This window comes from Lathyrus oleraceus, chromosome 5 (assembly GCF_024323335.1).
Source record: "Lathyrus oleraceus cultivar Zhongwan6 chromosome 5, CAAS_Psat_ZW6_1.0, whole genome shotgun sequence".
In the NCBI taxonomy this organism is placed as follows: domain Eukaryota; kingdom Viridiplantae; phylum Streptophyta; class Magnoliopsida; order Fabales; family Fabaceae; genus Lathyrus; species Lathyrus oleraceus.
In genome coordinates this window covers 107,850,434-107,922,522 of record NC_066583.1, presented here as the reverse complement: position 1 = coordinate 107,922,522, position 72,089 = coordinate 107,850,434, and positions in this window count along the sequence as shown.

Sequence of the window (72,089 nt, the reverse complement as noted above, 5' to 3'; positions counted from 1 at the left end):
CGTATTCTGATAACAGCATCTGCCATCTTGCAATCTTACCAGTGAGTGCAGGCTTCTCAAAAATGTACTTGATTGGATCCATTTTGGATATCAACCAAGTGGTGTGACTTAACATATACTGCCTCAATCTCTTAGCAGCCCAAGCCAATGCACAACATGTCTTCTCGAGTAAGGAGTATCGTGATTCACAGTCAGTAAATTTCTTGCTTAAGTAGTAAATGGCATGCTCTTTCTTTCCAGTTTCGTCTTGTTGACCCAGAATACAGCCCATAGAATTCTCAAGCACTGTCAAATACATAACCAACGGTCTTCCAGCAACAGGTGGTAACAAGATAGGAGGCTCCATGAGGTACTCTTTGATACTGTCAAATGCTTTCTGACAATCCTCTGTCCAAACACAATTCTGACTCATTCTCAGCAATTTGAAGATAGGTTCACAAGTGGCAGTCATGTGAGAAATAAACCGGGATATGTAATTCAATCGTCCTAGAAAACCTCTCACTTGCCTTTCTGTTTTTGGTGCGGGCATCTCTTGGATAGATTTTACTTTATCTGGATCAACTTCAATGCCTTTTTGGCTGACAATGAAGCCCAAGAGTTTACCTGACCTGACGCCAAATGTGCATTTGTTCGGATTGAGGCGAAGACGGAACTTCCTCAATCGTTGAAACAGCTTCAATAGATCTACTAAGTGACCTTCTTCTGAACGAGACTTCGCGATCATGTCATCCACATAAACCTCAATCTCTTTGTGCATCATGTCGTGAAAGAGCGTTGTCATGGCTCGCTGGTAAGTAGCACCTGCGTTCTTCAACCCAAACGGCATCACTTGATAACAGAATGTTCCCCATGGTGTTATGAATGTAGTTTTTTCCATGTCTTCGGGAGCCATTTTGATCTGGTTATACCCGGAGAATCCGTCCATGAAGGAGAATATGTCAAACTTTGCTGTATTGTCTACCAACATGTCAATGTGAGGCAGGGGGAAATCATCCTTTGGGCTTGCTCTATTTAAGTCACGATAGTCGACACACATTCGTACCTTCCCGTCCTTCTTAGGAACTGGCACAATATTTGCTATCCACTCTGGATACACTGAAGTGGCAAGAAAACCAGCATCTATTTGCTTCAGAACTTCTTCTTTAATTTTGACGGCCATATCTGGATGTGTTCTTCTTAATTTCTGTTTGACCGGTGGACATTCTGGCTTCAAAGGTAGCTTGTGCTCTACGATGTCAGTGTCGAGACCAGGCATATCTTGATAAGACCAAGCAAACATATCTACATACTCTTTCAACAGGCTGATCAATTGCTCCTTGACCTGTGGGGATAACAATGCTCCAATTTTTGACTTCTTTCACATTTTCTTCCGAACCCAAGTTGACTGTTTCCAAAGGCTCCTTGTATGACTGAATAGTGTCTTCTTCATTTTCAAGCTGGTGGGCGACCTCTTCTGGAATCTCATCCCACTCTTCCTCTTCAGCTTCGAATACAGAATGTTCAAAGTTGGGAGAGGGCATGATGTCATTGTGTTCAACGGGTTTAAGTAACCTGTACAAACAATTGTTTTTAGAGGACTGACCATGACATGCAAAAATGTGTTCTTTTTAAGGTTTTTTTTGTGTTACCATTTTCCGAAAAAGCTGAAAAGATAAAAGGACACAAGTGTATAGGAACACAAAAGATCTTTTTCATGGATAGTACGTTTTTGACAAAAGTGCCCATTTTACAAAATTAATGCTTCGCGCTTTGGGCTAAAGCAGAAGATTTTTGAAAACTGAAAAGCTTAATTACTTTGATATGTGGAGACAATGTTGGATGTCAACTGCGGTCCAGTTCTTCATAACTACTCCAGTTGCCATTCTGTCTTTCCCTCGAAGAGCTTTTATCTCTTTTTGTAATTCCGCAAACTGATCCTGGAATTCATCCATTCTATCATTGAGACCAGGATCCTCACTTGGGGTAGGGCCGTGATAGACAAGTTCTCCTAGGTGAGGAGTATAGTGAACAACGGGAGGCACATTAGTGAAGACAGGAGCATTTGGTGGAACGAACTCTTGTTGATATCTATCTTGATTAAGATCCCTGGGTATTTCCCAAGGACGGGATGCTGTGATGGTAACAGAAGTGACTGGGACAGCGTTGATTTCTGAAGCGATGACTGTAGTGACGGGTGCTGCTGTTGTCTGATTCTGAATTTGAGGTTGATTCTGTGCCGAAGTCTGTCCTGAATTATGAACTTGAGCCCTAGCCTGGGCTTCCTCTGCTTGTAGACAGGCGGTTAACATTTGGTTGCGCATCTCTGCTGCCTGTGCTTGCGCCTGGATCTGTGCATCTTGTGCTTCGGCAACCTGAGCTTGTGCTGTTCGAAGTTGAGCAGCTTGGGCTGCTTGGTTTGCTATCAATGTCTCGACCATAGCAGAAAGGCGGTCAACCTGAGCTTTCAATTCTCGGTTCTCGTTATCTGTTATCTCCATTATTCTTTTGTAGTTGTCTCTTGTGTTGTAATTATGCGTCAGCTTGAAATGGATCTTGGCGGCGGGAAGCAACTGTTAGAAGACTGGACCAAGACAGACAACCCGTATGCACGTGATGCATGGATATGCAAAATGAATGATTTTCCAAGGAACTCTAAGTGAAGGAAAAGATATAACTGCAAACATTTTTGATAACAAAACAAAGTTATCAACCCAAAATACAACCAAGAAAACCATTTAAGGACATGTGTCATCAGGACGAGCATAAACAAGTAGGAGTTGTCCTTCAAGTCTCTCAATTCTTTCTTCATAGGCCTTCTGCATAAAAGCTTTCTCCTTCACCAAACTGTCTACAAGACCTTTCCATGCACCTGAGGACTATGGAATCTGGGAGTAATCTGTTGTGCCTGAGGAAAATAAATCCTCTTACACCCTTGGACGTTTACCTGCACGATCTTCTCCACTCTGCTCCTTTAATTGTCTCTGAAGTTCTTCATTTTCCATTTCGAGCACCTGGGCCTTATCCTTCCAAGCGTCTCTCTCTTTCTTGACCCTCTCCAAGGTGGCTTGGAGTTCTTCTTTGTCATCTAGCGGAAGGTAGGGGGTCTTCAACGGAGCGGGTTTGATAGGATCATGATGTGGGTATGGCATTTTCAACTGTATAGCTCGGGCTCTGATCCACTGGAGGTACGACTCATAGGAGGTACAATATTTCTTACCCAATTCAAGTCTCCCTTTGCGACAAACACGATGCCAAGCTCTTACTACTCTCTCTTTCATGGTAGGGTCCTCCTCGTTATCCCTCAAGAAAATACCTTCTAAAAGAATGTTAGGAGGCTTGTCCTTCATAGGGTAACCGAGTTGTCTCCTAGCAAGTACTGGATTATAAGAAATGATTCCCTTTGTGCCCATGAGGGGCACATTGGGGAACTCCCCGCAACTATCAATGATCTTCACATCGTCTAAAACTCTACTATACCATGCAATATCTGACTGGGTAAGAGACATAATCCTTTGTGACCACTGAAGTCCTGACTTGCGATCCCAAAAAGTAGCTGACTTAGGAAGATGAGAGACAAACCATTTGTAGAGTAACGGTATACAGCAGACTATGGTTCCTCCTCCTTTCAAAGTACGGTAATGGATGGAATGATAGGTGTCTCCGAGCAAAGTTGGAACAGGATTACCACTTAGGAAGATGCGTATAGCATATGAATCCACAAAACCTTCAATATTAGGAAATAGTAACAAACTGTAGATCAACAAGGCGAACAGATGCTCCACAATAATATCACAACCTTGACTGGCAAAATAAGAAACCTTCCCCATTAAGAACTTGGCAGTGAAACCTAGAAGTCCTCCTTTGGTGGTGAAGTTATTCTTGAATTCTGACTTCTTCATGTACAACACTTTTGCAAGAGAACTGTGCTCGGGTAAATTTTCTGAACCAGAGAAAGGTACTGTATCAGCAACTGAGATGTGAAGCAACTGGGCATACTCTTCCAATGTAGGCATGAGTTGATAGTCTGGGAATGTGAAACAGTGATAGACTGGATCATAGAACTGTACTAATGTCTGCAATAACCCTTCTTCCATCCTAAGTGTTAATAAAGATATAAGTGCCCCATATCTGTCTCTGAAACCAATAGGATCTGCGATCGAAGAAACCAGTTTCTTTAGTTCATCTATCTTTGGATTGATGAGATTGTACTTTTTCACACTTCTCCGTCCAAAATCCATGTTTCCTGCAATATTTGCAATCCTCACTTTAAGTTCCTTGGAAAAAAGGTTGAAATGATGGGAATGAATGCATGTCATGCATGAATGCAACAAACACAAACATGGTCAAACAATACAAGGCTCAAAGTTCATCACCAGCATGGAGTTTAGGACAAAGCCCCAAGATAAGTTCTAAGGTTCACCTGCCAAACGGGTTCTAAAAGTTCCCAAGGTTATGGATCCTTCTTCGGATAATACCGGGTTAAGCAACTGCTCGCTTTCCAATATTATTCTCAAAAGAATCTCGCTTGAGTGTGATATCCCGTATCAACCAAACCAGACTTTTGGTCCGAAGTGGTCACCGCATCACATCCTAAGTAAGGCCAAGATGGGGTAAAGGTAAACTAAGGTCCTTGGCTTCACGGGCCCGTCGAAAGCAACAATGCCTCACAAATGACTTGTTTAGCACTATCACCCTCAAAGAGGCCTCCACCAAGCGGACAAAGGCTCAAGTCAACTCGGTAAGGATTGTCTCCTATCAAGTCAACCTGAATTATCATCCATCCTATCTTAAATGTGCCCCAAATCCGGGTATAGGATTTATCACAAGTATCCCCCAAAACCCAAAATAACAAACATTACAAACAATACAATTTAGCAAATATTCACAAAGCAAACATATAAACAAGCAAAGATAGGCTAAACCCTCAAATAAGTTTAATCTTGTTGTCCCCAGCAGAGTCGCCATTCTGTCGCGGCGGGATTTTTCACGAGATTAAGTATTGATTGAACTTAACCCGTTTGAAAAATATTTTAAATGCAAGATTCGCCATCGTCTTTTATATTATCCAAAAAGAGGAAGGGAAAAATAACGATAAATCCCTTTAGAGTTACGGGTTCGGGGGTTGGTTATGCAAAAGGAAGGTATTAACACCCTCTACATCTGTGGTACTCCACAGGAACCTTTTTGCTTATGTTTATGTGAATGCTTTGCTTTTTTCGCTTTGATCGTTTGATTGGGGAGATGAGAAAAGAACTTGATTTTATTGCTTTTTGGACTCGATAAAGTCGTAGACTTCATGCCTACGTATCTCCAAGGCGCAATGGAGAAATCAGAATCCACGTAGTTCTCCGAAAAGAAAAGGGGAAAGTCTGTTTTGTTGATTTTAGATTGGCGTGTCTTGCCATCTCTTGCTCGACCTAGGCGGGAGGCTTCGAGACTGACACGTCCTTTTGAAAATGTTTTTAAACTGAAAAGCCAAAGCTGGCAAAAGATTTGAATGAGCCTAAACCCTGAAACAATACATAAATGGGCTCATTATAAGGAAGCCCAAGAGTAAGCTTGTGAGTGTATGAAAAAGGTTTCTTAAACGGCGACCGTTGGAATCGCATAGGGTTTCTCTTTTTGGATTTTTCGATTTTTTAACATAAAACGTGAACAATACGATTAAACACACAATATAGAACATAAAAAATGCGAGAAAGTAAATTATTACAACACAGTTAGCTATGAATAGTTAGTATTACGAATAGTTAGTGGAGTTAATCGAGCTGAAACTGAAACGAAACGGTTAGTAACAACATAAACAAATATAAAAAAACAATATAAACATTTACTTTAGACAAAATAAACATTTAATTAAAATAAACATTTAAACAAATAATTAATTTAACTAACATTTAAATAAAACATATATGCAAAATAATAATAAAAGATAAACAATATTTAGTAAACAAGAGTAATATATATATATATATATATATATATATATATATATATATATATATATATATATATATATATATATATATATATATATATATATATATATATATATATATATATATATATATATATATATATATATTTTAGACAATAAATATATAGTAGACAAAAATAATATATATGTACATTTAGACAAATAATATATAATAGACAAAATAATATATATATATATATATATATATATATATATATATATATATATATATATATATATATATATATATATATATATATATATATATATATATATATATATATATATATATATATATATATATATATATATATATATATATATAGATAAATAATATATTAAAACACATGTCGGCAAGCCGGAACTTTGCCGATTTCAGAGATAAGTGAAGAATATTACCTTGTGTGAAGAGGATGAACTTCTGATCGTCCAAATGATCGACCGAAAGCTGGAAACCGTCACCGACGCAGTGCTGGCTGCCTTCGTGAGTACCTGACTTCAACGTCGCTTTTGATCGGTGAAACGACGCCGGAATGAAATGAACCTTGGATATTTGTGACCTGGACTCAACGAACTTCAAAGATATGAAATCGGTTTTGTGTTTCGGTGAATAATCGGGACGATTTTGGGTTAACGAAAATGAAGAACAAGTGAAATACGGTAACCTTTTGGACAAATATTTCTTTTAAATTCTCTGTTTCTCTCACCACACGTTTTTTCCTTACTGATCCATTCTTTCCTTCTTTTTTTACTAACCACATATATATATATATATATATATATATATATATATATTTAGATTACTTAAACAATAAGAAACCTAAAAAATATCTAACATAAATTAATAATATATATTTAGATTACTTAAACAATAAGAAACCTAAAAAATATCTAACATAAATTAATAATATATATTTAGATTACTTAAACAATAAGAAACCTAAAAAATATCTAACATAAATTAATAATATATATTTAGATTACTTAAACAATAAGAAACCTAAAAAATATCTAACATAAATTAATAATATATATTATATATTATATAATAATAATAATAATAAACTAATATAATATTAATCCTAATTAAATAAACTAATTAACAACTAAACACAATTAATATTAAGCACAAATAATATTAAACGGCACACGATTAAAATACGATAAAATCGAGCGACACGAACGCGATAAAAACGATGACAATTTGCACAGCAAAACAGACAAATTGATAAAACCAATAAACCAGTAAACCGGTAAACCAGTAAAATCAACAACACGACTCAAACAGACTCGATTAAATCACATGGCACAACACGTAATTAAATAAACAACCCTAGGCAATAATAAAATCAACACGACATCACGAAAACGCTGACAAACACAATCACAAATAATCGGACAATACGAAAACTCTAATATATTCGAAATACAGTCAAAATACCGACAAACAAACAATTAAATAGATAAAAACGCACAAAACCTAATCGAAGCGATGCCACGCACAAAAGAGATAAGCGAAATAAATACGAGGCAACGATATCGGCCAGGTTTTGCTAAAACAACGAAATACAACACGGTAAGCAACGAAAACACACAAAACCTAATCAAACCAGTTGTCACGCGAAGTTTAAGAAATTGAGATGAATACAAGACAACGAGATTAATCAAGATGTGGTCAACAAAGCCAAAGTCAAATTTTGGGGTGCGATACAATGTACCAAGTTAGATTCCATAATGAAGCGCCTCTCATTCAGATCGAGCGGAAAGTTGAGCCTGCCTACTGCCAGTCGGTTAAAGAGGAAGCCGATGGTAAACCTTGGTTTCACGACATCAAATGCTTTTTGCAACATCAAGAATATCCAACAGATGCAACAACCCTTGACAAGAAGACGTTGAGGAAGTTAGCATCCAAATTCTTCTTAAGCAATGATGTGTTATACAAGAGAAACCACGACATGGTTCTGCTCAGGTGCGTGAATGGACATGAAGCGGACCTGTTGATCAAGGAGATTCATGAAGGATCCTTTGGAACTCATGCTAATGGGCATGCCATGACCAAGAATATTTTGAGAGCAGGTTATTACTCGTTGACCATGGAATCCGATTGCTTCAATTATGCTAGAAAATGTCATAAATGCCAAATCTACGCAGTTAAGGTACACGTGCCTCCAACCCTACTAAACGTTTTAACATCACCTTGGTCGTTCTCAATGTGGGGCATTGACATGATTGGCGCCATTGAGCCTAAAGCTTCCAACGGTCACCGCTTCATCCTGGTTGCTATTGACTACTTTACCAAATGGGTAGAAGCCGCCTCTTACGCTAATGTGACAAAACAAGTGGTTGGACGGTTCCTCAATAAAGAGATCATTTGCCATTATGGAGTTCCAAGTCGGATCATTACAGATAATGGGACGAATCTGAACAATAAGACCATGAAGGAACTATGCGAAAGCTTCAAGATTGAGCACCATAACTCTTCACCATATCGTCCAAAGATGAATGGTGCTGTTGAAGCTGCTAATAAAAACATCAAGAAGATCCTGCAAAACATGGTGAAAACCTATAAGGATTGGCACTAAATGCTACCCTTTGCACTGCATGGATATCGGACCTTCGTCCGCACTTTAACAGAGGCAACCCCATTCTCTTTGGTATATGGGATGGAAGCGGCTCTACCAATTGAAGTGGAGATACCTTCAATGAGAATCTTGATGGAGACCAAGCTAGAAGAGGCTGAATGGATTCAAAATAGATTTGATCAGTTAAACCTCATAGATGAGAAGCGAATGACTTCTTTGTGCCATGGACAATTATACCATAAACGGCTCAAGAGGGCTTTTGACAAGAAAGTACGTGTTCGGGAATTCAGAGAAGGAGACCTCGTGCTCAAGAAGATCTTGCCAATACACAAGGACTCACGTGGGAAGTGGGCTCCCAATTATGAAAGCCCGTATGTTGTGAAGAAAGCCTTCTCCGGAGGTGCCTTGATTCTCACAACTATGGATGATGAAGAACTCTCAAACCCCGTGAACTCTGATGCAGTTAAAAAATACTATGCCTGATAAAAACCCGCTAAGTCGAAAACCTAACAGGGCGATTTAGGCAAAAAAGGGGTATCCCGGTGGATCAAAAAACCCGAAAGGGTGATCCAGACAGAAGTTAGGGATGAATAAAAAAAATGATAGCTCGCTAAGTTGAAAACCTGAAGGGGCAACTTAGGCAAAAAAGGAGCGTCCCGGTGGATTGAAAACCCGAAAGGGCGATCTAGGCAAAAGTTAGGGGCAAAAAGCATAAACTGCATCAGTTGTCACTGATTGACACAGAAGAATCCGAGGTGGAAGATCAATCTAGTTACTCCCCTTAGAAGCAAGGCTTTGGGGAATTATATCTATTAGGGATATTAATGGCCACTGAATTCAACGTAAACCTTTCCTTATTGCCATTTTCAAAATTGTAATATTCCATGGAGCTACGCCATTTGTGTGCTACCATTCTTGAATAAAATACAAGTTTTTCCTATCAATCATTGTTAATTGTGTTCTTCTATGTTTTTCTTTGTTATGCAAAGTGTCATTTATTTGTTAATAATGAAATTTTGAAACTTGAAAAGAATTTAAAATTTAGTGAAAGGAACAAAATTACTTTGATATATGTGAAAATCAAGAGAAAATCATTTGTTTTTCCAAAAGTCTCAAGATTGCGTAAATATTCCTGGATCACCAACATAAATCTCCATGGAATACAACTTATTAATCCTCTGGAAGGGTGGACCTTTGGTTATTTATAACTGTCAATCTTAATAGATTCCCCTCTGAGTACGCCTATTACTTGTACGGGTTTGAGTTATTGGTGTTGAGGAATCAGAATCTCTATAAACAGTCCATACAAACTCCCAGTCTGCCTATTGTCAGCATTGCATATCATGATCATGCATATATTATGCATAAAACAAAAATTAAATCATGCATGGTTCAAAATGCACTTTGTACTCATGTGTGTGGCTCCTTCGGTCCCGTTATTGATTGTTATCTCTTGACCCAAAGACCAGTTGTCACTAGTTTCGTTTCAGAAGTTCAAATCGCCATTGGCATCTCCAGAATTTAGTCATTACTGGCATTATCATCAAAAATCCAGTGGTTACTAGTATCTTTTTTGAAAAAAATCCCATAGTCCTTGGGATTTATTTCAAGTCCAGTTGTTGCTGGGAAACTCTAGTGTGAAAATGAATATTTTACTATTTCCTTTGGTCAAGTCCAATTGTTGTTGGCACCTACCTGTTAAGAGCTGGTTGTAATCCATTGCTTACAGTCAAAGTCCAATTGTTGTTGGCACCTACCTGTTAAAAGTTTGGTTGTAATCCATTGCTTATGGTCAAAGTCCAATTGTTGTTGGCAAAATCCGTTAAAAGTTGGTTGTAATCCATTACTTACGGTTAAAAGTCCAATTGTTGTTGGCACGTACAGAGAGTTTGATTACCCTGTCTTTCCTGATGGTTTCGTGAAAGTCATGTATGACTCATCATCTTGAGGAATTCCCAAAAGCTTGGAGGTTTTTCGGGTTAGAAAACTCCAATGATGTTGGTTTTGTTTGATTTCTTTGTAAAGAATCATCATAGCCTTTTGCGTGAATGATCTACTTATAAGAAGACTCCCGTTTATCTTTGTTTTGCATAAATTCCCTATTAGGAATCTCCAAAATCTTTGATTGGATGAATTTCTTGTGAGAAATCTCCAGAATTGTCAGATGTATTCTAAAGTATCAGGTCATGTATGAACCTATTGATGAAACTTGATATGTATGTTCTTCAGTATTTTCAGGTCATGTATGTACCTATGGTTGAAGTTTCCTTTGTGTTTTCTGGTTTGTCAGGTCACGTCTGAACCTGTTAATAAATTCTTTGACTTTCTCCATAATCGTCAGGTCATGTCTGAACCTGTGAGTGAACCTTTCTTTGAATATCCAAATGTTGAGGTCACATATGAACCTGTTGAGTAAAAATACCTTGGTTTTCTAATATTCTTAGGTCATGTATGAACCCGTTGCTATTGAGCCTTTATTCCAGTATTACCAGGTCATGTCTGAACCTGTTTTGAAGAATCTTTTTCTTTGATTATTCCAGTGTTGTCAAGTCATGTATGAACTTGTTGCTGAACCTTTTGTTCCAATGTTGTCAAGTCATGTATGAACTTGTTGTGGAAATTTTCTCAAAATGTTCAAGTTGGTCATCAGGTCATGTATGAACCTGTTGGTATACTCTTTTTGAATTTTTCTGAGTTTGTTAGGTCATGTCTGAACCTGCTTTCAGAACTTCTTGATATTCCCCAACATTGTTAGGTCATGTATGAACCTGCTGTTGAGCTTTCATTCCAGTATTACCAGGTCATGAATGAACCTGTTTTGAAGAATCTTTCTCTATGATTATTTCAGTGTTATCAGGTCATGTATGAACCTGTTGTAGAAATTTTTCTTATTCGGGTTTAGTAAGTCATGTTGAACTTACTGCCGAAATCTCTTGCATTCTAAGTGTCGTTTATCGAATTTCAGTTTGAGTACTCTCTAGTGTGTGTCTGATTCTCCAGCAAGATTGTTTTCCCCAGCGAGTTGGTTTTTACCATTTGTCTGTCTCCCTGTGGACCATCAGCATTCCCCACAGATTGGTCTGTCTAGTAGCATCTCTTGTTAAGGGTTCACCATATCCCTAGCAGATAAAAAATTAAAAAAAAAGAGAATCTTGTATCCATGCATATCATATCATAACTGTAATACCCTAAAATTTACCCTTCATTTTTCCTGGAAGCATACGCTTTACACCTCATGCATGCATTCATTTTTAGGTCATTTAACATTTGCATTTCATCATGGCAATCGGAATCGGATCCAAGAAGCTTGAACATCATCCAGGACACTTTGTGGGCTCTATTTAGATGATCAGTCAACACAAGGGAAAGACTTGAGTTACTTCCAACAGGGGTCTATTCGTCAGTCAAAACGTTAATCTGGAAGGAGCAAAGGTTTGTTCATGAGCTGTCATGCTCGCTAGGCGAAGCCCACGTGTTTTGAAAAAAAAAAAAGAAAAAAAAAAGAAAAAGAAAAAGACGGAAAACGAAAAATAAATAATAATAATAATAATAATAATAATAATAATAATAAATAAATAAATAAATAAATAAATAAATAAATAAATAAATAAATAAATAAATAAATAAATAAATAAAAGAAAAAATCTTGGACTTGGACCTCTCTCATTTGAGCCCACAGGTCCACAAAAATCAGGTTATAAATTCAGCGTTTCAGTGAAACAAAAGGCAATTCTATTCCTATTACCCTGGCTGGAGGAAAAAGATAGTGAGAGAAGAGCTAACAGAGTTCAGAGCAACCTCCAAACCCTGAAGGGAACTCAACTGCACAGAATCACCTCTGCCTCACATAAACCCTAAAGATTGTTTTATAAACCTCACGGGTGCAACTCAATTTCAATCAAGCTCTCCAATCAGGTTTGCCCTATTCCCATTATTTTACGCCTTCAATTTGAATGTTCTAAATGTGTGATGAATTATGTATGAATGTATAAATAATGCCTTGAATGCTTCATCGTTTAATTTCAGAAGTGTATGCCACAGGGTTTGAGGTTTCTGAAATCATACTGTTATCCATGAAAAAAATGCTTATCGTGTTTCACTAACCCTTTTGTTGAGTTTTTGTGAGGGCTCACATACTCTTGCAGGGATAGCTTGCCTGGTGTTCCACTTTATTTGTGGGATACCACTTGGAGGTTTATTCCGATTACCTGTACTGACTCACTTTCTTTGATGGTGTTTAGCTTGGAAGGATCCCTGGGTTTCCCATTCCTCTAATTGTTGTTACTTCGGATCTTTATCCGCGTGGTACCTTTTACATTTTCCCCGCATTTTACTGCTTTCCTAGTTGGAAGACCTCGATAGGAGGCAATGTTTTTGTGTGTTTATTTTTTTTACAGGTTCCTTCGTCCGGGACTCTTTTTGCATGAGCATCCCAAACCCTAACCCTTCATTGATTTTTCTTCTCCTAAACACACGTTTACTCCTTCTACTACAGGTGAGTAAGTCTCCAAAGGTTGAGCATCCAGTAGATTGCGTAGTAACGTCGTTCGTCCAAAACCCAATCCATAACCCCGTAGTTAGCCGAACTACGGCTTGCTCTGATTCTCATTCCAGATGAGATGTGTAAGCATAAGACGCGATGTCTTAGCGAGCACACATTACCCTTAACCCCTAGGTAGCCGAGCTACGAAGACTCTGATTCTCATATTCAGATGAGATACATATGCAGTGGATGCGACATCCGCACGGGTCATTTTCATTTAACCCCTTTTTAGTAAACAGTACAAGATAAACTCACACCCTTTAGACAAGAACTACAAAAGTGGATCCCGTAGAGTACTACAGATGCGTAGGGGTGCTAATACCTTCCCTTCGCATAACCGACTCCCGAACCCAAGATTTGGTTGCGAGACCTTGTCTTTTCCTTTCTTCTTTTCAGGTTTACTTCGAGCGTTTCCTTTCCCTCCTTTGGGATAAATAACGCACGGTGGCGACTCTTCTGTCATTTTATTTCGCCGATTGTTTTTTTGCACACTGTATTTTTTTTCAGGTTGCGACAGTTGGCGACTCTGCTGGGGACCCGGTTTCTCTAAGCGAGTCCCTCCTAGCTTTTGTAGTTTGTTTATTTATTGGGTGTTCATGGTTTTGTACAGTTATTTATTTACCTGCTTTACCTTATTGCATTGTGTACATATCATTGCTGTATCTGTTGGCTGGCTATGACTGCTTGGTGATCTTTGTTAGATGAGTTCTATACCCGAACTCGAGTGCACTTAGGATAGGAGAATGGCATAGTTTTGTCGACTTGTATGGAGTTATTCCTTAGCAAGTTGACTTGCAAGCCCATTCACTTGGTGGAGGTCATGTTGAGATCAATAATGTCACACAAGTAAGTTGTGGTTAGACATTACTTTTTCCAATATAGACCTTAGAAGCCGAGGACCTTAGTTTACCAAACCCATCTTGGCCTATTCGTAGGACGTAGTGCGAAATTCGTTCAAGTGTAAGATTTGATACGATTGTTACGCGATACTACACTCATAAGAGTCTCTCTTGAGAATATTTTTGGAATACGAGTAGTCGTTCCTCCGATAATATCCGAAAGATGGGATTATGACTATGGGAACCTTTTGTAGAACATGTTTGGCAGGTTTAAACCTTAGTACACTCCTTTTGGGTGGTTCTTAACCTAAACTCCATGCTCGTGACTTGCAACAAACCCTCGATTCATGGTTGATCCAATCAGGTATCCTTAATATCAATGAAACTTGGGTGTTGATAAGGTGTAAACCATAATCCACCAAAATGGGTGGTTGATATTAAGGATAACATGATCCATCCCATGACCTTTGTTTGGTGTGCTCTTAATTTCTCTCCAGACAGTGCAACCTGACAGATGTTCAAGCAAATACAGCGATCCTGATTCCCATGCCACTGCACTGCATTCACATCATTTTTCATTCATAATCATTCACACATGTTTATCCATTTCTGTGGGGTTTATATCTTCTACTTGATTCTAGTCGGAATTTTCTTGGTTCTCATCAACGGCTTAGTCTTTTTTTACATAGTTTATCTATTGAGAGACTGGAATCAAGGGGGTAGAATACCTTTGGAATTGATAAACATGTCATTGCATTTATATATTCATTAGCATGTCTTGCATAACAGGTACCGCCACAGTGTTCTCAGTTTGTTTGGTGTTCAATCAGCAGGATAGCTGACCCAGGCATTCACCGGTACGGTACCCGCAAAAACCAACAGAGAGTAATGGAGAGCCTACAGGCAGAGTTCGTCGAGATGAAAATCCGCATGAATCAATTCATGGATGTGGTTCAAGGGGTGGCTCAGGGATAACAAGAGCTCAGGCAAATGATACAGAGGAATCCCCCTGCTCAACCCAAGACGGTGACTGATCCTCCAGCTGGAGAGGCTAATGGACCCAATGGACCGGGGCCTATCCCAATCCTACATGTCACCTCCGATCAACAGCCCGTTCATGATGATCAGGACGATCAGTTCCCCCTACTGCAGGAAGACTTTGGTATGGGTCAACAACCCGTTCATGATGATCAGTCCCCCCCCATGTTTAGAAGATTGGAAGAGAGGTTGAAGGCAGTGGAAGGACAAAATCCTCTGGGAGTAGATGTTGCTGACTTGGGGCTGGTCCCAGGTGTGAGAGTGCCACCGAAATTCAAGGTCCCGATATTTGACAAATACAATGGCAACTCTTGCCCGAAGACCCATGTGCAAGCCTATTTCCGTAAAATGGTTGCATACTCCGATGACGAAAAGTTCTTATGTACTTTTTCCAGGACAACCTAGCTGGGGCATCCCTGGAATGGTATATGAGGCTGGACAGAGCCCACATCCGTTGCTGGAGGGATTTGGCTGAGGCTTTCGTGAAGCAGTATCAGTATAATGCAGACATGGCTCCAGACAGAACTCAACTTCAAAATCTGTCTCTTAAAAGCAATGAGTGCTTCAGAGAATACGCTCAACGCTGGAGAGAAACAGCTTCCCGTGTTCAACCTCCTATGTTGGAGAAGGAAATGGCTAACATATTCATGAACACTCTGCCAGGACCTTATTTGGAGCGCCTGGTGGGTTGCAATGCCTCCAATTTTGCTGATGTAGTCTCTACCGGAGAGAGGGTGGAGAATTACCTGAGGACATACAAGACCCAAAGTGGAGATGGATCTTTATCAGGGGTGAAGAAGCCATTCATTCAGGGACAGAAGAGGAGAGAAGGGGATGCAAGTGCCATATCTTCTTATCAGAACAGGGATAACTGGAGGAATAACTTTCAGAACTATCATCAGCAACCGTATGTTGCGGCTGTGACCATTCCAGCTGCAGCACCACTACAACAACAACCACCACAGCGTCAACCAGCTCAGTACCAACCACAACAACAGGGTAACAGACCCGCCTATCAACCGAGGCCAAGGACGATGGACCGGCGTTTCGACACTCTTCCAATGTCGTACGCTCAGTTGCTTTCTAGTCTTCAACAACTACAACTTGTGCAATTGCGCACTCTGGCTCCTCCCGTTGGTAGGATTCTGGTGGGTTATGACGCCAACGCTAGGTGTAGCTTCCACTCTGGGGCACCTGGCCACAATATTGAGAACTGCAAAGCTTTTAAGCACGTAGTTCAGGACCTCATTGATTCAAAGGCCGTTAACTTTGCACCAGCTCCTAATGCCGTCAACAATCCCATGCCCCAACATGGTGGAGCTAACGTTAACATGGTTGAAGGAGAAGTCAAATTAGTCTCTGCGGTCAACAATGAAGATGGGGATAGTGATTGCGACATCGATAACTGGGTGCGTCCGAGGATCCCGGGTGAAGTTCTCAACAATTGGTCTTCTGAGGAGATTGTCCAAGCCACTTGTTTGGAGGAGTAATTTTCTTTGTTTATTCATGCATATCCAAGTCTTACGTTCCGCCAGGGTGTAATGACTCATTGTAGGGCTCATCTATGTGACACTTGCATTTTTTATCATAAATAAAGGACGTCTTTTTGCATTCAAACATTTCGTTCCTTGTCTTTCTAATTTTGCAGTTTTTCAAAAAAAAATGGCAATGTTTTGTTTAGTTTCCACTTTCTTTTTTTTCTTTCACACTCATAAGCACATACCATCACTCATGCAGATGCACATCATCGGATCCTATTGATAACGGTTCTGCTATGGCTCGCTTCGACTTTGAAAATCCAATCTTTCAAGCTGAAGAAGAGGGTGATGAAGACTGTGAACTCCCTGAAGAACTTACCAGGTTATTAAAACAAGAGGAAAGGGTCATTCAACCGCATCAAGAGGCTACTGAAGTGATTAATCTCGGCACTGAGGACGCCAAGAGAGAAATCAAGATATGGGCTGCTTTGGAAGACAATGTGAAGAAGGGGTTGATTGAATTGCTGCAAGAGTATGTTGACATCTTTGCTTGGTCTTATCAGGACATGCCAGGGCTTGACACAGACATCGTGGTACATCGCTTGCCGCTCAAAGAAGGTTGTCCTCCGGTCAAGCAGAAGCTCAGAAGAATAAGACCAGAGATGGCTGTCAAGATAAAGGAAGAAGTGCAAAAACAGTTGGATGCAGGGTTTCTAGAAGTCACAAATTATCCGCCATGGGTTGCAAATATCGTTCCGGTACCTAAGAAGGATGGAAAGGTACGGATGTGTGTTGACTACCGGGATCTGAACAGGGCTAGTCCTAAAGATGATTTCCCCTTACCTTACATTGACGTTTTGGTGGATAACACGACTCAGTTCTCGGTATTCTCCTTCATGGATGGCTTTTCTGGCTATAATCAAATTAAGATGGCACCAGAAGACATGGAGAAGACAACATTTATAACCCCATGGGGCACCTTCTGCTACAAGGTGATGCCGTTTGGTCTGAAAAATGCCGGAGCAACATATCAGCGAGCGATGGTGACTCTGTTCCATGATATGATTCATCATGAAATCGAGGTTTATGTTGATGATATGATTGCCAAATCTCAGACAGAAGAAGAACATTTGGTGAATTTGCCGAAACTGTTTGAGCATTTGAGGAAATTCAAGCTGAGGCTTAATCTGAACAAGTGTACTTTTGGGGTAAGATCTGGAAAACTACTGGGTTTTGTTGTTAGCAGAAAAGGGATTGAGGTGGATCCGGCCAAAGTAAAAGCGATACAGGAAATGCCTGAGCCAAGAACAGAGAAACAAGTCCGTGGTTTCTTAGGGAGGTTGAACTACATTGCAAGGTTCATCTCTCACCTAACAGCCACATGTGAGCCAATATTCAAATTGTTGAAAAAAGATCAGGCTATCAGGTGGAATGATGATTGTCAAAGGGCGCTCGAGAAGATAAAAGAGTATTTGCAGAATCCTCATATCCTTGTGCCTCCGGTCCCAGGGAGACCGCTGATTATGTATTTGACAGTACTAGACAATTCCATGGGTTGTGTTCTTGGTCAACACGACGAGACAGGTAGGAAAGAGCATGCCATCTACTACCTGAGTAAGAAATTCACAGATTGCGAGTCGAGATACTCAATGCTTGAAAAAACATGTTGTGCACTTGCATGGGCTGCTAAGCGATTGAGACAATACATGCTGTCTCACACAACCTTACTGATCTCCAAAATGGATCCAGTCAAGTATATATTTGAGAAGCCAGCTCTCACCGGAAGAGTTGCTCGTTGGCAAATGGTACTGACAGAGTACGACATCCAGTATACTTCCCAGAAAGCCATCAAGGGGAGTATTCTGTCAGACTATCTTGCTCAACAGCCGGTTGAAGATTATGAACCGATGAAGTTTGATTTTCTAGATGAAGACATCATGTTACTCAAGATGAAAGACCGTGAAGAGCCATTTGTTGAGGAGGGACCTGATCCAGACGAAAAGTGGACTTTAATGTTTGATGGGGCTGTCAATGCCAGAGGAAATGGAGTTGGCGCTGTCATTACAACTCCGAAAGGTGCCCACATGCCTTTCACCGCTCGTATGACTTTCGAGTGCACCAATAATGAAGCTAAGTATGAAGCCTGTATCTTGGGTATTGAGCAAGCAATTTATTTGAGAATCAAGACTCTAGAAATCTTCGGAGATTCAGCTCTAGTGATCAATCAAGTAAATGGTGATTGGAACACCCTCCAGCCCAATCTGGTCCCTTACAGAGATTATACGAGAAGACTGTTGACTTTCTTCACAATAGTAAAGCTGTATCATATACCTCGTGATGAGAACCAGATGGCAGATGACCTTGCCACTCTATCCTCCATGATCAAGGTGATTCGGAGGAACTGTGCCCCCAGGATCGATGTTATACGCCTCGATAGGGCCGCGTATGTGTTTGATGTTGAACTGGTAGTTGACGACAAACCCTGGTATCACGACATCAAGTGCTTTCTGAAGAATCAAGAGTACCCCGCAGGGGCATCCAACAATGATAGAAAGACTTTGAGAAGATTGGCAGGAAGTTTCTTCTTGAACAAAGACGATGTGTTGTATAAGAGGAACTTCGACATGGTTTTGCTCAGATGCATGGACAGACACGAAGCAGACATGTTAATGCAGGAAGTTCATGAGGGCTCCTTCGGTACTCATGTCGGGGGACATGCAATGGCTAAGAAATTGTTAAGAGCAGGTTATTTCTGGATGACCATGGAATCTGATTGTTTCAAATATGCTCGGAAGTGTCATAAATGCCAAATTTATGCCGATAAGGTACATGTGCCGCCAAATCCTTTGAATGTGATGTCTTCTCCGTGGCCTTTCGCTATGTGGGGCATCGATATGATTGGAAAGATTGAGCCGACCGCTTCCAATGGGCATCGCTTCATCATTGTTGCCATCGACTATTTCACCAAGTGGGTCGAAGCAGCTTCATTTACGAAGGTCACCAGACATGTGGTTGCCCGATTCATCAAGAAAGAAATCATTTGTCGCTATGGGATTCCCGAAAGAATCATTACTGATAATGGTTCTAATCTCAACAACAAAATGATGAAGGAGTTGTGCCAGAACTTCAACATTCAGCATCACAATTCTTCCCCTTACTGCCCTAAGATGAACGGTGATGTTGAAGCGGAAAATAAGAACATAAAGAAGATTGTGCAGAAGATGGTCGTTACGTACAGAGATTGGCATGAGATGCTACCCTTCGCCTTGCATGGGTACCGTACTTCAGTACGTACATCGATCGGGGAAACCCCTTACTCCCTTGTGTATGGTATGGAAGCAGTCCTACCTGTTGAAGTGGAGATTCCTTCTCTAAGAGTCCTGTTGGATGTCAAGTTTGACGAAGCTGAATGGATTCGGACAAGGTTCAATGAGTTGAGTCTTATCGAAGAGAAGCGAATGGCAGCCATTTATCATGGGCAGTTGTATCAAAGTCGGATGAAGAGAGCCTTTGATCAGAAAGTGCATCCTCGATGCTTCTAGGTCGGAGATTTGGTGTTGAAAAGGATCCTTCCTCCTCAGACAGATCACAGGGGCAAGTGGACTCCTAACTATGATGGACCGTATATTGTCACCAAGGTTTTTGATGGTGGGGCCTTAATGCTTGCAACGATGGATGGTGAAAACTTCACTTCCCCAGTGAACTCATACGCAGTAAAAAAATACTTCACATAAAATAGACCCGCTGGACAATAAAAAGAGTAGTCCAGGCAAAAATGGGCATCCCGGCGAACCAAGAAAATGAAAAAGGTTCGGGAAAAAATTAGGGATTAAAAGTGAAAAGATTGTACACCCGGTAAGTTGAAAACTTGAAAAGGCAACTTAGGCAAAAATGGGTATCCCGGTGGATTGAAAACCCGAAAAGGGCGATCCAGGCAAAAGTTAGGGATTAAGCGAATGACTGCGTTCTGAGTAGTTCTGAATCTCATCTCGTGTCAATGACTGGAAACTTTTGAAGGATAGGAAACAATCCAATCACTCTTTCAGAAAGTTGATCATCTGGAGGATCTTGAAGACGAGTAAGTCATAGCAGAATTGGAACCCAATAGAAATCCATTTCACATTGCCATTAGATTAATGTCTGTTTTTATCTGTTGTGCGATTACCTCTTTCCAGGGATTGCTTCCTGATGTAAATGCCTATTCAGAGGCCGTTCAATCAATAAATCATGTTATTCAGTATATCTCTGTTTTCATTTTCATTTTCCTGTTTTGTTTGCAAAAATGACGTCCGAATTTTTTGATAAACATTGCATCATGACACATAAGAGCTTTACAGGTACATGCTTAATAAACATTTAAAATTGTTGTAAATTTTAAGTGCTTTGGATCGTCTATTCAGAACAGGTACCCTCGGGGCATTTCCTTAAAATCCCCTGCAGATGATCGTGAATGTTTTCCCCAATGAAGTCGCCAACAGACGAATTCGGTATCTTATCCCTGCAGAGCTGATCAGAGCGTTGGATTCTTCAATCCCCAGCAGGTTCTCACCACTGTACCTACCCCCAAACGGTGGTTTCAGATTATACACTCCCCAGTAGTGTTGACAGTGTCAGACTATATACCCCCAGCGGAGTTGACAGTGCCAGGCTGTATCTTCCCAGCAGAAGCGGCTGCTCCTCAGAGTTCTAGGCCAGATCGATAATCCCAATGCCAGATCCATGGTTTCATTCCTTGAAGCAGAACCTCGGTACCGTATCGGTGTTTGCTTCCCCTGCTGAGTCATCTCTCGCAGATCGTGGTTGCCAGAACCACTATCGCTTTCCCCAACAACAGGTTTTCAGTGTCGTTCTCTCCCCAGTCAGAATCTCGGTATTTCGTCATTGCTAGAACACCGTGTAACGGGTCATTTCCCCACAGAATTCTTTGCGCTGTGCATCTCCAGCAGCCTTGCCAGGGTCCAGAAGATGGTGATCATTTCCCCAGCAGATCCTCTTGCCTCAGCTTGGCATTCTACCCAACATTTCGCATCCCTGCATGTAGAATCATATTGCATTGCATCCTCCCAAATCGCGTAGCATTTCCATTTTCATGGAGCATTACGCCATTGAAAAATTCAAACATACGCATGTAAGCATAAAACATTCTCGGTATCCCAAGTGATAAGCCAGAAGTTGTTTCTAGTACTCAGACTGAAGATTGTTCATGACTTACCTTTGTTATCCCCAGCAAGTGTCATTGGCCCATGCGCCGCCTTTATTATCGTTCCCTATTTCTGCCGATGCTGACAGACATGAAGTTTCCGGTATTCAGACCGAAGTGGCGTTCAGGCCAGTTTTCCGATGTTCAAATCGAAGAAGTTTCTAACGTTCAGGTCGATGTAACTTGTGGCGTTCAGGCCAGTTTTCCGATGTTCAGATCGAAGAAGTTTCCGACGTTCAGGTCGATGCAACTTGTGGCGTTCAGGCCAGTTTTCCGATATTCAGATCGAAGAAGTTTCCGACATTCAGGTCGATGTAACTTGTGGCGTTCAGGCTAGTTTTCCGATGTTCAGATCGAAGAAGTTTCCAACGTTCAGGTCGATGCAACTTGTGGCGTTCAGGCCAGTTTTCCGATGTTCAGATCGAAGAAGTTTCCGACGTTCAGGTTGATGCAACATGTGGCGTTCAGGCCAGTTTTCCGATGTTCAAATCGAAGAAGTTTCCGACGTTCAGGTCGATGCAACTTGTGGCGTTCAGGCCAGTTTTCCGATGTTCAGATCGAAGAAGTTTCTGACGTTCAGGTCGACGCAACTTGTGGCATTCAGGCCAGCCTCTCGGTGTTTAGACCGATATTAATAATCTCATATCTCCCGATGTTCAGATCGAAGTCATTTCCAGTATTCAGACTGATGAGCGGCATTCAGGCCATGGTTATTTCTGTGTTACCATTTATTTTGGTATCCAAGTTAACATTCTTTTTCGGTATTCAGACTGATGAGCGACATTCAGGCCATGGTTATTTTTGTGTTACCATTTATTTTGGTATCCAGGTTAACATTCTTTTTCGGTATTCAGACTGACTCTCACCGTACTAGACAAATTCTTCTTTCAAGACCACCTCTTTGCCGATTCTGACAGGCATTGTTACTTCACTTCACTTCAGTGCAAATTTTCGGGCTTTTATTGTATTCAATCCCTTGATACCTCGAAAGTGCGAAAGCCGCAGCTATCTTCTTTTTGGGTCTCCAGTTGATTGAATAGGGGCACCTGTAATACCCTAAAATTTACCCTTCATTTTTCCTGGAAGCATACGTTTTACACCTCATGCATGCATTCATTTTTAGGTCATTTAGCATTTGCATTTCATCATGGCAATCGGAATCGGATCCAAGAAGCTTGAACATCATCCATGACACTTTGTGGGCTCTATTTAGATGATCAGTCAACACAAGGGAAAGACTTGAGTTACTTCCAACAGAGGTCTATTCATCAGTCAAAACGTTAATCTGGAAGAAGCAAAGGTTTGTTCATGAGCTGTCATGCTCGCTAGGCGAAGCCCACGTGTTTTGAAAAAAAAAAAACGAAATAAAAAAACGGAAAACGAAAAAAAAAAAAGAAAAAAAAGAAAAAAAAAGAAAAAGACGGAAAACGAAAAATAAAATAAAATAAATAATAATAATAATAATAATAAAATAAATAAATAAATAAATAAATAAAAGAAAAAATCTTGGACTTGGACCTCTCTCATTTGAGCCCACAGGTCCACAAAAATCAGGTTATGAATTCAGAGTTTCAATGAAACAAAAGGCAATTCTATTCCTATTACCCTGGCTGGAGGAAAAAGATAGTGAGAAAAGAGCTAACAGAGTTCAGAGCAACCTCCAAACCCTGAAGGGAACTCAACTGCACAGAATCATCTCTGCCTCACATAAACCCTAAAGATTGTTTTGTAAACCTCACGGGTGCAACTCAATTTCAATCAAGCTCTCCAATCAGGTTTGCCCTATTCCCATTATTTTACGCCTTCAATTTGAATGTTCTAAATGTGTAATGAATTATGTATGAATGTATAAATAATGCCTTGAATGCTTAATCGTTTAATTTCTGAAGTGTATGCCACAGGGTTTGAGGTTTCTGAAACCATACTGTTATCCATGAAAAAAATGCTTATCGTGTTTCACTAACCCTTTTGTTGAGTTTTTGTGAGGGTCACATACACTTGCAGGGATAGCTTGCCTGGTGTTCCACTTTATTTGTGGGATACCACTTGGAGGTTTATTCCGATTACCTGTACTGACTCACTTTCTTTGATGGTGTTTAGCTTGGAAGGATCCCTGGGTTTCCCATTCCTCTAATTGCTGTTACTTCGGATCTTTATCCGCGTGGTACCTTTTACATTTTTCCCGCATTTTACTGCTTTCCTAGCTGGAAGACCTCGATAGGAGGCAATGTTTTTGTGTGTGTTTTTTTTTACAGGTTCCTTCGTCCGGGACTCTTTTTGCATGAGCATCCCAAACCCTAACCCTTCATTGATTTTTCTTCTCCTAAACACACGTTTACTCCTTCTACTACAGGTGAGTAAGTCTCCAAAGGTCGAGCATCCGGTAGATTGCATAGTAACGTCGTTCGTCCAAAACCCAATCCATAACCCCGTAGTTAGCCGAACTACGGCTTGCTCTGATTCTCATTCCAGATGAGATACGTAGGCATAAGACGCGATGTCTTAGCGAGCACACATTACCCTTAACCCCTAGGTAGCCGAGCTACGAAGACTCTGATTCTCATATTCAGATGAGATACGTATGCAGTGGATGCGACATCTGCGCGAGTCATTTTCATTTAACCCCTTTTCTAGTAAACAGCACAAGATAAACTCACACCCTTTAGACAAGAACTACAAAAGTGGATCCCGTAGAGTACTACGGATGCGTAGGGGTGTTAATACCTTCCACTCGCATAACCGACTCCCGAACCCAAGATTTGGTTGCGAGACCTTGTCTTTTCCTTTCCTCTTTTCAGGTTTACTTCGAGCGTTTCCTTTCCCTCCTTTGGGATAAATAACGCACGGTGGCGACTCTTCTGTCATTTTCTTTCGCCGGTTGTTTTTTCGCACACTGTATTTTTCAGGTTGTGACAATAGCATTTTCATTTCAGGATCAAAATCAGGGTTTTCTTAGTATTTAAATATCTTCTCCTATGATCATATGAAGGTCGTCCTACTTCATATTCTATGGTTAAAGATACTTAAATAGGGGCAACTGTCACACCCCGATTTTGACCCTGATATTCATATCATTATTTCATTCATTTTCTTTGTTTCCTCAGAAAGATCCATTGGCAAGCAGTGCAATCAGTTCCCGGTCAATTTTGCCCTAAAATTAGGGTTTGGTATAAAATCAGTTTATTTCTGATTCTTTGGGTGAAACTCTTTTCCATGGCCTTCCATATGCCCACAAGGGTCTACATACAAAAAAAATCAGCTTTTTATTTGAACCAGAAGTGTTTCAATTGATCATTGGAATCGGGAATCAGATAGTTTGGGAAAAGTCAACTGTGGGGCCAAAAAAGTCAACTCCTGACTTTTTGAGAGTGGAATCTCAAAATTCATGCCTAGGGGAGCCTGCATGTGAAATTTGATCAAGGTTGGATCATGGATTCATCATTTAATCAGGAATTGGAAAAGTTACTTAATTTGGAATTGGTTGACTTTCCATTTAGGGCAAGTTTTTATGATTTTTGCACTCACTTTAAGCCCATCTTCCATCAAGATAAAAGCTCCATTTGAAAATTTCTCCAACATGACAGTTGTTCCTCTTGTTCCAAGCTTTCTATAGATATAAAGTTTGCTCCATTTGGATCAAAATTGAGAAAGTTATGCTTGGTCAAAGGGAGGCTTATTTTTAGGACACTTAGAAAAATTTCTAAGTCTAAAAATCTTCAAGTTTGTCAAGACTTCTTGGCCAGTTTTCTTGCACTTCAAGGCATCATTTGAAATTGTTTTCTTCACAATAATTATACCTTGCCATGTCCTCTTTCACCTCCTTTTGGAATCATCTCATTTGGATCCATGGTTTGAAAGGTACATTCACTAAAAGTTGGCACCATGACTTGATTTTCTAGGCAGATTTTAGGCCAAACTTGCCCAACCAGTTTTGCATGGTGAGACCTGAACTTGAGGCCCATTTTTCACCTTCTTCCACTAATCATTTCCACTTATGCTCAACATGAAACATGCTATACTCCATGAGATCTTTCTACTGTTTGCATTATCTCATCAATTGACGGTTTGTTCATCAAGTTATGAAGCCACAAAGTCACCATCTTGGACTAATTTCATGTTGCACAAGCCAAGACATGCATGCCGCACAAACCAGCCCATGTTTTACTTTCCTCATTTGGCCATGCATTGTATTTCCACTCAATTAAGTTTTGCCCAAAATAACAGAAACTCACGTGCCTCTTTCCAATTCCTATTACACCTCACCCAAATACTTTGCTTCATTTTGCTCATGGATAAGCAATTGTTTCTAAGCCCATTAAGACACTTGACCCACCATATTTAGAGCCACAAACCCTAAACATGAGGAGGCTGTGATTTTTTCGAGCAAAGCAAGGCAGGAGCATTAGAGATCTGCTTTCATTTCTCATCAAGGTCTCAAGTTGAAGCTTTGAAGCACCAAGAAGGAAGCATCATCTTCTTCCATTCTCTCCATAATCAAGAGGCAGTGGACCAAACTTCCACTAGGTAACTCTATTACTCCTCTTCCATGGCCATGTATTGATATACCTATGCTCATCATCATGCTGTTTACCATGCTAATCATATGCTATGCTTGTTTCTGAAGCCCTCAACACGAGGCAATATCCATGTTATTGGTTTATGCTGTTGTTTTTTGCCCTTGCCCGTGTCCATATTGATACCTTGTTGACAATATTTCTCCATGATTAAGCCATCATTTCATTTAATCAAATATACCATGTTAATCTCCACATTTCATACTTGAGATCTGGGCTTTATTTCATGTCATTTGATGCATTATAGTGCTCGTATTCTTGAGTGGAAGTTTGGAAAAACTCACTGTAATTTCGCATGTTCTTGCATGGCATGGCTAGGGTTTCAGGTCCCATGAGGAAGACGACCACGTGTCGTCCTGAGGACCCTTGGATCCATGGCTCACGTTTTAATCCTGGGCGCCCGTTGTGTTTTTGTCTTTTAGTCACTTAAATGGAACTTGACCAATTGATACATGTTACATGATTTGTTTTTATTAAAACGTTATTTTAATGTTGTCACGTTTGATTTAATTAGTGTGGATCATGGGCCTGCGCCAGTTACTTTCTACGCCCCCTCTTTCATGGCCCATCAATACTGATACACTCTCTTTTCATTTTCTTTTTTTAATTTCCAATTTATTCTGTTTTGTTTTTAATTAATTTAAAATATTTTCTTTGTTCATAAAAATATCCAAAAAGATTTTCCATATTTCTTGATGCCTTACTTAATTTTATTTAATTTTTATTTTCGCATTTATTTAATATTAATATTTTATTTTAATTGTTCATTCCAAGTGGTTCATTTTAGCATACATTAAATTCTTGCTTTTATTTTTATAACTTAGAATTATTTTTAGCTTCTGATTTTTGGGATGAAGGTTAACCACTGTCCCATGGTCAACTTGACTTTTTCTTGGAGTTTTATTTCACATTTTCAATTTATCCTTGATTTATTTTTAACCTAGTTTGGTTGGTTGACTTTTGGTTTGACCTTTTTTTATTTCAATTAATTCATGAACCAATTTTCATTATTTTTGAAATCTTTTTGGGGGATGATGATGTCCTGACCCCACCTTACTCAGTTTAATTTTTCATAATTTTCTTGATCAATTTTCTATTTATTCTTGATTTAATTTTAACCTAGTTTGGTTGGTTGACTTTTAGTTTGACCTTTGTTTTATTTCAATTAATTCATGTACCAATTTTCATTATTTTTAAAATATTTTTGGGGGATGATGATGTCCTGACCCCACCTTACTTAGTTTAATTTTTCATAATTTTCTTGATTAATTTGCTATTTATTAAGTTGGCTCGATTTTTCAGTTGACTTCTTTATGATTGATGTTTGACTTAGGGATTGCTTATGGCAATTGAAGAGATCTTTTGATCCTCCCTTGTTCATCTCATAGGACATGTATTAGAGGCCTTTTATCTTGATTTTATTTGGTCCTTACCTCATTTCCTGATTTAATTATTTTAGTGAACCTTTGTGTGCATCTTTTCATCTGTCTGATTCATATGTTATCTGTTATACTTGTTTCTTTCATCCATGCTTACTATTTACTTAATTGTTTAACATGTTCATACTTCCCATGCCTTGTTTGATGCTCCATTATTTCATTCTTTGATTCTTTGATTTGATTATATACTTGTTTACTTATCTGATTTGATTGATAACTGTTGCCTACTTGTATGATGATTGATGCATATATTCTTATTGTTTGATTGCCATGAACCTTCCCCATTCATAACAAATGTACCCCTATCCCATAAAGTGTATAATATTTATTATTTCATTCTTTATTCATCTGTTAATACAAGAATTAAAACGAACATCCGATAATCATTTCAAACCTTCATCAAATACTTGATCCAACGTCAAGCCATTTTTCATAATAAAAACTCAAAAAAATATAAATTCATATTTAAGACCTTTTCAATAAAGATGGAAGTGGAACATGGTGGATACCGTGCACTCTTGAGATTAAGATTCGAGGTGGATGCCTCGCCTATCTTAGCTCTCGCCATCATCCAAATTTATCTATTCTGTTTTCTCTCAAACAGTCATTCAAAAATCTCTCTTAAACGTCCATCAATGCTTGATCCAATGTCAAGTTATTTTCACAACAAAACTCAAAATACTTAATTCCTATTTAAACACTTTTCAATAAATATGGAAATGGAACGTGGTGGATACCACACACTCTTGGGATTAAGGTTTGAGGTGGATGCCTCGCCTATCTTAGCTCTCGCCATCGTCCAAAATTGGCATTGCGGTTTCTTCAAACCCTTTATCAATCAAATTCAAAACATTTAATTCTTATTAAACATTTTTTGCAAATAAGATGGAAATGGAACGTGGTGGATACCACGCACTCCTGAGACTAGGATTCGAGATGGATATCTCGCTCATCCAAGTTCTCGCCATTATTTAAAACACATCAAACCAATCAAGTTCTTTTCTCGCCGCCGTGCGATTGACTCTTAAACCTTTTCACAAACGAAAGGTACTTTGTTTCAAAACAATGCAAGGCAATGTTTTTCCACCTATTTTGGGTAGTCCAACAATGTTTTCGTCGATTTGACACAAAATAGCTTTCACTAAAATCGACCAACAAACAAACATTTTTCTACCCAGAACTACGTAAGCCTTGATTTCTCTGTTGAGATACGTAGGAGCAGGATTTGTAAATCTTGTCAGGCCCACTAATAAAAAACTTAGGTTTAGTCCTTCGTCGAAAATCCAAAAATATTATCTTTTCTTATATTCTTTCTTTCCCACCTAATAACTTGAAAAGTCTAACATTTAAACTAACACTAACGCGCACAACTGACCTAATGGTTCCCGTTGAGTACAACGGACGTGAGGGGTGCTAATACCTTCCCCTTGCGTAATCGACTCCCGAACCCTGATTTGGTTGCGACGACCAACATCATTGTCGTTCTTTCTTGGGTTTTATCGATATTTCCCCTTTCCTTTTTTAGGAATAAATAAAGTTCGGTGGCGACTCTGTTCAGTCCATCATTGCGAGTGTGCGATTGCGCTTCGCTAGGTCGTGTCCCATATTTTTCTTGAGGTGCGACCCATACATTTAGGCGAAGAGTCAGAGAAAAATAAGTGAAAGTCGAGCAAAAATGAAGAAGAATGGCCAAAGAATGAGGGGAAAATAGTTAAGTGTGCAAATTGTGGACTTAGTGAAAATTTGAGTGAAAAAGGAGCAAAAAAGAATGCAGCTTCGAAAATAATTATATGCACCATAGCGTAGCATCACACATGCGATAGGGTCATTAAAGTTGCATCGTGCACGTGATTCGAGGTATCACGCATGCAATGGTCACTTTTTTGGGCTTTTTATGACGCGTTCTGGTCCATTCTGACGCTTTTAAGAAGAAGATTTTCTACACTTTCACGAGGGTTACGATTTGGGAGATTGAAGCATACATTTGTGAGCACAGGTGGAAATTTTTACAGCATTCGAAGCCATTTGGAGGCCATCACTTCAAGGTGTAACACCCCAAAATTTGCCCTCCTCATTCATGCATTCATTTAGCATTTCATATTGCATTTCATCATGTCAATCAGAATTAGATCCAAAAAAAGAAATAAATAAATAAATAAATAAATAAATAAATAAAAATATTTAATTAATTAATTAATTAATTAATTAAATAAATAATTAAATAAATAAAATATAATAAAAAATTTTGGACTTGGGTCTCTCTCATTTGAGCCCACAAAACCATGAAATTCAGTCTATAAATACCAAGGCTTCACTTGAGAGAACACAGAACAAAAGAGGAGAAGAAAGAAGAGAAGCAAAATACTCTGAGGTTTCCTTGGAACAAAACCCTGAGGAAAAAGATAGTGAGAGAAGACCTAACGGAGTTCAGAGCAGCCTCCAAACCCCGAAGGGAACTCAACTACACAGAATCACCTCTGCCTCACATAAACCCTGAAGATTGTTTTGTAAACCTCACGGGTGCAACTCAATTTCAATCAAGCTCTCCAATCAGGTTTGCCATTATTCCCATTACCTTTGCCCATGGGTTTAATATGTATATGAATGTATAAACAATGCCTTGAATGTTTAACCGTTTAATTTCTGAAATGTATGTCACAGGGTTTGAGGTTTCTGAAACCATACTGTTATTCATGAAAAAAATGCTTATGGTGTTTCACTAACCCTTTTGTTGAGTTTTTGTGAGGGCTCACATGACTTTTGCAGGGATAACTTGCGTGGTTTCCCACTTTATTTGTGGGATAATCCCTGGAGTTTCATTCCGATTACCTGTACTGACCCACTTTCTTTGATGACATTAGCTTGGAAGGATCTCAGGGTTTCCCATTCCTCTAATTGCTGTTACTTCGGATCTTTATCCGCGTGGTACTTTTACATTTTTCCCGCATTTTACTGCTTTCCTAGCTGGAAGACCTCGATAGGAGGAAATGTTTTGTGTTTACCTCAAGATACATGTTTTATGTTTTGTGTTCGTATCCCTGCAGGTAGCGTGGTTCCTTCGTCAAGGACTGCCTTTTTTCCCTCGAGCATCCCAAACCCTAAAACCCAAAGCAACACGTTAACTCTTTCTACTACAGGCGAGTAAGTCTCCAAAGGTCGAGCATCCGGTAGATTGCGTAGTGACGTCGTTCGCCCAAAACCCAATCCATAACCCCGTAGTTAGCCGAACTACGTTTTGCTCTGATTCTCAGGCTAGATGAGATACGTAGGCATAAGACGCGATGTCTTAGCGAGCACACATCCCAACCCATAGGTCAGCCGAGCTACGAAGACTCTGATTCTCATATTCAGATGAGATACGTATGCAGTGGATGCGATATCCGCGCGAGTCATTTTCATTTAACCCTTTTTTTTTTGGTAAACAGCACAAGATAAACCCACACCCTTTAGACAAGAACTACAAAAGTGGATCCCGTAGAGTACTACGGATGCGTAGGGGTGCTAATACCTTCCCTTCGAATAACCGACTCCCGAACCCAAGATTTGGTTGCGAGACCCCGTCTTGTCCTTTCCTTTTTCAGGTTTACTTCGAGCGTTTCCTTTCCCTCCCTTGGGATAAATAACGCACGGTGGCGACTCTTCTGTCTTTTTCTTTCGCCAGTTGTTTTTTTTTCGCACTGTATTTTTCAGGTTGCGACAGCTGGCGACTATGCTGGGGACATATAGAAGTTGACCTCTTGCTGGTCCATCTGCCCTAAGCGAGTCCCTCCTAGCTTTTGTAGTTTGTTTGTTTGTTGGGTGTTCATGCTTTTGTACAGTTATTTATTTACCTGCTTTACCTTATTGCATTGTGTATATATCATTGCTGTTTCTGTTGGCTGGCTGCTTGGTGATCTTTGTGAGATGAGTTCTATAACCGAGCTCGAGTGCACTTAGGATAGGAGAATGGCATAGTCCTGTCAACTTGTGTGGAGTATTCCTTAGCGAGTTGACTTGCAAGCCCATTCACTTGGTGGAGGTCATGTTGAGATCAATAATGTCACATAAGTAAGTTGTGGTTAGACATTACTTGTTCCAATATAGACCTAAGAAGCCGAGGACCTTAGTTTACCAAACCCATCTTGGCCTATTCGTAGGACGTAGTGCGAAAGTCGTTCAAATGTAAGATTTGAGACGATTGTTACGCGATACTACACTCATAAGAGTCTCTCTTGAGAATATTTTTGGAATACGAGTAGTCATTCCTCTGAAAATATCCGAAAGATGGGATTATGACTATGGGAACCCTTTTGTAGAACATGTTTGGCAGGTTTAAACCTTAGTACACTCCTTTTGGGTGGTTCTTAACCTAAACTCCATGCTCGTGACTTGCAACAAACCCTTGATTCATGGTTAATCCGATCAGGTATCCTTAATATCAATGAAACTCGGGTGTTGATAAGGTGTAAACCATAATCCACCAAAAATGGGTGGTTGATATTAAGGATAACATGATCCATCCCATGACCTTTGTTTGGTGTGCTCTTAATTTCTCTCCAGACAGTGCAACCCGACAGATGTTCAAGCAGATACATCAATTCTGATTGACATGCCTTTGCATTGCATAACATCATCTGCATATTTGCATCCAACATCTCATGCTTATTCATTTGCAGGGTATTCCCTTTCAAAACGGGGGTGCCTTAAGACTGAACAAGCAGTGCATCGCATACCATGCATATTAACCCTTGTCTGTTTTGCAGGTGTCACCGCAGTGTCTAATGTTTGTTCCCTGTATCAGGCAGTTATTGGTCCCAAGCAAGTTCACAGATACCCGACAAAGGAAAACCGTCCACGACTAGCGATGGACCAAGTACAGAAAGAGCTGGCTGATATGCGTGAAAGGATGGATCAGTTCATGACATTGATGACTGGTATGGCAGAAGGCCAAGCGAAGCTGAGGGAATTGGTTGAGCAACCGAGACCCGATCCAGAGGTGGAAATACCAAGTGCTGAGGGGAACCCTGGTAACCCTGGGAACCCTGGTAACCCTGTGAACACTGGTAACGCGGGTAACACAAATGATGATGGAAACCCGGGTAATGTTGGCAACACAGGGAATGTTGGAAATGGTATTGGCGGAAGGTACAATGTGAATCAAGGAATTCGGATTAACGGGAACCCCGTTACTGAAGATTATCAGTATGATCAATTTTCTTTGCACGACGAGGCCCTCGAGACCACTCGCCGTATGGATGAGCTTGCTGAGAAGCTCAAATTTTTGGAGTCTCAAAATTCCTTAGGTTTTGATGTCACAAATCTTGGTCTGGTTCAGGGAGTAAGGATTCCTCACAAGTTCAAACCCCCTACTTTTGAGAAATACAACGGGGCTTCTTGCCCACGCACTCATCTCCAATCTTATCTGGGAAGGTTGGGAGCTCACACGGAAGATGAAAAGCTGTGGATGTACTATTTTGAAGACAGTCTAACTGGAGCTTCTCGTGAATGGTATTCTCATTTGTCTCGTACTACCATCAAGAGCTGGAAAGACTTGGCAGAGGCTTTTATCAAGCAATATCAATACAACTTGGACATGGCTCCAAATCGGACCTTGTTGCAAGGTATGTCTCAGACTGCCAAGGAAACCTTTAGAGAGTATGCTCAGCGTTGGAGACAGATTGCTGCGTCTGTCCAACCCCCTATGTCTGAAAGGGAGATGGCGGACATGTTCATGAACACTCTTCAAGGCAATTATATTGAGAGATTGGCTGCTTGCCCGTCAATCAGCTTTGCAGAGATAGTAATTGCTGGAGAAAGAATCGAGAGTCTGTTGAAGATGGGCCGAGTTCAAGACAATAGTGCTTCCAACTCATCAGGTCCCAAGAGACCGTTTGCTGGTAACGGTCAGCGAAGAAAAGAAGGCGAGACAAGCGTTGTGTATGCCGGCAGAGGCAGGAGTAAAGGACGCCCTAATTATTACCAAGATCAAGTGGCCGCAGTCACTAGTCCAACACCTGTTCCTCAACCGCAATATCAGCCGCAACAACAACCCAGGTACAACAATCAACAACAAGGAGGTAATCCGGGTCAGCAGAGACATTATCAACAACGTCCAAGGCAGACAGACCGGGTCATCGAGCCAATCCCAATGCCTTATTCAGTATTACTTCCCAAGCTGATTGACATGAATCTGGTTACATTGAGAACTCTGGCCCCACCAATCGATCCCAATAATTTGCCCAGAGGTTATGATGTCAACGCCAGATGTGCTTTTCACTCCAACGCACCTGGCCATACTACAGATAATTGCAAGGCTCTCCAGTTAAAGGTACAAGATTTGAGAGATGCCCAGGCTATCAATTTTGCTCCGGTGCCTAATATTATCCAGAACCCGATGCCGGCTCACGGCGGGCAGGGGATTAATGCTGTCGAAGTGGTTGAAGCTGGTAATGCCCAAGGCTGGGGCAAATTTGTGGAGCCAGTCATCAAAGAAGACAAGTTTGGATTGGGGTATGCTCCGGGATCTCAGAAGAATGAAACCGGTACTCTCTCCAGCGGGGGTTTGGTTTCTCCCCACACCGTCAATGCTGCAGATGAAGACAAGGCTGACAGCGACTGTGACTTAGATAGGTGGATTCGCCCGTGTGTCCCGGGAGAAAAGCTCGACAATTGGTCGTCTGAAAAAACCGTCCGGGTTACTCTACTGAAAGAGTGATTTTTATTGTTTTCCTTTATTACATGCATAATAAAGTCTTACACTTTGCCCAAGGTGTAACGGCTCATTTGTAGGGCCATCCATTTAGTTATATTTCGCAATTATTTTTATCATCAATAAAGGACGGCTTTTGCAAACAATTTTGTGTTCTCTTTCTTTCAGTTTTTTTTTACTTTTTACAAAAAAAAATGGCAATGTTTCTTTTTTCGTTTTTCCTTTCTTTCAAAAAAAAAAATCTCTCATTCTAAGGTAAAGCATGATCCTCCATCATGCAGAGCCGACCACTCGGATCTCACTGCTAACGACACTGCTATGGCCAAGTATGACTTCGACAATCCTATCTATCAAGCCGAAGAAGGGGCTGAGGAAGATTGTGAATTGCCTGAAGGGTTAGCCATATTGTTGAAACAGGAGGACCGAGCTATTACACCTTATCAATAGATGGTTGAGACCATCAACGTTGGTACCGAAGACGACAAGAAAGAAATCAAGATCGAGGCCAGTCTACAGGCCGAGAGAAAAAAACCGTTGATCATGTACTTGACTGTGTTAGAAAGGTCAATGGGTTGTGTGCTCGGTCAGCATGACGAGTCAGGTCGAAAAGAGCATGCAATATACTACCTTAGCAAAAGTTTACCGACTGTGAACAAAGATACTCATTGCTCGAGAAAACTTGCTGCGCTTTGGCATGGGCTGCTCGCCGACTAAGACAGTATATGTTGACTCACACGACTCTATTGATATCAAAAATGGATCCAGTCAAGTATATTTTTGAAAAGCCATCACTTACCGGAAAGGTTACTAGGTGACAAATGATACTGACAGAGTATGACATCCAATACACTTCACAAAAAGCCATCAAGGGAAGTGTCTTGTCAGACTATCTTGCAGAGCAACCGATTGATGATTACCAACCTATGAGGTTTGACTTTCCTGATGAGGACATCATGTTTCTCAAATCGAAAGATTGAGAGGAACCACTCCCAGAGGAGGGGCCTGACCCTGAATCCAAATGGGTTATGATGTTTGATGGGGCAGTCCACGTCAATGGTCGCGGAGTTGGTGTAGTGTTGATCACACCGGAAGGGGGTTCATATGCCATTTGGTGCCAGAATAACTTTTCCCTGCACCAACAATGAAGCCGAATACGAAGCCTGTATCCTAAGACTTGAGGAAGCCGTCAATATACAGATTAAAACCCTGGATGTATACGGGGATTCAGCTTTGGTCATCAATCAAACCAACGGGAAATGGTATACACCTCAGCCTCATCTGGTTCCTTACAGAGACTACACGAGAAGATTGTTAATTTTCTTTTGAAGAAAACCAATTTGCTGATGCTTTGTTTACCTTGTCTTCGATGATTAAGGTGCTATGCTGGAACTACGTACCCAGAATTGACGTATCTCGGTCAGAGACGAATGAAGAAAGCATTTGGTCAGAAAGTGCGCCCTCGGGGGTATCAAGTCGGTGAATTGGTACTCAAAAGATTTCTTCCTCCCAACACAAATCACAGGGGCAAATGGACACCAAACTATGAGGGTCTGTACGTGGTTAAAAGGATTTTCTATGACGGAGCTTTGATGCTAACAACCAGGAATGGCGAAGAATTCCCGTCCCCTGTCAACTCAGACGCAGTTAAAAAAATACTTCGCATAAAATAGACCCGCTAGACGATAAAAAGAATAGTCCAGGCAAAAAAAGGGCATCCCGACGAACCAAAAAAAAAGAATAAAGAGGTTCGGGCAAAAATTAGGGATATAAAAAAAGAGTACACCCGGTGAGTCGAAAACCCAAAAGGGCGGCTCAGGCAAAAATGGGTATCCCGGTGGATTGAAAACCCGAAAAAGGGGGCGATCCAGGCAAAAGTTAGGGAATAAGCGAATGACTGTGATCTGAGTTCATCAGTGTTATATCACCGTTTCATTCAATCCGGCAATCTTCGAAGGTTAAAGATCGACTAATCATCCACTTCAGAAAGCAAGATGAGCAGAGCGTCTTGAGGACATACGAGCCATAGCAGAGTCGAAACTCAGTGGGACCCCGTTTCCACATTGTCATTAGGATAGTTCTCTTTTTATAGCGATCACCTCTTTTCAGGAATCAGCTTCCTGATACCCTCGCCTATTCCTGGCACAAATTTTCTCCCCAGTAAGAGTCGAATAATTCAGTTAAAGAGCCTCTTTATTTTTCATTTATCAGTTTGTTTGCAAAAATGTCCGAATTTTTGATAAAACATATTGCATATGAACATAATGGTGGCTTTTGCAGATGATTTGCACAGGAAAACATTTAAAATTGCTTTGAATGTGCTTAATCCCGAACGGTGAATTCAAACCGAGTAATTCCCCCGAGGCATACGTGTATTTTTGGTTGCAGGTCACAGGAACCGGATGCCAAGTCATGAATCCTCATCCCCAAGCGGTTGACAAAGTCTCTCCTCAGCAGAGCATGTTCCCCAGCAGAGCATGTTCCCCAACAGAATTGATAGTATCCAGACTGTCTATCCCCAGTAGAGTTGACAGTATCCAGACTATATATCCCCAGTAGAGTTGACAGTGTCAGACTGTATCTTCCTAGCAACAACGGAGTGGTTGCATACCCAACGGACAAGAGGGTGGTGTTCCCAGTGTTCATCTCATCCCCAGCAGATTATTTTTAACAGATTTGTTAATCCCCAGCTTGAGGGCGATTAGCAAGTTCATATCCCCAGCAAAGGTCGTTTCCTACGACATTTCCCCAGGAAGTGTTTTCCCCACAGACTCTCCTCACAGAGCCTCGCCGAACAAAGTTTCCATAGTTGATACTCCCCCCGCAAGGTCAACTTTTCAAGCAGCCAATTTATTTTTGGTGGCTCATTGGTCCCGGCAGACGGATCATTCCCCACAGAGCATTCAAGGATTGATACAGCGATCTGTTCCCTACCGGAGTTTGCTTCCCCAAGCAGATTTCTTTTTACACCATGCATAACATTTGCATTTGCATGCATATCATATCAAGCATACACATAAGCTGATAAACAGGTTCTTCCAAGCAGACTGAAGAATTACTTTACAACCAAGGTCATGAGATCCAGCCAGAGGATCAAGCGCGAGTGATCCAGCCTGAGGGTCGTTTTGAAGATTCAGCCTGAGAATCGTTTTCCAGTGATCCAGCCTGAGGGTCGTTTTGAAGATTCAGCCTGAGAATCGTTTTCCAGTGATCCAGCCTGAGGGTCATTTTGAAGATTCAGCCTGAGAATCGTTTTCCAGTGATCCAGCCTGAGGGTCATTTTTAAGATTCAGCCTGAGAATCGTTTTCCAGTGATCCAGCCTGAGGGTCATTTTGAAGATTCAGCCTGAGAATCAAGTTCCAGTGATCCAGCCTGAGGGTCCATTTCGAAGATTCAGCCTGAGAATCGTTTTCCAGTGATCCAGCCTGAGGGTCATTTCAAAGATTCAGCCTGAGAATCGTGTTCCAGTAAGCCAGCCTAAGGCTCAATTTGAAGATTCCCCAGTGAAGTCGCATACAAGCTTTATTTCCCCAGCAAGCCTAAGTCTAATTGAGGAGTCGTTACCACATGTTCTAGCCCGAAGAATATGTACGAAGCCCAAAAGTGGAATATTCTCGAAGTTGCATATCTAATATGAAGGTTGGGTGTAGATTTCAAAAGAAGGTCAACCAGCGCATGCCTCAGATGCGGGATCCTAATGACGGGAATTTATCATCAAAACAATCCAGATCTAGCCAGAAGATCGAAGTAGATTCAGCCAGAGAATCGAAACAAAGGAGATCTAGCCAGAAGATCGAAGTAGATTCAGCCAGAGAATCGAAACAAAGAAGATCTAGCCAGAAGATCGAAAATCGCAATAATTCAGATCTAGCCAGAAGATCGAAGTAGATTCTGCCAGAGAATCAAAGGAAATAGATTCAACCAGAGAATCGAAATGGAGGAGATCTAGCCAAAAGATCGAAGAAGATCTAGCCAGAAGATCAAAATCGTATCCAGCCCGAGGATCAAAATTAATATCCAACCAGAGGACTAAATTGAGTATAGGTTCAGCTAGAGGATCGACAAACCAAATTAAGCCAGAAGATTGATTCAGATCCAGCCAGAGGATCGGAAGAAAAATAAACAGCGCGGTGTATTTCCGCGTTTTTGTGGTGTTCTCGGAGCGCAAATTTTCGGTCTATCTTTGGTATTCAATCACAGCTCACCCCGTTTGTCTGATAAGCTGTTCGCTTTCATCCTACTCGGGTTAGCTGATGTTTGAATAGGGGCAGCTGTAACACCCCAAAATTTGCCCTCCTCATTCATGCATTCATTTAGCATTTCATATTTCATTTCATCATGTCAATCAGAATTAGATAAAAAAAAAATAAAAAAAAATAAAAATAAAAAAATAAAAAAAATATATATATATTTTTTTAATTAATTAATTAATTAATTAAATAAATAATTAAATAAATAAAATATAATAAAAAAATTTGGACTTGGGTCTCTCTCATTTGAGCCCACAAAACCATGAAATTCAGTCTATAAATACCAAGGCTTCACTTGAGAGAACACAGAACAGAAGAGGAGAAGAAAGAAGAGAAGCAAAATACTCTGAGGTTTCCTTGGAACAAAACCCTGAGGAAAAAGATAGTGAGAGAAGACCTAACGGAGTTCAGAGCAGCCTCCAAACCCCGAAGGAAACTCAACTACACAGAATCACCTCTGCCTCACATAAACCCTGAAGATTGTTTTGCAAACCTCACGGGTGCAACTCAATTTCAATCAAGCTCTCCAATCAGGTTTGCCATTATTCCCATTACCTTTGCCCATGGGTTTAATATGTATATGAATGTATAAACAATGCCTTGAATGTTTAACCGTTTAATTTCTGAAATGTATGTCACAGGGTTTGAGGTTTCTGAAACCATACTGTTATTCATGAAAAAAATTCTTATGGTGTTTCACTAACCCTTTTGTTGAGTTTTTGTGAGGGCTCACATGACTTTTGCAGGGATAACTTGCATGTTTTCCCACTTTATTTGTGGGATAACCCCTGGAGGTTCATTCCGGTTACCTGTACTGACCCACTTTCTTTGACGACATTAGCTTGGAAGGATCTCAGGGTTTCCCATTCCTCTAATTGCTGTTACTTCGGATCTTTATCCGCGTGGTACTTTTACATTTTTCCCGCATTTTACTGCTTTCCTAGCTGGAAGACCTCGATAGGAGGCAATGTTTTGTGTTTACCTCAAGATACATGTTTTGTGTTTTGTGTTCGTATCCCTGCAGGTAGCGCGGTTCCTTCGTCAAGGACTGCCTTTTTGCCCTCGAGCATCCCAAACCCTAAAACCCAAAGCAACACGTTAACTCTTTCTACTACAGGCGAGTAAGTCTCCAAAGGTCAAGCATCTGGTAGATTGCGTAGTGACGTCGTTCGCCCAAAACCCAATCCATAACCCCGTAGTTAGCCGAACTACGTTTTGCTCTGATTCTCAGGCCAGATGAGATACGTAGGCATAAGACGCGATGTCTTAGCGAGCACACATCCCAACCCATAGGTCAGCCGAGCTACGAAGACTCTGATTCTCATATTCAGATGAGATACGTATGCAGTGGATGCGACATCCGCGCGAGTCATTTTCATTTAACCTTTTTTTTTTTGGTAAACAGCACAAGATAAACCCACACCCTTTAGACAAGAACTACAAAAGTGGATCCCGTAGAGTACTACGGATGCGTAGGGGTGCTAATACCTTCCCTTCGCATAACCGACTCCCGAACCCAAGATTTGGTTGTGAGACCCCGTCTTGTCCTTTCCTTTTTCAGGTTTACTTCGAGCGTTTCCTTTCCCTCCCTTAGGATAAATAACACACGGTGGCGACTCTTCTGTCTTTTTCTTTCGTCAGTTGTTTTTTTTTCGCACTGTATTTTTCAGGTTGCGACACAAGGGACTTCTTATATTATTTTCATCTATCAATTGTGGTATTTTTAATTGCACTATGAGTAGCTAAACTCTTCTAGGTTAGATTCTGTTATGATGAACCTATTTATATATTATTGGATTCTATGTTGATTTGACCATTATATGAACCTATTGATCTATAATCGTATTCAATTTCTTATTGTTCGTAATGCTTTTTATGTGAGATACTCTTTTAATCTGATTTTGGGCACATAGGGAATACTGACCATTAGTGTATGTGTTGGACCTAGGGAAATTGTTGTACTTACGTTGGTTGAATAGGGATAGGAGACCCCGAGCAGTGGCATAGAGAATTAACGTTATATACGTCGGCTAACCCTGCTTACGCTGGAGGACTAAGGATAGAAATCTCCGAGTAGTGGTTAGTGAGTTATCTCGTGAGGGATCGGCTATAATGGTTTTGTTAATACATCTTGGGATTATAGTGATTAAATAATTTATACAGGTAATCAAACTATCAACAATAAAGGAATAAGGGATTCTAGAACACAACCTGACCGCTTATGTGATATTGTTTACTCGTTTATTTACTTTTCACACTGAAACTCGACCCCCCCTTTACTAGTTTTTATATATTGCATACGTTTTGTATTGCTTGGAGGCAGTCCCTGTAGATTTGATCTTTTTATTACTTCGACATTATCGATACACTTGCCGAGAAATCATCATGTTTTTGGCGCTGTTGTTGGGGTCTGTTAATTTATAAACAAGGCGATGTTTGTGCAATTTTTTATTCCTTTTATTCTTTTTAATTTATTTTTCTTGTTTATCATAGTGCTACTTAGGCATTTTCTGTTTGTGTATGCGCAGTTCAGGATCAATATTAATTCCATTGGATCCAAAAATTAAAAGAACCACACATGCTCTCATAAAATCATTTAGAGAAGCAGCTTTGGACGGAGGAATACCAGAAGAAGAGTAACTATCAAGTTCTTATGACTCTGAAGAAGAAATCTTTAGCGATAAATTCATGACCATCAAGCTATGGATAAGCTTAACATCAATAAAACCAGAGTCGCCACCGCACTTTTATTGTTTCCAAAGAAAAAGGAAAAAGTGAGAACAAAACTCAAAGATAAGAAGTTTTCAAATCAAAACTAATAAAATGTCAGAGATTACAGGTAAGAGGGTTGGTTACACAAATGGAAGGTGTGTGTGAAGTTCTGATGCAACAGACTTGTTTATATAGGCAAGGGAAGTGCTTTCTACACCATTTGAAATTTTTCCAAAATTAGCAAGTTTGGTGCATGGATGCATGGACATTGATTTAGGACCAATTCATGATGTGATCTTGCTCTAATTCATGCACAATGAGTACTGAAACATTAACATGTAAGCATGCAATAAGAAATGGTTATTTGAATTCAAAACTTGCCAAAACTAACCTATGAAAGGATTCATGCACATGTCCCTCAATCTTTGTTCAAATGAGGTGATCTTGGACTATCTGGAAAGGTGACATCAATGGGAACAACTTTTATGTTGAACAATTTTACATTAAGAGCTTGGATCATGATGAACATTGAGGTGGAAGTTTGAGAAATCAAACATAATTGAAATTTTTCTAAGTACCAAGTCTAATGACCACTTCTTCCACCTTGAATAACTTCTGATATGAGCTCCAAATGAAAATGGTTTCTTCATAAAAGTTGTAGATATTTCATCCATATTAAATTTGGTCACAAATTTGACATAATTTGGATTTGGTATGAGGGAGTTATGCATTTTAGAATTTGAGGAAAATTGCTTGTTCAATGATTATGGCCCAAAATGACCTATAATATTTCCTCTTGGCACATGCCATTGAAATTTGAATTTGACATTTATCAAAGAATACAATTTGGAGAAGACATCGTGAAATTGATAATGAAACTTGGATGGCCTTCATATCAAAATAAGTGAGCAAGTTATGATCTTTGGAAGTTGACCTCCTAACTAGGGCAAAGACAGAATGACATATAACCTTTCACCATAAAAATGACTTTCCAAGCAAAAATAGATCTTGATGTCAACATGAAAGTTGTTTTTAATGTCATAAAGAGTAACGTTTCTCTTCAAATCATTTTAATATGACAAAAAGTATAGGATATAGGGTCTATGGAACCCCAGTTTTGACTAGTTGACTTTCTCTGGCCAACTTCCTTGAACCACCTTGCGAACTTGAAGTTATCTTGATCTTTGGGACTCATGGAAGATCATATATGCATAAGATGATGTATAATGAAGTATCATTTTATATATTTGATTAATTGTTGAAGAAACTTGCTGAGGAAGTCACACAAGATATGCAAATGAATTAGGGCTTCCAAGGATAACAAGCTTCAAATTCTTGATGAATTCTTGATCAAAATGACAAATGTAGATCACGGAGATCCATATATGATGTTTAGAACCATTTGTGAACCATTCCTTGATTGATCCCTTGTCATGAGGGTCTTAAACCCTAGTTATGAGTTTGATGAGGCATAGGTGGATGCACACACCACCTACAAAAGAAACAAAGCTATACATAGACATACTTTTGGTATTTTGGTTAGTAAACAAAGAAAAATAAAGTATGATACAATCAAAATGTTCTTGGTGGTCTCTCCCAACGCAAACCCAATGAATGAGGGATAAGGAGGATGCCAAGGTGTGATCCCAAAGCCAACATAAATGATGAGATAGCATGAGGGATATTAGGGTCAAAATTGGGGTCTTACAGCTGCCCCTATTTAAGGATATTCTATCTAAGGATGTGAAGGTTAAAATCTTCGTATCAACTTAGTAGAATGGACTTAAATAACAACATCTAGAAACAAATTTTGGTCCCTAAGAGACCTTATGATGCATATGAATGTTATGTTAAAATAATATTTGTGGGAGACATATTGCCATAAAGGAAAAAAATCCAGAGATACCGAAAGTCCATAGGAGCATAATGCATTTCGTAAGGAAAACTTATTGGGGAGACAAAGACTCTAGGGAATAAAAGTTATGCATAGGCCAGGCTATAACTTAAAAACTGCTGGGAGACGCAAATGGATTTCAATGAAAATAAATCAATGGAAATACTCGGTCCGGGGGGATAAGGAAAATCTCCAGGGGATAAGAATAGATCAAAACAAAACTGAAATACTCAAACCAAAGGAAATTCGATTCCATAAAGAAATGCAAACCCAAACTCAACTGGGGAAGAAAAAAATTCAACACATGAGTAAAAGAGATATATTATATATTACCAATTATTGGGTTGGAAGATAATACACTCGGATAGAGGGACATCCGTTATCGATCAGGGTAAACATATCAAGGATGACTCGCTGAGGAAAAAGAGGCGTATTCGTGACTGGTTACTGGGTAAGAATGACCTACTAGGGAGAAAACATCAAATAGGATTTACAACTATCTACTACTGGGCAGAAGACCATAGAGAGAGTATCCGTCACCGATTAAAGTGAAAATATCAAGGATAAACTCAAAGGTGGAATATATGTCATCTGTTAGGATGGCATATCAATGATAGACCACTTAGGGAATTAGGAAGAATATCCGTTACCGGTTAGGGTAAACATATCAAGGATAAACTGTCGGGGATAAATAGGAATTACAACTACCAATTACTGGGTAGAATACCAAAGATAGAGAATATCCGTCACCCGTTAGGATGAACATATCAAGGATAGACTCAAAGGGGGAAAGTCAGAATTACAACTATCGGTTATTGGGTAGTATACCGAAGATAGAGAATATCCGTCACCGGTTAAAGTGAGCATGTCAAGGATAAACTCTGAGGGGAAAAATAGGATTTATATCTACCATTTACTGGGTAGAAGACCGCAAAGAGGAGAAAATTCGTCACCGGTTAAAATGAACATATCAAGGATAGACTCTCTGGGGAATAAAAGTAGGGATTACAACTACCTTTTTACTTGGTAGAAAACCAAACAGGGAGAATATCTGTCACCGGTTAGGATGAACATATTAAGGATAAACTTACCAGGGAAACGTGAAACGAATCTGCTGGGGAAAACAAAGAAGTAGATTACTTTTTACCGGGTATTGGATAAAGGTAAAGTACTCAACATCAAGAAGAATATTACCAGTTACTGGGTAATAGACTCTCGGAGACCAAACGATCTATCTAGATAAGAACTAGAAAGAAACAATCAATCAAAGACTCAACCCAATGAGGATATAACTCAGGGGGAGTGGTTCCATCCAGATAATAAACTGAAATAATAATCATCCACGAAGAAATAACTTAGTGGGGAATGAGAAAGGATAAACTCTTTATGCTTAAGGGGATGACACTCTATAATTGAAGGAGGACAGACACACCAAATCTGCATGGGGAAATAATATCACCAAAGCAGAGAATCAGAAGAAAAATCAATGCGATAAAATGCATAATGAAATATCTAATGTTGTGTTATATGCATGAATATGTATGTATGTGATCATGATTATGCCAACAAAACAACACAAAGGATACAAATAACAAAGATTTGAATCATCACTACAAAACACTCGGCTAATCTCAACAAGATGGAAACACCAACTAGAGAATATGCTAGGGATGAAAATAAATCATCTAGCTCCGAATAAATTAACTATGATTGGGGAAGACATGGAGAACATGCTTCCAATAAATCATGGAAAACTCCATGGGGGAAGATAGCACTGATGAAGGATAAACAACCAAACATGCCGAGGATAAAGAAGGACTTACTGAGGATAGAGAAGTATCTGCGAAGGATCCAAACAAGTCAACACCGTGGGGAATTTTAATTCAACACCATATCAAATGGGAGACAACCTTGCAGGGGACATAAATCAATATTGCTCAGAACCAAGCACTTCTATTAGAAGACGAACTCCGTCGGGGATTCAAGAGATAAAACTCTGAGTGGGGAATCAAGCAAATTGCTAGGGATGTTGTGATTTGTTGGAATGAACCAAAGATCATCACATTCCTCAATAATCATAAAATTATTCTTATAAATTATGAAATAAACCAATTCCAAGGCGAAGATAATCGGATCTGACTCACACAGGGGAGAAATTGTCGTGGTTATGCAACACAAACAAATGCAAACGGAGATCTGGAGACCAAATAAAGGTTCTGGGATATCCAGGGTCAACTCATCAAGTCACAAACTGGGGGATGCAAAACATGAACACGTCAGTTGGGGAATATGAACTGCAAAGGGGACCAATCATCAGCTCAACCGGGGATAATAGGTCGCCTGGGGAGCAACTTATCAACCATGCTGGGAACAAACGAAGAACTGTTTGGGAGGACAAAGATTACCAAACCAACTGCTTAGGGGAGACAACAATGCTTCACACTTCAAGACTTACCTGTTCTTAGATTGTTATTAACATTCCTTGCTGAAATCGATTATTCTTAAAGGGAATGTTTTTATTATTTTTAAGAAAAATAATTATTCATTGATTTATTTCAAAATTATCATCATAAAAATTTAATTTAAAAACAGAAGTAAATAAGAATAGAAATAATTGGATAAAACCTCAACTTTATTTAATAGAATGGTAGTCTGCAAATGGCGAAACTCCATAGATCTTTACAAAGTTTGAAAAATGGTAATTTACATGGAAAAGGGATACATTGAACATAATGATCACTACTCTCCCTACCCATCTTCAAAATCCACTATGCTTGTCTTCGATTGAGAATGATGAATCAGAACCAAATGCTTGCTCAAAACTGCTTCAACGATCAGGATCATCCGGATACAGTTACTTGCCATAATCCCTAACTTTTGCCTAGATTGCCCCAAGGTGGGGAACTCAATCTACCAGGATAATTTTCTGTTTTTATGTCTCTAATTTTTTCCTGGATCGCCCTTTCGGGTTTTCGATCCACCGAGACGCTCATTTTTGCCAAAGCCCCCCTTTTGGGTTTTCAACTTAGTGAGTTGTTCTTTTCTTTTTTTAGGCGAAGTATTTCTTGTCTACATCGGCAATCACAGGACGCGTGAACTCTTCACCATCCATAGTTGTAAGAATCAATGCACCACCTGAGAAGGTTCTCTTAACAACATATGGGCCTTTATAATTAGGAATTCATTTTCCCCTAGCATCAGGTTTGAAAGATAGAATCTTCTTGAGCACGAGGTCACCTTCTCCGAACACACGAGGCTTGACATTCTTATCAAAAGCTTTCTTCATTCTCTGCTGATATAACTAACCATGACACATGGCAGTCAATTTCTTCTCTTCAATCAAATTCAACTAATCAAATCTTGTCTGCCACCATTCAGCTTCTATCAAATTGGCTTCAATCAAGACACGCAATGATGGGATCTCAACCTCCATGGGGAGAACAACTACCATACCATAAATGAGAGAGAAAGGGATTTCCCCTGTTGAAATGCGGATGGATGTACGGTACCCATGCAAAGCAAATGGGAGCATGTCATGCCAATCTTTGTATGTTACAACCATCTTCTGATTAATCTTCTTGATATTCTTGTTTGCAACTTTAACATCCGCATTCATCTTAGGTCTGTATGGAGAAGAATTATGATGTACAATCTTGAAGTCTTTGCAAAGAGATTCCACCATATTATTGTTCAAGTTAGATCCATTATCAATAATGATCTTACTTGGCACACCATAACGACATATAATTTGATTCTTGATAAACCTTTCAACAACTTTCTTGTGAAGTAGTCAATAGTCACCAGAATGAATTGTTGTCCGTTCGAAGCTTTGGGCTCAATCATGATAATCATATAAATTCCCCACATGAAGAAGGGACATGGAAACGAAATGACATTCAATAGTGTCGAAGGAATATGAATCTTATCTGCATAAATTTGACACTTGTGGCATTTCTTCACAAACTTACAACAATCAAGTTCCATTGTCAGCCAATAGTAACCTTCTCCCAACATCTTCTTTGCCATAGCATGTCTGTTGGAATAAGTACCAAAGGGGCCTTCATAGACTTCAGTCATCAACAGGTCTACTTCGTGTCTACCCATGCATCTGAGCAAAACCATATTGAAGTTTCTCTTATAAAACACATCACCATTTAGGTAAAAGTTTCCTGCTAATCATCTTAAAGTTTTCTTATCTTTCAAAGATGCCCAGACGGGTAAATCTGACTTTGAAGGAAACATTTGATATCAAAATACCAAGGCTTTTCATCTTTGACTTCTTCAACAACAAATACATGAGTTAGCCTATCAAGACACATTACAGTAAAATTAGGAACTTCATTCCAAAAATATACCATAATCATTGAAGCCAACGTTGCAAGAGCATCTGCCATCCGATTTTCATCCTGAGGATATGATGAAACTCCACCTTTGTAAAGAAAGTTGAAATCCTCCTCGCATAATCTCTATATGGTACCAAACCAAGTTTATTCGTCTCCCATTCACCTTTGATCTGATTCATAACCAATGTTGAATCTCCATAGACGTCAAGATACTTAATTCTAAGATCAATGGCCTCTTCAAGTCCCATAATGCAAGCTTCATACTCAACAATGTTGTTTGTACACTTGAAGGTCAATCTTGCTGTAAACGAAAAATGAGTGTCGTGAGGACTAATAATCACTGCCCCAATGCCATTACCATACGAATTAACAACTCCATCAAATACCATGCCCCAACGGGAACCAAGTTCTGGCCCTTCTTAAAGCAATGGTTCATGACAATCTTTCATCTTCAAGTACAAAATATCTTCGTCAAGAAAATCATACTACACTGACTGATAATCTTCAATAGGTTGGTGAGCCAAATGGTCATCCAAGACACTAGCTTTAATAACTTTTTGAGATCGGTATTCAATATCATACTTAGATAATAACATCTGCCAATGGGCGATCCTCCCAGTTAACGCATGCTTTTCAAAAACGTACTTGATTGGATCCATTTTGGATATCAATCAAGTAGTATGATTCAACATATACTGGCGCAGACGCTTAGCAGCCCAAGCCAATGCACATCATGTCTTCTCGAGCATAGAATACTGAGTCTCACAGTCGGTGAACTTCTTAGTGAGGTAGTAAATTGCATATTCTTTCTTTCCAGATTCATCTTGTTGACCAAGAACACAACCTATACTATCATCAAGCACAATCAAATAAATGATCAGAGGTCTTCCTTCAACAGGCGGAGACAGAATCAGAGGCTTAAGCAGATCTCTTTGATACTATCAAAAGCTTTCTGGCAATCCTCAGTCCAATCACAAGACAAATCTTTCTGAAAAAGCTTGAATATTGGCGCACATGTGGCAGTCATATGCGATATAAATCTTGAGATATAGTTCAAGCGACCGAGAAGACCTCTAACTTGCTTCTCAGTTTTTGGCGCATGCATCTCTTGTATTGCTTTGACCTTGGCAGGATCAACTTCAATACTCTTCTCGCTGACAATAAAGCCCAACAACTTACTAAAACGAACACCAAAATTACACTTGTTAGGATTCAAGCGAAGTTCATATTTCCTCAAATGTTGGAATGACTTTAACAAATACTCAACATGCTCTTCTTCATCACTTGATTTAGCAATCATATCATCAATATAAACCTCAATCTCTTTATGCATCATATCATGAAAAAGATTGGTCGTAGCTCTCTGGTACGTTACACCAACATTCTTTAAACTGAAAGGCATCACTCTATAACATAATTTTTCCCAGGGTGTAATGAATGTGGTCTTCTTCATATCTTCAGGTGCCATCTTGATCTGATTATAGCCGAAAAATATATCCATAGACGAAAATACTTTGAATTTAGTTGTATTGTCTACCAACATATCAATGTGTGGCAGAGGGAAATTATCTTTCAGAATGCCTTTATTCAAATCTCTATAATCAACACACATGCGGACTTTTTCATCTTTCTTCGGAACAAGCACAATGTTGGCCACCCACTGCGGATACTCGGAGGTAACAAGAAATCCATCATCTATCTGCTTCTGTATGTTCTCTTTGATTTTCATTGCCATATCAGGATGAGTTCTTCTCAACTTCTGCTTGACTGGCGGACATTTTGGCTTCAACGGAAATCTATGCTCCACAATATCAGAATCCAAACCAGGCATGCCCTTATAGGACCAAGCAAACACATCAGAATAATATCGAAGAAGATCAACCAACCCCTTCTTAGCTTCTGGACACAGTTGAGACCCAATCTTGACTTCCTTCACATCATCCTCGAAACCCAAGTTGATTAGTTCAATCTGCTCTTCAAACAGATGAGTGGCTTTCTTCTCGTTCTCAAGCAAACAGGATAATTCATTAGATACTTCTTCATCATCATTCTCTTCCTTAACTTTAAACACATGGAAATCAGAGTTTGGAGAGGGAGTATGATCATTATATTCAATGGGTTTGAGAACTAACCTGTATAATGATTTGATATTTTGATTTTACAGAAGTAGAGTGCAAACAAATATTATGCAGATGGAAATATTATTACTTATTTATGTTTTTTGTGATTACCATTTTCAGGAAAAGAAAAAAGTAAAAATAAAACATCATAGATGTGGATGAATAAAATTGTATTTCATTGATGATAATAAGGAAAATGTCCAACAATGTTCACTTCTCCCTTAGGCACAGGAGAAGGATTTTTTTCGAAAATAATAAAAACAAGTTACTTAGAACGGTGAATGATAGTAGGAACATCAACATCACCCAGTTGTTGCAAGTCTGACCATGCATCACAAAGTCGGCGCAAACTTCGTCTTCATCACTATCTTCAATGATTGCAGCTGAGTGTTGACCATTCTCATGAATGAACCCTCCACTATGGAAAATTGGTTGCATAACCTTGACTTTGGCATTGAATGACCCTGGTTGATATCCTAACCCTGCCCTGTTCTTGTTCTAGGAGACTTCCATAACACAGGCCCACTTATCAATATTGCCAGCCTGAATAGCCTCATACGCATCTTTCAAGGAAGATATAGGTGCCCCATCTTTCTTTAATTCATCAACAATGGACAAAGCTTGGAACGACGTTCCAACTTCCTCCTCAGCATCAACATATGTAAAAGATGACAGATGGCTCACCAACAATGCCTTCTCTCCACCAATAACGACAAGCTTGCCGTTCTTCACAAATTTCAGCTTTTGGTGCAGAGTAGACGTCACAACTCCAGCTTCATGAATCCATGGCCTTCCCAACAAGCAACTATAGGCCGGGAGGATATCCATTACCTAGAAAGTAATTTGGAAGTCACTCGAACCTATCTTCACCGGAAGGTCCACTTCACCAATGACAGTTTTACGAGAACCGTCGAACGCTTTAACAACCACGATGCTAAACCTCATTGGGGCGCCTTGATAAGAGAGTCTTGAGAGAGTAGACTTTGGCAACACATTCAACGATGAACCTATATCAACCAACACATTAGACAGATCGTCCTCCTTACAATTCATCGAAATGTTCAATGCTCAATTGTGATTTCTGCCTTCCTTGGGAAGCTCTTCATCACAAAAACTCAAATTGTTATAAGAAGTGATGTTGGCAACAATGTGGTTAAACTGATCTATAGTAACATCATGTTCCACATAAGCCTGTCCCAACACTCTCTACAATTCCTATCTGTGTGCCTCAGAATTCATCAATAGTGATAACACATAAATCTTTGATGGTGTTTGGAGAAGCTGCTCCATAATGTTAAATTCACTTATTTTAATCAATCGTAACACTTCATCATCATCGTTAGTCTTCAATTTGCTGGATTCACCAAACTGACACATTGGAGTACTAACCAGATTCACTGCAGGAATTTCTGACTTCTTACCTGCTGGAACATCTTCCACAACCTTTGGGAATACCAGATTGAACATACGACCATTAAGGGCCACCTTCGTAATATCTGCAATATTTACCACTGAGCCTGTAATTGGTAGAGGAACCTATTGACCATTTTCAATCATTGTGGCATTATACTGATATGACACAACTTTATCGGATGAATAGGGGACAGGTCCCGCTAACCGTATGACCAACGACGATACCGATTTGTTAACATTATTGTTGTTGCTGCTATCAAATTGAATAACTACCCGCTCCAGGGTCTTGAATACTAGCACAATTACATTCACATTATTACCCAAATGCCGAGACTGGAAAATTTGGATAAGACATTCATCCATCAACCTCTAAATATCTCTTTTGACAATAACACATCCCCGAGGGTTCACACTACAAATAACACAACCGTCATGGTCACGTTCATAATCACTTACCAAACAAATATCCTTATGTATTTCCACTAAAGACATTCTGATATAGCGGACATCATAAATCTTAAACTCACCGGGACAACCTTCCACCATGTTCACTGATGCATTACCATGAGGAGGCAACATATTTTCTTTCACGTTCGGCGCTCTGTCCTCAAAGGACACCATACCACTCTTCACAACCTTATGAACTTCATATTTTAGTGGATAGCAATTCTCTATATCATGACCAGGGGCTCCCTGGTGAAAAGCACAATGAAGATCAGGCTTGAACCACCATGGTAGTGGCTTAGGAATTTTGGGAGGGTTTCTCGGCTGGATAAGACTCTTGAGTACCAAAGACGGGTACAACTCTACATACATCATAGGAATAGGGTCAAAAGAGACCTTCTTCCTCTCAAAATTTTGCTGATGATTGTTTTTGTTGTTGTTGTTGGTTCTTTGTTACAGTTGTTGCTGATGTTGCTGTTGAATTGAAACTGATTGATTGTTGGAATTGTTAAAAAAACCGGAATCACTAAAGATACGTGGTGTTGATGCTGATGGGATTGATAATTTTTCCTCACATAAGGCCTCCTATACCTCCCTGCTGATACTGCATTAGTCTCTCCTTCCTTCTTCTAAGAGAAACTCCTACCATACTTCTTGCTGCTTGACGCTTCATCTTTGGACAAACGCCTTTCACAGAATCCTTCCTATAATCTCATCCCCATGTTTACCATCGCAATAAAATCATTGGGGGAACTAGCAATCATGCGTTCATAATAAAGTGAACTCAGCGTCCTCAGGAAAATCTTGGTCATCTCTTTCTCTTCCAAAGGCGGACTAATCTGAGCAGCTAACTCCCTCTATCTCCGGGCATATTCTTTGAAGGTCTCCTTATCCTTCTGAGACATCGACCTCAATTGATCTCTATCTAGCACTATATCAACGTTGTACTTATACTGCTTGACAAAGGCCTCGCCTAAGTCATTGAAAGTATGAATGCTAGCACTATCCAGGCCCATATACCATCTCAGGGTAGCTCCAGTCAAACTATCCTGGAAGTAGTGAATCAGCAGCTGATCGTTATCAGTTTGGGTAGACATTTTCCTGGCATACATAACAAGATGGCTCCACAGACAGGTATTCCCTTTGTATTTTTCAAAGTCCGGGACCTTGAATTTCACTGGGATTTTAACATTGGGAACTAAACAGAGTTCAACAACACTCTTGCCAAACAAATCTTTTCCTCTCAGAGTTTTCAACTCCTTGCGTAGCTCAAGAAATTGATCCTTCATTTCATCCATCTTCTCATGTACATTTGGACCTTCGTAAGGCTCGGAGTGGTAGATAGTTTCCTCGACACGAGAAAGAGTATGAACAATAGGATGAGGCACTGACATGACCGGGCTAGATGCCGGTAGAGACAAAAGTGGGTGCATACCCTTTAGGAAAAAAAATCGGTGGTATTCCCCAAGGGAATCCAACAGGCATAGTGCGAACAGACTGACTGGCAGCAGCAACATGAACAATTGATGAAATAATCTCTAAGATAACGGTCCTCTGAGGAGGAGGAGTTGCAAGAGGCAGAGACTGTTAATTACGAGCAGTAATGGCAGACTCCATTAGCGCCGTAAGTCTGGAGATCTCATCCTTAAGCTCTCTATTCTCTTGCTCTAAATGCTCCATTCTTTGCAAATGATTAGCTCGAGTGTTGTAGTGGTGAGTCAGGTTGGCTGATACACAAAAGAAGAACTGATAAGACACTTGGCGAAGGCAACCTGTTATGCAAATGATGAATGAAATGCAATGTTTTTTATTATTTTTAATTTTAAGGAAATATATGAAGTCTTACTTGAAAATATAATAATAATTAACAATAATAATTCAATTGACCATAAAATCTCTTTTTATTCATAAAATTTTGGAAGGATTACACTAAGTAAAATTTCAAACACCAAAATACAAATACAAGAGAAAAGGAAACTATCATTCTAAGGATCCCTAGCAACTGCATCATAAGATCTAGCCAAAGGAGTATATTTCCTTCAGATGTATCGAAACTCTGACTTAAAGGATGTCTTTCTCTGAGACTTCTTGAGGACAAGCTGATCAACAATATTCTTCCAAGCACCGGAAGACCGGGGCATACTAGAGGCAATTAAACTCGCTGGCTTCCTCCGTCTCTTTACTACAAGATCCTCAAGAATCTCAATAAGTGCGTCTTTTCCTTTCGACTCAAGTTGCAACTCTTCACGCTTTCAGCTCAAAGCATGGAACCACTCTTCCCACATATCTTTCTCTTGCTTCATCTTGGCGAGTGCGTCTTCCAACTCCTCTACATCTTGGCTAGGGAGAGTTGATGACTCAGCCACAACCAAAGACATAGGTTTTTCACAAGCATAAGGCATCTTCAGCTCCAAAGCTCTCTTCTTCACCCAGATAGTGTAAGCTTCCAAAGCTACAAAATTTCATGGACCAAGCTCAGATCTTCCCTTCTTATGCACATTATGCCAAGCATGCATCATCCTTTTCTTCAAATGTTGGGGATCTTTACCCTCCTATTAGAATAGACCCTCTAACTGAACGTTGTTAGGGTTATCTCTCAAGGGGAACCCAAGTTGACGACGAGCCAAAGCAGGGTTTTAGTTGATTCCTCCTTGTGTACCAATGAGAGGTACATTAGAGAATTCACCACAACTATCAATAATGTCCAAGCTACCCTATGCAGAATCGTACCAAACAATATCATCATTAGTGAGAGACATGAGCCTCTGAGACCACCATAGACATTGTTTGTTCTAAAAAAAAGCAGGCGTCTGAGGCAAGTGTGAAATAAACCACTTGTACAGAAGAGGAACACAACACACAATAGTCTCACCACCTTTAGAATTCCTCAAATGCAGAGAGAAATATGTGTCACCTAACAGAGTAGGAATAGGATTTCCAATCAAGAAGATTCTAATGGCGTTAACATCAACAAAACTGTCAATGTTAGGGAACAAAGCTAAACCATAAACTAGAAATACAAAGATGGCTTCAAAAGCATCAATGCTACTGGCCTGAGCAAAAACAGTAGTTCTACCAATGAGGAACTCATAAGTCAACCCAAGAATACTTCCTTTCTTCACCAAATGAGCATCAACCTCAGATTTCTTCAAATGAAGAGCTTTGGCTATGACATGAGATATGGGAATCTCCTCTAATCCACTGAAAGGTACTTTTTTAGATACAGGAATACCTAAGGGATGGGCATAATCCTCCAACGTATGCATAAGCTCGTAGTCAGGAAAAGTGAAGCACCTGTAGAGAGGGTCATAAAACTGCACCAAAACGCTCAAGAGTCCTTCAACCACATCAGTAGATAATACAGACAAAAGCTTCCCATGACGTTGCTTGAAGTCCAAGGGATATAATACAAAGGATGACAACTTCCTTAACTCCTTCAAATCGGGACATCTGAAACTATACTTCTTAGTGTTCCTTCGTCCACAATCCATGGTCTGAGAATATTTGCAAATAAGACCTTAGTTTCCTTGAAATTTATTTTTCTGTAATGAATATTATGATGCATATGTATGCATGGATGCAACAATTACAAACAAGGGATCATACACAAGGCAAACACAAACAAAGGTCAAGGGATGGATCAAGTCATCATCAAGGCCAAACATCCATTTTGGTGGATTATGGTTTTCACCTTATCAACACCCAAGTTCCATTGATATTGATGAGATTTGGTCGGATCAACCAATTATCAAAGGGTTTGTTGCGAGTCACGAGCATGGAGTCAAGTTAAGAACCATCCCAAAGGAGTTTACTAAGGATAAAAACCTGTAGGTCATGTTCTAAGAAGTTCCCAGAGTCTTGATTCCATCTATCAGATATTACAGGTTAGGATGACAAACTTATCAACCAGTAACATTTTCAAGAGAAACTCGTATGAGTGTAGTATCGCGTAACATTTATTATCAAGTCTACACTTGAACAGTCTCCTCACTACGTCCTAAATAGGCCAAGTTGGGCTAAATGTTCTACGAGCCTCAGCTTCTCAGACTCCCAGATCGGAAAAGTAATGCCTATCCACGATTAACTCGTGTGACATCAATAATTCCAAGGGGGTCTCCACTGAGTAGACGGGTCTCAATCGAACTTGTTAAGGACTACTCCACATAAGTTGAACATGAATATACCATCCTCCTATCTTAGTTGCACTCAAGTTCGGGTTAGAACTTATCTCACCACACAGAGATCACCAAGCACAACAAACAAATCATTCCTTCAAATAATATACAAACATCAAATATACAAATATATACACATAAAAAGTAGGCTAAACCCACCGAGGACTACTCCCCAACAGAGTCACCACTTAATTTATGTAGCTGTAAATTGATGATCATCAAGCTATGGATAAGCTTAACGTCAATAAAACCAGAGTCGCCACCGTGCTTTTATTATTTCTAAAGGAAAAGGGAAAAGTATGAACAAAATCCAAAGATAAGAAGTTTTCAAATCAAAACTAATAAAATGCCATAGATTATAGGTAAGGGGGTTGGTTACACAGAGGGAAGGTGTGTGTGAAGTTCTGATGCAATGCACTTGTTTATATAGGCAAGGGAAGTGCTTTCTACACCATTTGAAATTTTTCCAAAATCAACAAGTTTGGTGCATGAATGCATGGGAATTGATTTGGGCCCAATTCATTATGTGATCTTTCTCCAATTCATGCACAATGAGTACTGAAACATTAACATGTAAGCATGCAATAAGAAATGGTTATTTGAATTCAAAACTTGCCAAAACAAACCTATGGAAGGAACCATGCACAAGTCCCTAAATATTTGTTCAAATGAGGTGATCTTGGACTTTTTGGAAAGGTGACATCAAGGGGAACAACGTTTATGTTGAACATATTTGCATTTGGAGCTTGGATCATGATGAACTTTGAGGTGGAAGTTTGATAAATCAAACATAATTAAAAAAATTCTAAGTACCAAGTCAAATGAGCACTTTTTCCACCTTGAATAACTTTTTCTATGAGCTCCAAATGAAAATGGTTTCTTCACCAACGTTGTATCTCTTTCATCTCTCTTCAATGATAATGGCCCAAAATGACCTATAATGTTTCCTCTTGGCACATGACCTTGTGAGTTGAATTTGACATTTCTCAAAGAATCAAATTTAGAGAAAACATCTTGAAATTGATCATGAAACTTGGATGGCCTTCATCTCATAAAAATTGAGCAACTTATGGTCTTTTGAAGTTGACCTCATAACTAGGGCACAAGCAAAATGACCTATAATCTTTCACCATAAAAAAATGACTTTCCAAGAAAAGCTAGATCTTGATGTTAACATGAAAGTTATTTGTAATGTCTTAAAGAGTAACTTTTATCTTGGAATCATTTTCATATGACAAATATTGTAGGAGATAGGGTCTAGGAAACCCCAGTTTTGACCAGTTGACATTTTTTACCCAACTTCCTTGAACCACCTTGCAAACTTGAAGTTCTCTTAATCTTTGGGACTCATGCAGGATCATATATGCATAAGATAATGTATAATGAAGTATCCCTTGATATATTTGATCAATTATTAAAGAAACTTACTGAGGAAGTCACACTAGATACCTAGATGAATTAGGGCTTCCAAGGCAAACAAGCTTCAAATTCTTGATCAAAATGATAAATGTAGATCATGGGGATCCATATGCGATGTTTAGAACCATTGTGAACCATTCCTTTATTGATCCCTTGTCATGAGGGTCTTAAACCTTACTTGTGAGTTTCATGAGGCATAGGTGGATGCACACGCTACCTACAAAAGAAACAAAGCTATACATAGACATTTTTTTGGTATTTTGGTTAGTAAATAAAGAAAAATAAAGTTTGATAGAATCAAAATATGCTTGATGATCTCTCCCAATGCAAACCCAACGAATGAGGGATAAGGAGGATGCCAATGTGTGATCCCAAAGGCAATGCAAATGATGAGATAACATGAGGGATCTTAGGGTCAAAATTAGGGTCTTACAAAGTCATGGGAGTTGCACAACCCCTGACTATAGGGGATTACTATAAACTCACTAACGGGGTTACAAATTTCAAGAGGGTTTGTACTGGAAGACCCTACTAACTTTGATATTAAAAATTATGCACTTTTAGGTTTAAGAGAAAATCCGTTCAATGGGAACACGATTAGAGATCCATGGGCACATCTTGCATGCTTCTATGTAACCACCTCAATATGAAAACCAACTGATATCAATGAAGACCAAGTTAAATTGAGGTTGTTTTGGTTCTCATTGATTTGAAAGGCGAAAGATTGGTTATTTTGCCTTTCGAACGGAACAATCCGGACTTGTAAGGAATTGGAGGATAAATTTCTTGAAAGATTTTTTACTACCACTCAGTTTACCGAGCGCCGAGCTGAAATTATAAATTTTGAGCAGCAGGGAATTGAGTCACTTTATGACGCTTGGGAAAGATTCAAACTTTGTTGTGCAGATGCCCGAATCACAATATGAATAATATGGAGCAGATGTAAAACTTCATCTAAGGAATCAAGAGTCAAACTCGAATGTTATTGAATGCTTCTGCGAGAAGTACTAACCTTCAAATGACCAAACCACAAGTATAAGACCTCATTGAGAAAATGTGTATGAATGAGTACCGTTCGAAAAGTGAAAGGTCGGTTAAGCTTGAAATTGTTGGCATGCCTAAAGGTATGTTACCTCTTGATACCCATACTGCTCTTTTAGCTTAAACTAAATTGTTAAATAAAAATCTAGTTGAAAACAACTTAGGTAGAGCTAACGTGAGTCAGGTATAAGCATTTAGGTGCAATTTTTATGAAGGAGAACATACGAATGAGAGGTGTTCATCAAAAGGGACAAGTGAGGAGGTCTTTCACACCTCGAAAAATGAGAACACGACGCTCACTAAGCGCAATCGCACACTCGTGGGATGGACTGAACAGAGTCGCCACTAGACTTTATTTTTTCTTAAAAAGGAAAGAGGAAATATCGATAAAACCCAAGAAAAAAAGACAATGATATTGGTCTTCACAACCAATTCAGGGTTCAAGAATTGATTATGCAAGGGGAAGGTATTAACATCCTTCACGTCTGTTGTACTCAATGGGAACATTTTACTTAGTTGTGCATGTTAGTGTTAGCTTAGAAATGTTAGGCTTTTCAAGTTATTAAAAGAAAGAAGAATGAGACACAAAGGTTTATTTTTTATTAGGGTGCGAAAAAAAAGAGAGAAAATGTTTTTGGATTTTTTATTAATGTGCTGATAAGATTTTAAAATCATGCTCATATGTATCTCCGGGTGCGATGAAGAAAAGGCTACGTAGTTCTAGGTAGAAAATATTTCTTTTTTGGTCGATTTTAACCAAAGCTACTTTGTGTCAATCGACGGAAAAAAATTGTTGGCTACCTAAAACAAGTGGAAAAAGGCACGCTTGCATCACATTAGAATGGATTTAGAAATCAAAATTCACAGGCAACGTTGCTAGCTTGCTCACACGTTCAAGTGGACGAAACATTGTTTTTGCGTCGTCTCAAGAAAAAATATCTTTAGTTTACAAAAAAAATCAATTAAATCAAATATTATAATACTAATTTAAATTGAGAAAAAATAAAATAAAAAATAAGTTAAGAGATACAAATTAGTATAAGGTGTAAACAAAAATGAGGTGTTAGTATCTAAATCAAAAATTTGGGCCAAGCCCATTCCCAAAATGAGAAATAAAAGGAGATTCTAAAATATTTCATTTTCAATAATAATTTAACAAAACAAAACAAAAAAAAGAGAGAAAAAACTTTGATGGGGAAAATGCCTCCTCTGCTCATCGTATCCAAAAAAATACAAATGGACAAATCACACAACAAAACTCCCCATAAGGTCTAATAGGGTGGTGCCACGTGGCCACCCTTTGCTAAAATTATGTGAACATAGAAACAAACCAGGGAGTGAACTTGAAACCACAACACAAAGCAGTTCAAAATCTTCTATTTCTCAAACCCAATACAAATGAATGACAATAGAAACTTATGCAAACTACCATAAGAAAAAGAAACAAATTTTCTTTTGCACTATTCATCATCCTCACAAAATCGCAACATGGCTATACAACTCAAACATTAAAAAAACATGACTAAGAATAAAATACTCCACTCTAACCCTCAATACGAAAGCGCATCAATAAACAATAGAGTAGTCGAAGGAAAAATGGTAAGAACAATACCTTCTAATATGAGGACCGGTTAGAGAATGGTAGATAGGCTACGAACATTGTGTAAACGCGCCATGGTGGCGGCAAAAGAACTGCAATAACTAGTCAGTTGTTCTTCTTCAGTTGTAGCAGTGTGTCGAGTATTACGTTCGAGTGGTGGTATAAGGTTGTGATATGGTGTTGCGTAAACCTAACTTCTAAGCTGCTCGAAGCTGCTGAGTTTTTGCAAAGCTTTGTTGTTTAAACATAGCACGTAGCTTTCAAAAACTCGACTCAACTTACTGATCCAAACCGCAAGATGGACAGGAGACAAATGGTCTTTGTGAGGTGGTTTATGGTTGATTTTTGGATGTTTGCAAGTAGTAGTTGAGGGAGGTTTTGTGAGAATAAAAGAAAGTGATGAAGGTTGGTGGAAAATGGAGGAGAGAAGTTTGTTTGTTTTGCCAGCGAGAAATGTTAAGGTGATGGTGAAAGAGTGTACTTGTCTGAGAGATAAAAATTGGAATCATAGAATTAGTGTTTGTTGAAACAGTTTTCGTTGGGTAAGTATTTTATATCGTCTCCATAGGGATTAGTTCGATATCACTGTCGTTCTACAATTAACGTTGTTTTAAGTGTGGGTTTTAAAGGGTTTTCATTGTGAAAAGTAACATTCACTAGAGTTTATAACAACGGTAAAAGATTCGGACTTTAACAATTTAAAAAGCATGTCAAGATTAGAATTATTTAACATATTTCATATATATATATATATATATATATATATATATATATATATATATATATATATATATATATATATATTTGATTAATCTAGCATGTGAACTTCATTAATAATCAATATAATCACGTATGACTCATCAACACCGTTTATGTCTAAGTGGTGTTGTAATTTATTACCGTATTATTTAATGGATGATGTCTCAACCTATTAACAAATACAATAACATTAAAACTTGATGCAAGTGAATATCAAACTCCAATCTATGTCTAGACTTTGGTCTTTAATAGATGAAAACTTAGGTCAAGACTTGAAAGATATTTCTCAATAACGATTCAAACCACAAATATACATAAAAGCAAAGATAATCATATATATTGATCATTAACTAGTTCACATATATATTGATAATTTTTTTAAAGTCACTCAAAGTAGAAACCATTATGCGTCAATCAAGAGTTTGGAGACACACATTGGACAATTATCTAGATAAATAGCCGCTTTACCATGCTCAAGGGGAGGATTCACCGATAACACCATTGATAATCCTAAGAATGAAATATGAAAGGTTATAGAAACGGATTTTTGGGTAGTGACTAAAAAGGGTGAAGCAGAAAGAATTCTAGAGGATGAGATTGAGAAAAAGGAAGGTATGATTGAAAAAGAGGAGAGTGAAAATCAAGATAACAAAGAGGAAAGAGGAGTCACCATTGATGAACTCATATATAAAAATTCTCTTATGAAAAGAACAAAGAATCAAATCTTGAATGAACTGAACCCATATTTACCAGATTACATAAAACCACCATATCCCATCATTAAGAAGAAACTGGTACATGAGGATGAGACTGGGATTATCATACCCTACTTTTTGACCCTAAGATCCCACATCTCATTTGCATTTTTTCATACAAGCAAGGCCATTTCTTGGCTCTTTCCCTTACCCATCTTTGGGTTTGCTTTTGTAGGGATCACCAAGTACATATTTATTTTACCTTGTGTTTATTTGATTCATTGCTTATCTAACCACTAATCAAAATACCAACAGTATTTCTTGTTCCCTTAAGTATATTGTGCAAGGTACAGATCCTCAAATCAAGAGTATCTCAAAGTTCTATGGCTTGCTTCTCAAGGAAAGTCAAAGGTTCATATGTTTATTTCCATGCCTTCTTCAACAAGCCACTTCAAGCTTTGAGAAATTTAATCAAGAGGAAATCAAGGACACCTCATATTGAGTTCATGTGATCACCCATATTCTTTGAAATGCAAGAAAAGTCCAAGTACACAAGCTTGCTCCAAGTGGTTTGACCTAAAAGTCAATAATTTGAAGTTAAAGTTCCAAAGATCATAACTCCTTCAATTCTAAACATTTTTGAATGCCCCTTTTTTGCATATCACTCTTCTCAACATCCTCTACAACTTCTCTTTACATGACAAGAGCCAATTATACTTGGAGGATCATCAAACGTTTGAAGACATTATAGGTCATTTGTGGACTTAGTAAAATTTGACCTATGAAGCTGATTCAAAGATCATAACTTCTTCAATTTTCAACATATGAAGCTGATTATTTTTGCAAAATATCATTGGTAGTACCCTCTACACGTTTTCTTCAAGGACAAATGTCAAAATATGCTTGGAAGACTATGGAATTCCCTGGGATATTATAGGTCATTTTCATCCATGAAGCACTCAAATTTTTCTAAATTATGTGACCAGTATTTTATGTTAACTTCAACACACCATAACTTTGTGCTCAAACATCCAAATGCAACCATTCTTGGCTCATTGTAATCTTATTCATAATGTTAACACATTGCAAAGAGAATGGGATAAAAAAGCCTCTTGAATAGGACGCCCCATTGGGTTGAAGATGGTAATTTGAAACTGAAGAAATCACCATTTCCCGAAATTTGATCATGACTAATCTCAATTCCAAGCCAAATTAGCAAGTTTTTTGGGCTTAAACATGTTTTAACAAGTCTCCAGAAGTTAATTAACACTTAAAATGCATCATTTAGATGAGTTTTGATGAGTTTCAAGTCACACTTTTCACACACTTGAATCAAATTCGTTTTGCATGAGTTTAGCATCATTCCACACATATTTGGATCCAATCACACTCCCTATAAATAGAGGAAGCTATTGCCTTCATTTTTCAAGCTTTGTAGAGCCAAGAAACCCCTGCTGCAACTTGAAATTTTTCAAGAAAATTCAACAATCGTGTTTTGAGTTTCAGCCTGTTTCAATCTATTTTCTTAATTTCATTAGCTCCATCGATATCCTCTGAAACTTTTGAAACAATTCCTAAGCTCTAAGACCTCCTGAAGTGCTCTAACCAGATCAAGCTTCATCAACTTCTAATCACCATCTGGACAAGGTAGTTCTAAGCATCATTTGAACTCAAATAAGTTACCACAATGTAGTTCTTCACTCTCTGATGCTTTCCCCTAACTTATCTTGTGTTGATTGATCGTGTTCATCATTTAATTTTATTTTTTGTGGCTTGCTTGTTCATGAAACTTCTTTGAAATTCCCTTTTCTCAGTTCACATAAATAAATTTGGAGTATGAGGTTGAATTCGGGATGAGAAGAGGATCACAATGGTGATGGTCTCGTGTCTTGAAGTTACCAAATGATGAAACTCCGGTGATAGCTCACCGGAGTATTTCTCAGGTGGTCTGAGTTTGGACCAGACACATTGGCATTTTGAAATGTTTTGATTGGTTAAATTCAAACTCGATCTAGTACTTTGCTTGCTGTAACGGGAAATTCATGATCATCAAGCTATTGACAAGCTAGAGATCAAATAACAAGAGTCGCCACCGCACTTTTATTATTTCCAAGGGAAAAAGGGAAAAAGTACCAACAAAACCAAAAAAAGTAAGAAGTTTTCAAATCAAAACTAATAAAATGTCAGAGATTACAGGTAAGGGGGTTGGTTACACAGAGTGAAGGTGTTAGCACCCAAAGTGTCCTAGGTACTCCTAGGGAGCCCTTTTTGTGTGCATATGTACTTAGTATAAAGTGATGTTTACAAACAAATAGAATGGGGGGATGAGAAAATAATTCATTAATTATATTTTTGTGTGTGACAAGACCTTTGGTCTTGTGCCTACGTACCAACATAAAAATGTGGGATCAAAACCTCGTAGTTTGTGATACAAATTTCAACGTGGATGCATTATTTTTAACAAAAATTAAGTTTGAAAGACACAAAGGTCTAAAAGTGATTTGAATGAGTTAGTTCTTTTTGGCTTTTTGAAAGTTTAAGTCAAGTATAGTTAAGTCTATTTACAAGTTTGATTTAAGAAAAAAAGTTTGAAAATGCAATGTGTAGCGGGAAATTCATGATCATCAAGCTATTGACAAGCTAGAGATCAATTAACAAGAGTCGCCACCGTGCTTTTATTGTTTCCAAGGGAAAGGGGAAAAAGTACGAACGAAACCCAAATAGTAAGAAGTTTTCAAATCAAAACTAATAAAAGTCAGAGATCACAGGTAAGGGGGTTGGTTACACTGAGGGAAGGTGTTAGCACCCAAAGTGTCCTAGGTACTCCTAGGGAGTCCTTTTTGTGTGCATATGTATTTTGTACAAAGTGATATCTACAAACAAATAGAATGGGGGGATGAGAAAAGAATTCATTAATTATATTTTTGTGTTTGACAAGACCTTCGGTCTTGTGCCTACGTACCAACATATAAATGAGGGATCAAAACCTCGTAGTTCGTGCTAGAAATTTCAAAATGAGTGTGTTAGTTTTAACAAAATTTAAGTTTGAAAGGCACAAAGGCCTGAAAATGGTTTGAATGAGTTAATTCTTTTTGGATTTTTTGAAAGTTTAAGTCAAGTATAGTTAAATTTATTTACAAATTTGATTTAAGAAAAGAAGTTTGAAAATGCAATGGCATAGGCCAAAGTATCTACCTTTTTTTGCAAAAAAAAATGGTCAAAGTTTAGAACAAAAGTAGTTCACACAAGAGAAGGTTTTGAAAATGGAGGGAGAGATTTTGAAATTAAAGAAATGGGGAGAAGATGAAGAGACTACCCTATGCATAAGAATTTAAAAGTTTAAAGTTGAAAAGATCTGACCAAATGGGAGAAATCCAATAGACAAGTATGTCAATAGAAACCCAAAATTCCCTTGGACTTTTTAGATTCAAGCAACACACAAATGCACAATTATATCAATCTTGAAGAGCAAAGGCATCAAATAAAGATGGCCTCATCCAAGCTTATCCACTTCATGATCTTCTTCAAAATAGCCTATGTAGCAGATGAATTCCATAAGTCACAGGTTTAACATAACAACTTATCAATGATCAATGTTGCAGATGAATCTGGAGAGATCTAGAATGATGTATCAGATGAATTTCACATTGCAAGACTTTGGTTCTTCAACAAATTGGCATTGGCCAAGTTCATTAGCAAAGGAATGTTGCCTAAGTTCTAAGTCCAATTGGGCAAGGTCAAACCAACAGTCCACTCAAAATGTCTTTTAGGGTTTTTGTTATTATTATGTGCATTAATGGTTAAATACCAAACAAACAAGCAAACAAAATAATATCACACAATATGGTCCAAGTGGACAAAGTGAAAATTATATTAACATAAACAATTAGAATGATATGTATAATGGCAATTGATAGTAGAATACTAAAATTAAATTGTATTGAAAGTAAAAGCTTGAAAGTAAAAGTTAATGGTTAGTAAGTTAGTGGTTAGTTTTGTTTTGCTTTTTGATTTCAAGACATTCTTTGGAGAACACTCAACCTACTTGTCACATGCATGGATCCTTGAACCAAAAAATCTTCCAAAGAAAGGAAAGAAGGCCAAGTTTCCACACAATACCATGGAAGAGGGGAGACTTACAATCTCACTAACTAGAATGCTTATGCCTTTTGTGTCAAAAATTTAGCGTTATGTTAAGCAATCGTAATTGGACTTATATAGAAGTCACAACTATTTGAGGCCGGGCAATAGACTTTTGGTGTTAATGCATGTTGGAGACAAAATATTATGAACTATGCTCATTTAAACATACCACACACAAAAAATATGCAAAGGTGTGGCCTAATCTCATCCATACTCATGTTAATCTTTGAATCAACTAGCATTAGGACTTTGAGATGTCATTGACCAATTGAAAATTAATAAATGAATAAGGGGAATTAGATGGAGAGGGAAAGGGATGAATAAGATCACAAATTGGTCAAAGGAGGACTTTTACCAAATTAACATTATTCATTCATTTTGGGAGATGGAATGTACATTCCATCAATCCCCTAAATCCAATAATATTAACTTTACAAAGTCAAATCAACATTGACCAAGGCCCAACAACAAATGAGAAACTCAATTAAGTCAATACAAATGGTCAAAACAATTAAAATGACATTTATTCAATTAAAAATAGTAAAATAATGCATTAATTCAAATATATTTTGTCCAAATCCTAAAATCTCATCAAAACACCAAATAAATGGCCATGAGATTTATCATAGGTCAAACAAGGTCAAAGGACCTTGGAGATTATTTTTTTTAATAAATTTTGGACACTTAAAAATATTTTTAAACAATTAAAAACAAATGAAAAATAAATTAATTCATGAAAAATATTAATAATGATCCAAAAAATATTTTTAATTCAAAATATTAATTCATGAAGTCCCATATTTTTTGGATCAATATTGAATTTATTATGAATTATTGAAGAAAATGGAATTAAAATGAAATTTCAGAAATTCAAAAACACGTGGACCATCAGATCTCCCTCATTAATTGAGGTGGCAAATATGATGATCCAAAATGCGCGTTCCATGTGGTCCCTAGTCAACAGCGTTGTAACATGAGTAATCACAAGGCATAACTAAGATTAAAACGTGGAACATGGATCACATGGTTCAGACTCTAGACACATAATCACCGGAGCCAAAGCTCCGGTTGTCTTCTCCGGTGAGCTTCACCGGACTGGTCAACATGAACCATCACCAAAATTCAAAACAGGGACATGATTTTAAAGAGAAAACATCACTGAGCACGAATATCACCTCCAATTCATCCAATTTCAACTATATTGAGAGATAAGTGGAATTGAAAAATGAGGTTCATGATCTGAGTTGCCTCAATCTTCTTGCCTACATTGGTAGGACTTCAGACAACTCAAGAATCAATGGAATTCAAGCTCAAATTCAAATGAATTTATCAGGGTTATCCTCTTAGTGTGAAGGGTTTTCAATGGGGATTCAAAGCTGGCGCAATATGTGTGTGATTTCTGAGCATAAGGGCCTCAATTTATAGGGAAATCAAATGATATTTGCACACTCTTTCCACTTTCTAAATTTGGTAAAATGATGATGCCATGCTGCATGGGCCCATGGAATGATGGTTTGAAAGTCCAAATGAATGATTAGATGCTTTGAAGATGGATTGGATTGCAAGGTACATGTGCATTGTCACTTGAAGATTGATACATGCCAAATGATATCAGCCTATTTAAGCCATGCGCAACCTATGCATTTCAAGTCCAAAATGAATGAATTTGAGCTCTTTCAAAAGGTGAGATCAAGAGGAACAAGTTTTATGTTGAACACTTTTTCATTTGGAGCTTGGAATTTGGAGATATTGGAGGTGGAAGTTTGGAAAAATTTGACATATCAAATTTTTTCTAATTGTCAAGCCATATGTCTCAATATTCCAACTTACTTAACTTTTTATAGGAGCTTCAAATGAGAAACGTATCTTCATCAAAGTTGTAGCTCTCTCAAATACCTTCAAAATGGTCACTAATTTCATGTCATTTGGATTTGAAATTATAGAGTTATGCATTTTTGAAGTTTGGAAAAATCACTTAATCAATGGTATAGGTCAAAAGTGACCTATAATGTAGCCTCATATCACATGCTCAAAAAAGTTGAATTTTCTCCAACTACAAACATCAAATTTGAATTCGACACATTTACTTGGATTGTGCAACTTGTAAATCTGTCATCTCATAAAAATTGAGCAAGTTATGGCCTTGGGAAGTTGACTTTCAAATTAGGGTTTCGAGAAAATGACCTATAATGTTTCAACATAGAAAATGACTTTAAAAGCAAAACTAGATCTAGGTCTCAACATGAAAGTTGTTTATAATGTAATTTAGAGTAATGTTTGTCTTGGAAGCATTTTCATATGGTGAAAAGTGTAGGAGATCAGGTCTAGGGAGACCCAGTTATGATCAGATGAATCCATCTGGCCAACCACCATCAACCAACTTGCTAATTTCCAATTCTCTTGACTTTGTTGGATCATGGTAGATAATATATGCATAATATGATGAAATTTGAAGTGTCCCTTGAGAAATTTGATCAATTGGTGAGATAGCTTGTTGGAGAAGTTATTCAAGATACCTAGTCAAACTAGGGTTTTGAAGGCAAATCACCCTCAAACTTTTGAAGCAAACTTGATCAATATATCATGTAGAGAACAATGGGACTCATATATGATGTTCATAACCATTCTTGAATCAATTCTTGGTAGTGCTCTTTGTTCATGAGGGTCTCAAACCTTAGATGTGATCAATGAATCAATGAGATCATGCCCTACCTACAAAAGAGTTAGATAGATGGAAAGACATATTTTTGGTATTTTGGTTAGTGAAATGATAAAATACGAGTATGATATAATCACAAAGTACTTGGTGACCTCTCCCAAAACAAACCCAATGAAAGAGGGGTAAGGAGGATGCCAAGGTGTGATCCCAATGCTAATGATTATGATGAAATTGCATGAGGGATCTTAGGGTCAATTTTGGGGTCTTACAGCTGCCCCTATTTAAGGACATTCTAACTGAGCAGGTGAAGGTTAAAATCTTCATATCGACTCAGTAGAATGGGATTAAATAACAACATATAGAAACAAATTTTTGGTCCCTAAGAGACCTCATGATGCATATGATATGAATGTAAAAGTTGATGCTTTGTGGGGAAATATTGCCACAAAGGAAAAGATATCAGAGAGACCGAAAGTCCGTAGGAGCATAATGCATTCCATAAGGAAAACTCACTGGGGAGACAGAGACTCTAGGGGGAATAAAAAGGGTGTCGCGTAGGCTAGGCTACGACTTAAAATTATTGGGGGACTCGAGGAATTCCATATAAATGGAGAGACTCAACCGGGGAAATAACATCTGTAGGGGATACGAATAAATCAGGATATCACTGAAATATTCGACTCATGCAGGGGAGAAACATGATTTCACTAAGGAAAACGCACACAACTCAACTGGGGAGAAAATAAAATTTCAATACAGGAGGAGCAAAAATCTATTACCTACTACCTGTTACTGGGTAAGGAGATAATAAAGATCTGACAGAGAGAACATCCGTCACCGGTTAAGATGAACATATCAAGGATGACTCGCTGAGGACCACCAAGAGGAAGTATTCATTACCGATTACTGTGTAAGAATAGTCTTGCTGGGGAAAACTGCAGAAAATAGGATTTACAACTACTAGCTGCTGGGTAGAAGACCAAAGGGTGAGGGTATCCGTCATCGGTTAGGATGAACATATCAAGGATAAACTCAACAGGGAAGAAAATTCGTCATCGGTTAAGATGAACATATCAAGGATAGACTTTCCTGGGGATGTTAACGAGGATACCCATCATCGGTTAGGATGAACATATCAAGGATATATCAACTGAACAACAAAAGGGGAATTACATCTATCGAAAACTGGATAGAAAACCGTCGAAGAGAAAAATCCATCACCGGTTAGGATGAACATATCAAGGATTTACTCTGTGAGGGGACAAAGTAGGATTTACAACTACCGGTTACTGGGTAGAAGACCAATCAAAGAGAAAATTTGTCACCGGTTAAAGTGAACATATCAAGGATAGACTCTGAAAAGGGGAATAAAAGTAGGGATTACATCTAGCAGTTACTAGATAGAATACCATAGAAGAGAAAAATCCGTCACCGGTTAAAGTGAACATATCAAGGATAGACTCCGCTCAGGGGAACAATAGGAAACAACTACTGGTTACTGGGTAGAAGACCAATAAGGAGAAGAAAACCCGTCATTGATTAAGATGAACATATCAAGGATTAACTCTCTGAGGAACCAAAATAGGAATTACAACTACCTTTTTACTGGGTAGAATACCACAAAAGAGAATATCCGCCACTGGTTAAAGTGAACATATCAAGGATAGACTCTACGGGGGAATAAAAGATATCTGTCACTAGTTAGGATGAACATATCAAGGATATACTTTTCGAGGAATAGATCCACTAGGGATCCTGTTGAGGATAAAAAGGGTACTTTTGCTGGGTATTGGGCAAGAAGTAAAAAACTGCAAACTAAGAAGAATATCACTAGTTACTGGGTAATAGACTCTTAGGGGGCCAAAGTATCTATCTAGGTAAGAGCTAGAAATGAAATGGTCAATCAAGACTCAACCCAATGAGGACATAACTCAAGGGGAGTAATTCCATCCAGAAAATTTGTTGGAGAGGAAACTGAAATAACAATCATCCACGAGGAAACAAACTCAGTGGGGAAACAGAGAAAGGTTAAAGTCTTTTCTGCTTAGGGGCTGACACTCTTCAATTGAAGTAGGACAGACACCAAATTTGGTATGGGGATAAAGTACCGCCATAACAGAGAATGAAAATCTCAAACAAATTAAATATGAAGATGCAGGATATACAAAACATGAATTTATATGAATGTATATGTATATGTATTTATGGTGATTATGCTGACAAAACGATCACGATGGATACAAAGGAGTCGCAAATAAATTAAACCACCGGTACAATCCTCGGTCAATCCACAAATCATGGAGACAAACTACTGGAGAATAGAGAGATCAACAACCCAAAGGCTCAACCCTGGTTGGGGAAGGAGATTTACTAAGGATAAAACAACCAAACTGTAGGGAATTTTAGGTCAACACCATAAAAATGGGAGACAACCCTACTGGGGAAAGATCAAACATCTTTGATGACCATCTATCTGCTGAGGGAACACGAACTCCGCTGGGAAGGCCAAAACTCTGTTGGGGATAAAGACACACCGCAACCAACTCAGCTGGGAAAAAAATAAAATAGGCTCCAAATGGGGATCAAACACTCCACTGAGGAATAGAATCCGCTAGCTGGGGACAACAACACTCTACTGAGGAAATGAGTCAACACTGATGACTAGGGATACCCGAGGAGTTACTGCTTGGGGAACCTCAGACGCTTTGCACTTAAGAACTTGCTTCTTACTGAAATGCTGTTGATATTCTTTTTACTTGCTTTGGAAAAGTTCTTGCTTTTATATATTAAAGAAAACTTGATTTTGATTTCAAAATTTCAATTTCAAAATGATCATAATAAAACTATTGGCTGAAGTAAATAAGAGTAGAAACAATTGGATAAAAGCTCAACTTTATTTAATAGAATGGTAGTCTGTAAACGACAAGACTCCATAGATTTTACAAAGTTGAAAATGGTAATTTACATGGAAAAGGGTTACATTGAATACAAATGATCCTTAATCCTTCTACCAACTCTTGACATCCACTGTGCTCTTGACCATTGCTGAAGACGAACTGATGTCAACCCTTGTGCTCAAACAAGTCTTCAAAATCTGAAGATCGGCAGAATGCAGTTACTTGCCATAATCCCTAATTTTTGCATAAGTTGCCCCAAGGTGGGGTACTTAACTTATTGGGAAATTCTTTCTATTTTATGTCTCTAATTTTTTCCTGGATCGTCCTTTCGGGTTTTCAATCCACTCGAGACGCTCATTTTTGCCTAAGCCGCCCTTTCGGGTTTACAACTTAGCGAGTTGTTCTTTTCTTTTTTTAGGCGAAGTATTTCTTGACTGCATATGCGTTCACAGGATGAGTGAACTCTTCACCATCCATAGTTGTAAGAATCAATGCACCGCCTGAAAAGGCTCTCTTGACAACATATGGGCCTTCGTAATTGGGAGTCCATTTTCCTTTGGAATATTGCTTGAACGATAAAATCTTCTTGAGCACAAGGTCACCTTCTCTGAACACTCGAGGTTTGAACTTCTTATCAAAAGCTCTCTTCATTCTCTACTGGTATAACTGACCATGACACATGGCAGTCAATCTCTTCTCTTCTATTAAATTCAACTGGTCAAACCTGGTTTGACACCATTCAACTTCAGTCAACTTGGCTTCCATGAGCACACGCAATGAAGGAATCTCAACCTCTACGGGGAGCACTGCTTCCATACCATTCACGAGAGAGAAAAGGGTTGCCCCTGTTGAAGTGCGGACAGATGTACGATACCCATGCAAAGCAAACGGGAGCATCTCATGCCAATCCTTATATGTTACAACCATCTTCTGAATGATTTTCTTGATGTTCTTGTTCGCAACTTCAACAGCCTCATTCATCTTGGGTCTATAGGGAGAAGAATTATGATGTGCAATCTTGAAGTCCTTGCAAAGATCTTCCTCCATATTATTATTCAAGTTTGATCCATCATTAGTAATGATCTTACTTGGCATACCATAACGGCATATGATCTGATTCTTGATAAACCTTACAACAACTTGCTTGGTTACATTTGCATAGTATGCCGCTTCAACACATTTTGTGAAGT